The sequence below is a fragment of the Lagopus muta genome, chromosome 8, assembly GCF_023343835.1.
Source record: "Lagopus muta isolate bLagMut1 chromosome 8, bLagMut1 primary, whole genome shotgun sequence".
Taxonomy (NCBI): Eukaryota; Metazoa; Chordata; class Aves; order Galliformes; family Phasianidae; genus Lagopus; species Lagopus muta.
The window spans coordinates 27,848,458-27,920,546 of NC_064440.1; positions in this window are offsets into that span (position 1 = coordinate 27,848,458).

The following is a 72,089-nucleotide window of genomic DNA, read 5'->3' on the forward strand; positions in this document are numbered from 1 at the left end:
CTAATTGCTGGGAAAGGTGTATATACAAGTAATTAAACAGTAAATGCCATCTGTTCAGAGCTCAGCAAGGCTGAATCAGCATCACTCTCATGAAACTGAGTATTTGTTCTACGATAAGTCTGGTGTTATTGCACAAAAAATTCCCTTCCTTTACGTTTCCCTGGCCACTCTTATCTATGTTCTTATACAGCTGATGCTTACCATGAATTGCAAGTGATGTGGCAGGAATTAAACTTGGTGGAAATCCACATCTTAATGAGCACGGCAGAGGTATCTGATGGTATGACACCTGCCTGGGTATTACAACTCAAAAGTCTGAAACAGCCCCAAAATTGCTTCTCTGCAACAAGAGCAAAGTGTTTCCTTTGTGTTTCTTTGATATATTAATGTTGAACTCAAAGGTGCTCAAGCTTACAACAAATTTTATTGTCAGGTTAAATCAATGAGTATGGGAAGATCCCAAGAAATAACTCATTTCTCTGCAGTTATGTCATACAAGCATTACATGGCTGTAAGTCTTTTTAAATGCAATTTACTCACAGAGTGTGCTGAAATTTATTGTAATCACTCTTCTTTCTTTTGTTTATATAAAGTTGTTCAATACAACATCTGCATAAGTATTTCCTAATAGCTTAGTCTACTGATCTTTGTGTTGCTTTTAGCATGCTAGCATTGTAAGACACACAAAAGATTCATTATTGACTATACATACAATCTAAATCAACACTACTGTTGTAAAGAGGTCGTATAGTAAAACATGCTTTGAAATCTATTTTTCATCCATCAATTTCCCTTGCAGTTTATGGCAAGGTGTTGCAATTATATTGTAACAACTACTTCCTTCGGTTTGTTTGTTGGTTTCTTTTTCAGATTGGTTACAGTCTTTAAAAAAATGATTCCTTTTTTTTTTTTTTTTTTTTTTTTCTATGGAGACACATTCATTCACACATTCATAACTAAAAATGAGTAACTGAATACTATAGGTTGGATGAGAAGCTGAAAAATATTTTATAGAAAAAAGTTTTTTCTCTATCCAGAGTGAGAATAGCCATTTGAGGCCATTCCTTTTCTGCCAAACAAAAACAAACAAAAATATAGAAGAAAGCCTGAGAAATAAATGAAAGCCCAACACAAATTAAGATTTAGAAGAAGCCGACAGACATCCTTTTTAAATCATTTCTTTTCAAGTACCGATGAAGAAAAAGGTGCTTGAGAGTGGTGACGGTGACGCAGAGCCAAGGGGTGCCCTTGTGGCTGCACGAGATGCCAGGATGTGCCAGCTCCTGCCATGGCACTGGGGAGTGCAGGATTGCGGTTCACCTTGGCCACACATGAGTGGCACGGGGCCTCACATAGAAAGGTCTGCTGGAAGGGAGGTAGCACGCCTACAGGCTTGAGGTAAGTAGGGCTGTGGGGAAGGTTAGAATTAAAAGAAAATCATTACTAACAGAAATGGAGTGCGACAGGAGAGAAAACAAATTGCTCTGGGTACTGGGAAACTCTGCCTGCGGTGACCTAAGGGTAAAACCTGTAGTGTACTTAATGATGTGCTTACTGGCTGGCACAGAGCCTGCTTTGAATATGAGCTGAGAAATACAGTGCAGCCTGCCTGAGCTAATTGGGGGATGGAGGAGCCAGGCTTTAGGAAACAAGGAGTTGTTCCTCACTGCAAAGGGTCAGAAACGCTGAGATGTAAACCTCTGCTTCTCCCTGTGTCTGTGGAGTGTTGTGTGCTACTCTGAGTAAAGTATGAGAATTAATGACATTCTTATGTTTTTAATTTTGAGATTTCACAATGTGTTACCTCTCTTTCAGAACATTTAATTATGTCTATCAACCAGTAAAAAAAAAAGAAAGAAAAAAGAATTGCTGGGGATTATTAGAGAAGTTATTAAATTCTAAGACGTGTTTCCGAATATATGAGTGTAGTTTCCATTTGGTAAGCTTGATTTGTCAGATGACAGGAAACAAGAGCACACCAAGTTCCATTTCAATGGAATACTTATTACTGAACTAATTATCAGCCATTTGTAGCTGGAGATTCAGAAAACTCTGAACATCACTGACAATGCTTTGAAGCACAAGGAAGCCATGCTTATCAAGGTACTCTACCTTATAGGGGATTTTCATTTATGTGCTAAAAAAATAGGGTGAGGGTGAGGTGGAAATTCAGTAAGGACCAGATATGTACAGGCCCTGCTTCTTTTATGAGTTACCACTTACTGTTTGTGATGGCTGAAACAGGGAATTCTTTAAACAGCAGTGGAGGTATATTGTGCACGTTCTCGTTACAGCACGCGATCTCCAGCTGCCACTGGAGAAGCCCTGGGCAGTGCAGGGCACTCACACTGTGCTGCCAGGATCAAGCTGCCACACAGCTCCAGGCTCATAGCCAAGCTCTGGATCTGATGGATAGCTATTATTGCAGGTCCTGAACAATATCAGCTTTATAAATAAAGTGATCAATAAAAATACGCTTTTTAATCTTCGTAGATACTTCAAATCAGAGTTAAGGTTCTAATGTCGTTTCCATTTCTATAGATTCTATTCTACTAAAGTCAGTGGTGTTATATTATCATACAGAGACATTTTTTCCAACTGCATTTACAAGGCAACTGTGCCTGGTTAACATGCAGAGCCCACTGACAATTGTAGAGACATTTCCCTTCAGAATGCTGAAACATTCATTTGTACATGTGCATTTTCCTTACAGCTTCTCCCCTAAGAACTTGAAAATTAATGCTCTATTCTGATCTCCAGGAGTACAAATTTGTTGCGTCCTATTGTATACACTATCTATGAATGCACACAAATGAATATTTAAATCCTCATCTCTGAGCAAATGTTCTGTGTGCATGCTAGCACTTGAGCTAGGTCTTTCTACACTGAGACAGAATAGAATATAATCTATCAGAAGGTGAAGCAGAATAGATTCTGCTCAGTGAAGCCATTTCCACCTGATCAATCTGCTTTGGCATTTCCAAACTACATCTCTTGTTGCTGTACATGGATTTTAACATCACGCAGTGAATCCTTCTTCATGAGGAGCACTATTGTTACTGCATTCCAGAAACACTTCAGCGCATTAGAGAACAAGACAGAGAGAAACTTCACTCATGATGCTAGTCACTGCTTCTAAATTAGTTGCTGTACTCCACTGCTTACTTTTTGTTTTCATAATAATTGCTACATTTGATTTACAGAAAGTAAAATAAAGCAGTTTTAGTTCCATTAATTGTCCCTGACTTAGTCAAGTATTCTTTTATTCAATAAACAATTACATAAGATGTTAGTTTTCTGCAGGCTGTTCAAAATACATTGGCATTTGAATGATAAATATTCACTAGAATAGGTATTTATAAACAATTTTGGATAAATATTAGTAGATACTGAATAAAACCAGAGTTTATAAGAACCATAGTTCTGTTTCAGGTGATGGCAGTGGTAGGAACTTGACTTAGAGATGGAATTGAGACTGTTGTGCTATTAGTTAAAAGATAAACAGTGTAAAACTGGGCTTCAACAATACCTCACAGCAGTGAGTTCCACAGTTTGCTCGTGCTTCAGAATATAAAGAAGTACTGTCTTGCTATTTTTTCAATTTGTGATTTATAATTACAGGTTGCTTATAGTTTTGCTTTAAGTTTGAAAAATAATAAATATCAGCAAGTCTATAGCAACAAATCAATACAGAGAATTACAAATACTAAAAGAGATTAGCAGAGGTTTTTGGCGCATTTTCTGATCAAACCGTATCTCAGAAATTGTGACAGAAAATGGATAAGCAGCAAAATTCATGGCTTAAACTTCACCCTCAACTATGCAACCACTGTGTGTGCTGTTGATGTTCCAACCTTTTGAAAGGAGCCGGCACCTTGCCACCACACTGAGGTTTCTGTAACCCAGACGCAGTGAAGTGAATGGCCAAGATGAAAGCATTCAAGTGCCTCAAGGGCCACTCTGAAGTAGAAGAGAAAAGTAAACTGTGAATAACCAGGAAAAGAGAGAAAAAAAAAATAACCCAGGTATGTTCGTGCACAGGCACGTACACTGTTATTTCTCAAGGTGGATTGGCTTGATAAAAATTATGACCTTTTTTCCTCTTCCCTATTTTATTTTTCAGTTCTAAAAATATTGCAAGTGCCTGAGGCGTAAGTCAGAGCAAACCGCCATTATCACTCCAGAGACTTGGCATTTGCTCATTAGGCTCCTTAGGATCTAACTGAGTGACCTTGTTTGGTGGGAAGGCACAGATGGAGTCTGTCACTAAATCTTGTTAATGTAACAAGTATTCCTACTGTTAGATGAGTTTTGCACCTCGTAGAAGCATTTCAATTCTAAGTAAACAACCACCACTCCCTCCTACCAACCTCAGCCCCTTTATTCCATGCCACCAGGTACTTCAGTATTTGTTTTTGCTATGAATGACCAAAAAAAGAACATCTTGCTGTGAGTGTATGATGATCTTTCTGTCAAAGGAAGTCATGCCCCTTGCTTCTAAAGAAAGTGATGTTTGCTTTTAAATTTGGAAGTGTTACCTGCTAAACACAAGAGCTTTCTTCTGCTGTGAATCTTTTCTGAGGTTAAAAAATATCTTTATGACAGGAATGCAGATTTTTCTCAAAATTGTGCTCACTCAGTTTTACTATGTAACATGCATAGCTAATATATAAGATAATAAATAAGTGGTTTACTTATGAAACCATTTAAATTAGTTTGTGATCCAGACACCATTTTGAGTCTGAGAAAATGAAGAGGTATCAAAATCCTTCAGAAAATCAAGGTCGAAAAAATGACAGCACCTTAATTCAATGAATCCCCATGGGTAAAGGGATACAACATTTAAACCTACGTTCAGCCTAGCTAAAATATTTCTGTGAAATTCAGTAGTGTGAAAAGTAGCTACAACCCTGAACACCATGATAAATTTCATGCTGAATAAGCAGTCATATTTCCTAAGCGTTTTGCATTGTTAATGCAAAGCAGCAAAGCTGGAATGCTTGCATTAGAGGCCTCCATTTTTCATTTGTATCCTTCGATTTGTTTACTAAGTCTCCCAGTCTCAAAGAGATTGTGAAGGCACAGCTTGAAAACAACAGCTTTGTGTATATTTAACTTCTATTCTGTGCTGGCTTGCAGATGGAAGAACACAGCTTGCAGTCAGGGTGTCTCTGTGACATCAGCTGACGGCTTTTCTTGCTTAGAAACAGAAGAAAGAACACAATGAGAAGAAACTACACTACTTTGAAAAGTCAAAGCCTTTCCACCCCCTGTTCTTCCCTTCATGTCAGTAAGGTTCTGCGTTAGGAAAGTACTACCATCCACAAACTTACCAAGGACTAAGATTTATAGTGTGTGTTTATTTGTAATTTCTAAAGTTCAAATCACCTTCTTATTAGTTACAAGTTCTCTTTACTACTTGCTACTGTAGGGATTAGAAAAAGAAATTAAATTTAGGATAGCAAATATCATCACAGGCAGAGGAATATAACCTCCCTGCAAGATTAATTAAACTAGAAAAGATGGTCTGATAGCAGATAATAATACTTAACTAGATACCAAAGGTAGAAATAGGCCTGCAGAAAAGGACAGACTATCATTATTAAAATCTTTATGCTGCATGGAAACTGACGTGTAGATCCTGATAGCACAAGAATGGAAAAGGCTTCTCAGGATCTGACAGGATAGAAATTAGAAGAGTACGTTAGACAAATGCATGAGATGAGGAAGTTATGATGAGCAGAAATACGTCAGAAATGCTTGTTTTGAATCACAGCTCTGGTAAATTGTTCTCAACATCTTTGTTATTGCTAAGGTATGAATAGCAGAGGCTTATCTCTTTTTTGGCTTCACAGTTTTAGACAAGAAGTGAAATTATTACCAAATCTGACCCATGACTCCAGAGACAAGTGTCTCCTTCCTTTGGCTGCAGGGAGTTTAAAAAGTCAAACCATTTCCGCTGACATGTTTCTCTATACGTAACAGGAAATAATTTCCTTCCTTCCTTCCTTCCTCTTTTTGTTACTAGGGGCTTGACCTGGCAAAAAGCTCAAACATTTGAAGCTATTACATAGCATAAAAATATAAATATGTCTGATTTGGATGATACAAGATTATTTCTTTGGTAAAATTCTGCCCCACATTGTGTATGTAGGTATTCCATAAGACTGACCTCCTAAGCACAGAGCTTGAGACATGACAGTTCTGTGAAGCGCAAGTTCTGCAAATAAAATAGCCAGAAGGAAATTCTGATGAAAGTATTTCAGCTTTATGCTTTCAGGGAGCTCTAATTAGGGCTTGCATAACATGTGAAGACCTTTCAAAGACTAAGTTTTTCTGTGGGAATTTTGCATGCTGTCATTGTAAAGTGGAAATAATGCTGTTCTAATAAATGGGCTTTATTATTTCTAAGACAGATAAGGTCAAGATTGCCAAGCTCTTCCTTTCACTTGTTCCTGTTCACTCAAGCTATTTGCTTGTTACAGTGGCTCTGCGTTGTAGTGATCAGTGTATTCCAGGTGTCCTGTCCTACATTACTATTACTGTAGGTGCCCACGATAATGAAATGGCAAGCCTTAGCAATTCTCTCTTGTAATGGTTTGTTCTTATAGTTAATTGACACAGCCATGCAAGTAGAGCCTTAGATTGCTTCTGCATCACTGAGGACAGACTTGCAGAGAAAATATTCGGGTCCTAAGAAAATACCATTCACTTAGACAGAGAGGCACTGCAGTGAAAGCCTGAGGCAGCTCAAAGAAGTGGAGCCTGAAATTCAGATTGCTCTCATTTTATCAAAGCAAAATTACCTTTTTCCCCAGGTACTTTCTATGACACTTCCATTGCTATCTGGCTGTCACCAATTCCTCCCTAACCTTCCAGATTTTTTGGTAAGCTGCTGTCTCTTCCTGTATTCAAATGCAGTTCGCCCTTATACAAATCGTCTATTTCTACCATCATGTTATTGTTATCTAACCTGATGAATTTATAAATGAAAAATATTGAGAAATGAGTAAATTCATCTGACACTGAAAGTTTTGAGGAAAAGCCTATCTTCTTTCTGTGCTGATTTTCTGTGCTGATCTATAATCAGCAAATACTACTGAGGCTCCAGAAATACCCGGGATGAATCTTTCACTTTGCAATATTAAACAAAGCCAGGGTTCCAGAATAGCTTAGCTGCTGGTTGACTTATTTGCTATTGGTCTGTTGAAAGAACTGTGCTGCCTTTGTAGGTTGGTATTGTAACTGCTCCGCTTCATATCGTTGTTTTTTGTTTGTTTTTGTGGCTCAGATCACCTTTGAAGATGATTTCAGACCATTAAAAATATTGAAAAAATGAAAATAAGAAAAATGAAAACAGTTTGCATTGCTCCACTGATTTAGAAGTCTTTTTTTTTTTTTCTTTTTTTTTTTCTTCTTTTTTTTCTCCTTCCTGTATGCCACTGTTGCCAACCTTAAAGCAAGTTCTACAAGCAAGGCCTATGAGAGATTATTTTGGGAAGTACCTGATTTCATTTGAACTCACGCAAATACAATGTAACACCAAATACAATGTAACTTCTAAATAAAAGTCCATGGATAAAAAATTTCCTTTTAAGCTATTCTAAGCTGGAGAAATGAATTTTAACAAAGCTAGTTCTCCTTCCTTAAAATGCTCTGATTTTCATGTAAAACTTCAACAACTGTATTTATTTTTTTCATTTAAAAAGCAGAAAACCCTCATTCAAAAAACTTCTAATGTGTGCTGGTCTGAGACTGGATTCAGGATCCCTTGGTAATTCACGGTTTCTGGAAGTATCTGAATCAAGTGCTTAAGTGTGCTCCTCAGTCTCTTTAATATATACGTGTCTGCTGTATACGCCTACGTGCATAAACACATAAAATGATACAGGTCAGATTTATAGCTTAAGCAGGAGAGAGAATTACAGCAGAGTAGCCTCACTAGCAGACTTGCTTGACCGTGAGACTCGACTGATCCCAACGAGAACAAATGTTATTTTTCTGAGCATGCCATCCAAAATAATCCTACCAGCACTCTGGAGTTTAGTAGTGCCTGGCGTCAGCTCCTGTGTCCTTGGTATATGTCACGGCGTGGATTGTTGCTCCAATCAATTCAGAGCAATTTCCAATCAAGACAAACAATTGCACATGTGTTTATTTTGATCCATTTTCAGATAGGATTTCTACAGCCTCCTATGGATTTGCAGCCCCTCAATTGCAGTTTAATTGCATGACCCCTGTAGATGAACACCCAAGCAGTGTCACAGGTATACACTGACACAGAGAGTGAAGCAAGAATTGTACATGAAAATGAAGTCAGCATACTGAGATTTGGGTGTCACAGCCTTATTAAATTTCTCGTGTTTGCGTGCCCACACCTTGTTAACTTACTGCAAGACATTCAAGAAGATGCACAGAATTACTCACTGAAAATTTCATGTTTTCTTTAGAGAGGAAAGAATAAATTCAAGGAAAATAAGCTGGTATGGTAGGTTATACAGCAACATTTCTAAAGAAATTCCTTGTTAAAAATATGGAAACACCTTCTAACAATGCTAACCTACTAGACAGGATCACAAGTCATGAGGGAGCTAAAAGGCCCTTTCAGTCTTCTAGATATTCTAGGTCTGGCTCTCAGTACACACTTGGGGGCATTTTATCTTCAGAACAGTCACTTTGTTGTTGTTGTTGCTAGAACCTCAATTTCTGTTGACACAAAAGGGAATAAAGGGGTTACAGCAACACATGACAACAGTGTCCATTGAGACAGCCAAGAAAAGGAAGTGAAAGATAGTTTCTCTGCAAAGGTGTAGGGGTAAGATAGGTAGGCCAAAGTCATTTCCTGTGTCAGAATTTTCTGTAAAATTGGAGATTGCTGTCCTAATCTCATGGAGTGCCAGGAGAGCTGCTTCAAGACTTAGCTTAAAAGAGGTCCTCCAGTTTCACAGTAGGACAAAAACAAATTCAGAGCCAGCCAAATACTTCAGACAGATAAGCCTCCCTGAATCTGTGAAGAGACCACAAGTTCCACAATTCAGTCTTATAACTGTCATGATGATAAATGTTCTTACCTATGATTTTGCCAATGACACTTAGCCAGTCTAATTTTTTTTTTACTGATTGTTAAAAATCCCAAACTTTGGAATAAGTCGGTAAGAATCCTGGGTAAATTTAAATCCACTGTAAAGTAGCAGGGAATTGACAGTACGTTGTAAATCTTTGGAGATCTTTCCTTCTGCCTTTTAGTGCAGCTGGAAGCCATTCTTTGCAAATTACTGGGACTGAGAGTCACTTATGGATGTACTGTACACTGTGCATCACAACTATAGAGGAATCAGTAAATAATTATTTGCCAACTCTAAACGAAAAGCTTTCTTCCAGTATACATAATGAGGGCCTTTGAAAGAAAATCCTGAATTCTATAAAAATAACTCTTAAACAGGAAAAACAAAAGCAAACAAACAAACAAAAACCAAAAAAACAAAAAACCAAAAAAACCCCAGCACACAATAAAACTGCAGCATTGAAATGCAAAGTTGCAGTTACATGCAGACCATTCCCACTGAGAACTTTAGGTAAGATCTCTTAACAGCCAGATCTTGAGTCTGTAGGCCTAATTACAGGCTGGCCCTGTAACTCCGACAGCGACAACAAGCTCTTGCTCTTCTGTAGTATCCTGGCCAGAAGCAAAAGTAATGGGCTCCAAGAAGCAACCAGCAATTGACAGTATCAAACCCAGATTATTTTGCAGTGATAAAAATAGAATTGCCTTAGTCTGATTCGTCTGTCCCAAGTTTCATGAACAATTTCATAAAGAAAATAGGAAGTGCAGGCCAGTGGTGTCTGACCTCAGGCTCTGCAAGAGCTGATGGAATTGGAGGACAGAATTTGACGGCTTTGTGCTTGCAGCTAACTGGGAAGGAACATGAAGAATGACCTTCTGGACTAGTATTCCACCTTAAGTTGAGAAAATCATTTCAATAATGTTTATGCCAGTGTAAGCTGATCTTTATTCACACAGCAGATATGCCATATTTCTGCTACAATGAAGCTTCGGCTCTTGTTCAAAAGCACATGGCTTTATAACTCATATTGTAAGAGGGCAAATGTACAGCACAGGGTATTTGCGAACTTCAGACAGAGTGACACAATTATTTTCACTTTAAATCACAGTAAGCCAACTTCTACTAAGGAATCTGTCAAGAGTGCCAAACGAAAGCCCAGTAATGACAGTAGCAATGACTGAATTGGTGTCTTTATTCTCATTTTATACATTCTTTTTCTGTAGCCAACAGACAAGCAAAACTTGCTTAATCTCTCTAAATCCTCATACATTTATACAGCTTCTTTGTTTTGTTCTAGCTTTGTTCTCGCATCATTGGCTGTATGTTGAGAAAATCATTTCCTTCTGTAATTTCACTATTCTAGTTCTGGGACTCATGGGTGGATTTTTTTTCCCCCTACTTAATCTGCATGCATTTTTTTGGACAAATTAAAAACAACCTAGTGCCACACATCACTTGTACTCTTCCAAAGCTATTTTCCCACATTGTAAAGTATGAATGAAGAGGTTCTAATTCTTGGTATGTACTTTTTGGTTGGTTTATACAATACTTATTAAAAAAAATACAGTAACCTGCCAAAGCACAAGGGCATCACTTAAACTTTCCTTACACCTGTGTCACTTCAGAATGTTTGTTGCATGGAGAAAATACTGTGATACTTTTAAGCAATAATATTTAACTGAAAGGTAGGGAATTTTATCTGTTTATTTATTTATTTGAAGAAAACACTGCTTTAATGGAGTCTGTGATGAAACACTCATTTGGGCAAAATTTAGGCAAAATCAATATTGACCTGACCTCAGACTCAAAAGTTCACCAATTGCAACTTAGCAGGTAAATGGGAACTCTTGTTTTTCCTAAACAAACTCCTTTAATTTTAATTTGCTTAAACTGAGAACTTCACTACTTGAGATAGGGTAGCATGGTTAGGTGGTGGTTGGACTTAGTGATCTTGAAGGTCTTTTCCAACCTGAGTGATTCTATGATTCTGTGATTCTACTCATAATATTCTCCCCCTACACACAGAGAGATTATTTGATTAAGCCCGTTTGATTAAGCACAATCCTGGCATGATTTAATTACCTTGGATTCTGATGTCAATACCTGTGACTAGAAATGCCAGCAGGAATTCTGAAAGTGAGCACAGTGGAAGCCAAGGCTTGGACTGCACACCTACAAGACACTCCTGTGCTTTGTTTCTGAATTACTTGACCTTTGTTACCAATCCCACAGGTCTTAGAAAATCCTGTCATAGGGATTATGCCTATTAGAGAATACAGTTAATGCTCAATACACAATCCTTTTAGAAGTAAAACTGTTTCTACCATATACGTATTACTAACTGGAATACATCATGATGCGTTCTTTTTCCTAAGACATCTGTACAAAACAAATTCAGGGAAATTCTGGTAAAGTTACTATGATAGTTGAGGTGAATTCCTATTGAATTATATTTATTTTTCTTTATGTTTGGCTTCTAGGCAATAATCCTCTTGAAAAATACGTAGTAAAGCAGCAACTAGCCCAAACAAGCAGCTGACCTTTAGACTTCATTAAACATTACCAAGCACACCTTACCCAAATAATAGCCCTTCTTTTTTGTTGCATGTTATTGAATCAAGGAATTACATTGGAAAGATTGCCATGTCCACAGCCTATAATTTTTCAAGTCAGAGTCAATTAAGCCATTTGTTTCCAGCAAGATGCTGTGAAAGTGTTATGTCAGAAGTCCTCTAGGAAGGTCTGTAGCAGTAACAAAATGTCTCCTTTGGAAAGAGTGGATACTTTGACATTCACTTTTGAAAAACTTTTAATATACATCTGTTAATAAATGCATTTTAAGGAATGTCTAGAAATAATTCTTGCAGCCTGAGTGTCCAACAAGTATGTATGCACTAAAGACACACATAAATAGAGGGAGACATTAGAGTTAAGAGAATGATTCCACCGGTCTGTATCATCCTTTTCAACTTCTTAAAAGAGCAGCATGTAATTCTTGATGACAAAATCTACTCCTGTGTCCCAGGGGTAGTTTATGCAATTAGAGCAAAAAGGTGAAACTCAGTTTGTAGGGGATAGCCACGGACTGATGGAAAGGATCTGTAAAACAAAGTTGTCTGTGCTCGTTACTATCATTATTTCTAATCTTGGTGTAATATAGATCATGACTCTTCAAAATACTTATCTTAAGTCACATTTAAAGTATGTGAGCCAATCCTTCTTACTCAAAAATGTATGTTTATTGCTTTTGTAGCTGCTGGGATTCAAGTACATACTTCAGATGCTTTGCTAAGTGAGATTACAGTGAGAAACAGCATATTCTAGGGCTCTTGCTTCAAGTATTTCCACTTCTGATTGTACTTCCACTCTTCCCTAAAGACGACATTATTATTCAGAAATAAATCTCCCCAGAGCCTTCCTGGAGGTCTTTTTATGATGAAAAATTTCGAAAGGCAGATGTGTGCTGTGTCAGAAGATCCTGATCAGTTGTTTCAGAGGCATCATTGCCATTAAGTGGAGTGAAAAACAAGAACCACTTTCTGAGATGCAGCAAGAAAAGGCAATTTTCCTTGTATTTGGACATAATTTGATTTAAGACTAACAAAGTTATTCATATAAAAAGTACTAGAACATTATAACTGGAAACTAAGCACGCTTTCTCACATTAAGTTTCCCAAGTAAAACTGAAATTTAAACAGATTTCTGAACTATCTCTGTGGAAAATGGCATCTTCATTGCTACTGAACACTTTTGGTCACCTAGCTGGCATAAGCAGCAGACAGAATTGTGACATTTGCTGCAGAACTGACAAAGTTACTTATTTTTTACGTGAGAGAGCCCACATCCTTGGCTTGTAAATATTTGAAAACTTTTTAAAAATAGAAATACATCCCTTCTACTTCCTTCCAAATCTGTAGCTAAAACAGTTTGACCAGCTTACAAACACTTAATTCTTTTCCCATTATTTGCACTGTGGAATAATGAGGAAATGTTTCCTTGCAGCATGGAAAGAGCTGACAGAGACCTTCTTTCTCAAAGTTGACCTTGTTCCTCTAAATAATCTGTTCCACAGTCACCTGGGGGACTGTCTTGATGCCTCTTTCAGTCTCCACTATTCCTGCCTCCTGTTGGGAACTGCAATCACAGATGAAAGGCTGCAGCAGAAGTAGCAAGAGGCAGTCCCAACTGCAGTTTGAATGTTAGGGCAAACGGTTCGTGCTGGATTTTACACTAAGAGACAAAGAGCAGAAAGTGGAAGACAGATTTGATGTGATTATAGGAAGCAGCATGGCTAAGCAACCACTGACTTGTCATGGGGTGCATTCTGTTGTTCCTAATTAGTAAAAGCTCCAGTACTGAAATCTGGAATGAAAATGCCCTAACAAAGGTACTTCCACCTCACTATGTTTTGAGGAGCCTTGGCACTAGCTTTATACTTGTCTATTTTCAGCTTCAACTCTACAAGCTAGAACTTTTGATACCTGCTCTAGGAGGGCATGCATAAAGTCCCTGGAATCTGTTTGAAATTGTACCTTGGACAGGTTAAATGAAACACATTCCTACCCCTCAACACATGTCTTAGAGGAGGTGCAATTTGAGCCCTTCACATTTCAGAAGCTTGGGATCTTAAGTTAGGAGTAGTAAAGCCAGCCCTGGATGCTGCTGCTGGTAAAAATAACAATCTACCTGCCTGTACATACCAAGAAGAAACACTGTAGTTACCTCTATTGACAGAGAGCCCACAGAACATCTAACAATTGTGTTTGACTAGAGCTGAGGAGGAGCGCTTCCTATTAACACAGAAGGCATTTATACCATGCAAGACATCAGCTGTGCAATGCAGAACCTTGCCTTTAGCCTTTCGCTCTCCACAGAGAGCTGGTTTCAACGAGTCACCTTGGACCTGAACAGACCAGCTGTAGAAGTCTGCTTCCCTATCCATGTCTCATAAGAACCTAATGCCCTCACTCAGCAGTAAGGTAACCTACAACACTTCAAGCATATGTGCAATTCCAGTAGTCCATTCCTTTTCTACAAACATGCTTAAACTTCCATGCCTGTAAAGTCTGGTCCTAGCATAGCCAGTAAGTACTCTGCCCTATATTTCTCTAGTCTTTACCTATAGCTTTCACATGTAAAGCTTCATCTGAATCTCTGGCATTTTTTGCAGCCATACTTAACAAACTGTTGAACACATAAAAGTAGGGCTTCTCTTGTTGAAGCTGAGAATATGTTTTTCCTATGTATAATGAAAATTTTCAAGAAAAATGTTGATTTCAGAGTATGAAATTATGCTAGATACAGTAGCTATTACAGAAGGTTACTCACTACTGATTAAACACACTAAACTTCCTTTTATTCTAATTTAATCCATTGTTCCTTCCCAATTATGCAGCTCCAACTCTTAAGCTTGCTATTACTTTTTTTTAACCTTAAACTACAGCCTGGAAGACACCCCTCTATCTACAGATAGGAGTGCAAATGCTTTTGTTACTGTCATCATAAGATTTACTTATGAATTGGGAAACTTATTGTGACATAAGGTTATGAATAATCTTGTAATCAATTGCCCACAGGACAAGCTGACAGGCACAAAGCATGTATATAAATAGTCTAAAATCATATCCCTGTCTTAGTGCACGAAGACCTATGCATGTAACTCACTACTATCATAAGACAGACAGCTGACCTAATTTGTGTCCATTGTGCTTATAAAATGCATCTATTGTGCTGCATCCAGTGTGTAACCTTATACTAATCTTACAGAAAAAGCTCACTTATTTTAATATTTCTCCTAAACAAAATTACTCCCAAGATGTTTCTGAGATGTAAAACAAAGGAACATAACAAGAGGCTGTGAGATAATGAATGAGAGCGGTGCAGAAAAGATATGCTGGTAGCAATTATGGTACTTCTCATTAATAAAAATAAAGGAGTCCTACATCTACCATCCTCCTTCTTTCTTTTGTTTTTTGTTTTGTTTTGTTTTTTTTTTTAATGTTTATTTTTCCCTTGGACAATGGTTTCAGTTTGCTCAGAACAGAAGTTAATTGTAAATAGATTCTATCTTCGTTTTACTAATTCAGATTTTCTGGTTACAAACCCATATTATTTTCTGTACTAACCTGATACAAGTTTTTAATTGCATAAATAGTACAAACACATTAATATGGACACTGGTTATCCATTTAATTCTGTGGTTGTAAAAAAACAATATACTTCTGAATATGAGAATACAATACTCTTGCATTAACTTTTTGGTTCAAATACACTAGGTAGCAGTGATTTCTCTGTTGTAAAAAGGCAGATACTACAGACAATGTCGTAGGGTCAAACATACTCATAAAGCAACCTGTAAGGCAGGAGGGAGGGGTTGAACCTGCACCTAACACGGTCAGCACAGGCCCTGGTTCAACTTTGCAGTGAGCTTCAGCCTAGGAGACACCTTTTAAAGGCAAGGGGTGCAGCTGAACACAGTCACATTAAGCTTAGAGCACTCCAGAACTGTTAGCTGCTGGACACACTGAGCTCCTTCATATAATGTAGAGCAGCTCACAGCTTGTCTGCTAGTCACATTTCTGATTTTCAGTAATTCAGCTTCTTTTCCATCTGTCTCTAGGGATTGGTTTAGTGTTTTGCATTGTTTTTTATTCTTCATGGAGGGATGTTTTTAAACATGGCCATTAACCCAGAGCCTGGTTTCAAATTGCTATTCTTCTAAGAAGAACGAAGAGGTGCGGGGAAGGGCAAAGCACCTGCATTACCTGTGAAAAATCTGGCAGGTGGTGGAGGCCAAATGCTCTGTGCACTAGAGCAAAATACCCCAGCTGAATCAAAAGACAGACAGAATGAGACAGAAAAGTAGTGGTAATGTTGTATAGGGGAGAATGTTAGCAAACAGCGGTACCAAGTTTAGCAAGCAGCATCATGGCTAGAGAACCAGGAGAGGGACACATGGTAACATTTTAAAGCTGTATTCCTCACTCAGACCAGAAGAGTGATGAAGATACCTTGAAATGAACAGAATTTAAAATTACAATGGATTTTGAACCTAGCATAGCTAGACAGGGTAATGCTTACATTAAGTAATCTGTGGTCAATCTCATTTAATTGCATGAATCAAAACAGTTTCCTTAATCTTATAAGCATCAGGATTTTACTCTGAGAGGTTCATTTGGATATTAAAGTGCAATTTCATGTTTATATACTAAAAATGACTCCAAAACTGGGGGGAGGGGGAGAAGGCAGTTGGAATTAAATCCCAAGCTATGGTTTACTTCTAAAGCAAGGTGCCTAATACCAAACCACACTGCTCTACAAACATGCACAGGGTGACAGGTCATGCCTTGTTACACTGCTAACGGTAAGAAATCCATCACCCCCTCCTCACTCCGATGCCAGATAAGGCCATATCACTACGCATGTTACTAATGGAGAACGAAACTGCTCACAAACACATAAAGATGCTCGAACTACTCACTATCAACAGGGTATTGACTAATCATAGATAAGTGAGATTAATTAGAAATCAGCATAAATGAAAATGCCATGAGTAAGCGATTTCTACAGGAGAAATATAATTAGTATTCAAAACTATAAGCCATTAGGAAATCAGACTAAAACATTAAACGTTAGTTATCAGCAACCCAAGGGAGAGAAATGGTGATGAAGTAAGAGATCTGGTTCACAGCCAGGAGCAATTCTGGAGACTGCAATGCTAAAGAGACACAAGGAGTGGATAAGATGTTTCACATCAAGAGATTACCTAAGTGACACAGAATAGGCTCCTATATCAGGGAATGTCACTGATCACGTGCTGCTTACTTGCAACTTCTGACAGTTTTTGGTGTTGTCCAAAAGGATCTGGGAACCTGTCACACTTGTGAGCAGAAATGCCTGGAAGTGAGAAGCCAGGAAAACTGTGTTCTCCTTACAACTCTAAGATGTGCAGATTGCTTGCAAAGTGGGAAACAAAGCAGTAAGGTATCTGGACAGACTAGCAAGGAAGGACATTCACACAAACTGTGAGCTATTTACGCATTTAGTTTCACATGTGTTAAAGCGTCCTTCTTTAGCTGGACTCCTTCGTAGCTCCAAAAGGCATGACAACGGTGAAGGTCACATGCAGATGCAATCCAATGGAGGTATTACGGATTAAAAAAGAAGAAAAAAAAAAAAAAAAGGAAAAAAAAAAAGGTAAAGAGACTCTGAAGTCCTGGAAGAAAACTAGATCTTCCCCTGCTCCTTTGTGACTTCAGACGCTAAGAATGAAGTCAGGAATCTTGTTAGGGAGACATCCTTAGGCGTAGAGGTTACAACTACACATGAAGGGTACAGCAAGCTAGTCTAGCAACTTGAAAAGCTTTTCACAAATGGCAACAGCATATTAGCACAAAATAGAAGAGGGGGCGTATTTCAGGCAATGCTTTGTCCTCTGTGTTAATTGCAACTCAGCCTCCCCTATAAGATTTGGTTTTTAAAGGTCACTCACATTGTCATGCAATTCACCACAGCTCTTCATAATGCTCTCACCACTCTCTTCTTCAACAGCTTCCTGAACACTTAATAATCCTGACTCTTGACATTTACGAATGTTTTGCTTCAGAAACATCCTAAATTCACCACACTAATCTCCATTTACCCACCTCACTGTTCTGTCTCTCACTTCCTCTCCAGGTGAGCCTTGGAAATGTTTTTTGTTTTTCGTTTTGTTTTTCTTATTTTTCTCCCCCTTTTCTTTAAGCTTTCTTCTGTCTAACAGAAAAGCAACCAAGTTTCTCATGACAAACTCTCCCTATCTCCTAATTTTCAAGTCTCCGGCAGATCTGGATAGAACTTCTTAAAAATATATTATTTTATCCTGCTCTCATTGAGTTACTCCCCAAATCCACCTTTTACCTGCTTCTCAGCCCTATATACTTTTCCTTAAGACTTGTCCTCAAAGATTTTAGAAATCTGGGTGCTTTCTTGTAATGTCTACATTACTTTCACCGTTCCTCAGACACATTCTGCGATTCCTCCTCCTCTGAGCACTGAAAGTGGGAAGAGCGAAAAGGAAGAGGCCAGTGCAGCTGTTGCAGTCTCTTTCCACCCACTTCCCCTTGTGATATTCACACCTTCCTCTCCTCAGAGAAGAAACTTTGAAGTCTTTTTTTTTTTTTTTTTTTTTTTTTTTTTTTCTCCTCTCTCAAAATATCATCAAATTGTTGCTTATCTCTAAAAACCTTCATCTCTGTGGAGAATCCTTTGGTTACACCACAAGAGCAATTTTACCTATTCTGAGGTCCTGGAAGTTGTCTCTTTCTACCACTGAAGATGCACAGTAATTTTGGGTCCATTACAAACATATTTACCAGAAATGTGCATTAACCCCAGTGACTGAAGCTGGCAGAGTTCAGGCACACTTCTCAGGTTCAGGCAGTAGGAATCGAGACAAGGACAGAAACCGCCATGAAAGCCTTTCACAGTTGCTTAGTTTAGATTCAACTCTAAGGTCAGACTTAGGCTTCTGGTTTTAATCAATAAATCCTCCTTACTCACTTCACTGCTCCTCCAACTTTGAAAACATCAGGTTCTAACACGTGTACTACTTAAGATGAATCCGACTGCATTGCTTCTGATGGTAAAAACACAGAAACTCTACAGATGTACTAAATGTACTCAGAAGGCACTGTTTTTTCAGTCTGCTTTTCCCAGCAATATCTGGTTTAAGTGGAATATTAAGGTGTGCTATAGTCAACAGAGAGAGTATAGAGGAAACTGCATTTCATGTTGAGGAAAGATTTGTTCCCGTTTTGTTCCTGTTTATTTGGTTTCTCATGTGAGTTAATATTACTTGGCAGCTTGTCTTGATCCTGCCTGAAAACAAGTGAAACTTGTGAAAATGAAAACAAGCAGCAAAAAAATCCTTCAAAATTTTCAACACTTTTGGCTATTAGTACTGTGTTGGTTGAGCCAGGTAGTTTTTAGTACTTCTTTGCCAGTACTTGTAGACATTTTCTATATTCATGTCTCATAGATATTATTCAGAGCAACTCCTCACTGGCTGTGAACATTTTGCAGAACCCTAACTTTTCAGAAGGATTATGTGTATACTCAGAGCTTTATTCACACCAGCAGGAGCTGGCTGCACAGGGATGCCACGAAAGACTGCTGGCTGAAGAGGAAAAACATGAACCAAGTACCTATGCTACTTTATTAAAGCAACATCAGTGATTAATTTTTCACATCTTCCATTTTAGCTAGATTTTAATCTGATAATACAGTGGACAAATAAAACCAGTTAATATGTTTTGTACTAAGGTCCCTGTCTACTGGACATACATACTGGGAAAGTGCAAATGCTGGGGTGATATTTCTGATGTTCATTTTGCAGCTGCTGTGAAAAGCACGAGGAAGGAAATGTTCTTGCCATACAGACAGCTTAGGAAAAACAGGAATGTCACTATTTATAGGAAATCTCTCAGAGAACAGATGTATGCCCTTCTGTAGCTCCCTTGCTTTAGCTATAATGCAGTCTGTTGCCAGGTTGAATACTCCATTGCCAATGAGGCTGAAACAGAAACTCCTTCCACTAACTTATCTGCTTTAACATCAGCGCCATCTTACTGAAAACTCATGCTCCCAGAGCCAAGAAATTCCCTCATGGTGCATCACAAACTTGGGAATGTAACTTTGAACTGAGTGCATTTTAATCGTATAAATCTGTATCAATACCCAACTCTTTCAGACGCAGAAAAATTGAACTGCTTTAGACAAACAACTGCTGCTGTGATTTTCCCCATTGCTTTATCAGATTTAATCACCTGGAAATAGCCATCACAAATTGCTGAGAGGGAAACAGGGAAGATCCCAGATTTCTGCAGAACAGTTAGTAGCAGACAGAACTGTAGCTATTCAGCTGTTTGCAGCATAGCTAAATCCTCCCTAACCAGCTGTTACTACTTATTTCACAAACAGGCATGAAATACAGCCCAACTTCAGCTCGAGAGAGGCAGCAAGTGTGTTTGCAGCCACTCATCTTCCAACTGATCATGGTCAGTTGCAACAGCATGGTGCTGTAGCTGGAACAATAAGCCTTAGCAGTCTGTAGTCCTTCCCCTCCAGCATTTTCCTCCTCTTTTCCTCCCACCATGAAGCACAAGCATCAGGAAGACAGCTCTGTTGCTGCCCTACTGCCTGTGTAGCATTCCCAAGGATTCCTGGCCTACAGTCTTAGCCTGGGCACCAGCTGCTGGCCAAAGGCAGACACTTTGGCTCTGATATTCACACCTGTAGCTAAGCAGCTTAAGAGATTGAAGCTGTAGAAAATTCAGTCTCAAAATCAGATTCTAAGCATTTTTCCAGCTGCCCTTTATTGACCCCCCACTTAAACTTTGCAGTGGATACTTATATCAGTCTTGCAACTTTTGTCCTCTCATCTTTAAGATACAGCCAAGATACTGTTACCTAGTGAAGCATAAAGTTCATAACCACTGTGATTGCACAACTTCAATTACTGTATTCCCAATACAAACAGATTATAAGGAGACCAGAAACCTTCTAGAATGCTCCTTGTCTTCATTAATTGACTGTATAGTGGAGCACAGGCAGCATGGCACTGGCACAGCTGCCACAAGTTTAGAAATTATATAGCTGGAAAGTTTAAGAAAGAAAACCCCAGCATCACTTTACATTTAACTGTGAAGCATCTGCTGAAAGTCTATCAGGAAGTAAGGCTCCATAAAAGAGCATAGTTCTGCATTTATGCCCCTGCGGCCTACAGAAAACAGCAAGAGACACATTAAAATCTAAGAAAACAGAAAGATGACAAATAAAAGTCAGTAAGGGGTGGATTATCACCTAAGGAAAAAAAAAAAAAAAAAAAGGAAAACATTAATTTCTTATTCTGCCCAACAGCTGAAATCTGTTCTCTTGCTGCTATGCAGAGAGGACATAGCCTGCTTCTGGCCATGAGAGGTTACTGCAGGCTTCCATTTCTACTACATTCATTTGAAAACATGTAAGTAAACACAAAGAGAAGCCATATTATTCTGCCTGTGTTTCCCTTTCCTAACAAATGTTCTCAAGTGGAAGAAATTGAAAAGCTTAGCATATCCTCCTTAAAAAGGGTTGAAAAATCTTGGAAACTGCCTCAAATAGTACTTCCCCTCCTTGCATTGCATCTATCACTGCAGCTTTCCTTCAAGTAACACAGCAAACAAACAACCCCAGCTGCTGTTGGTGCTTTTTAGGAGTCTGTTGATGCAACAGATACCAAAAGAACTGTGTTTCTAAATGCAACACCTGCTGCTGAACCTGAGTTTCCAAGTCATAGCACTGAAAGATCAACTGAGCAGGTACGTACCACTGATAGCCACATCTGGTAAAACCGAAGAGAGACAGGCAGCAGGCAGGCGTAACTGAAAATTCTGTAGCCACACAACATTTGCAGCATACCAATGGAATAGGAGTTCTTCAAAATACAAAATAATTGTTATTATTTAGCTTTTTTTCTATTATACGTTTTTAAACAAATAATTTGAATTCCAGTCTAACTTCTCTACATCTATAAAACAGGTCTGTATATTGCCATATCAGACTCCAAGCCCAATATTCAGGCAGACATTTCAGGAAATGCTTTCTTGTCAGCCAAAACAGCGTTTAAAAATTAATTTTCTTCTTCATTTGCATAATCTTTTACATGGCCAAGTACAGATTCAGTTAAAACAAGTATTTATCTCCCTTTCTTTATGGAAAGAAAGGAGAAAAAGAACAATTGCTTATGTGCATGCAATGCAATGTTTTAAACTGTTCTTAAAATGTCAAAATAAAAAATTTCTATACCTAGCAGAAAAAGGAAATAGCCAATGTTTTAACAGCTTATCTGGGCCCAGATCAGAGCACATGAGCTATAGAAAGATGGCCACAGCTGTCCTGCTGAGGGTCACATTGCCACCCTTCAGTCCTGCTTGTGCAGTGTCTAGGTAACTGACACACAGCCTGGGTGGATTTAGCAGTGTGGTTTTTACATTTGGGCGCTTAAGTCTTTGCTGTATTTGGTCTTACAAACTACTATTGAAATCTAATCCTGGCAGGATACATGCAGTGCGTGCAAAACAGAAAGTATTACTCAGTAGCCAACACAATGTGTCACAACAACTCAGGAAACAAGTTGGCTAAAATAAAAATATTCTTAATCCTTGGAAAGATAACTCCTGGGGATCAAAGTGGATGACAGCATAGTGACCACATTTAGCTTCAAATCTCTCTTTTTTGTGTGCAAGTATTTTCTTTCCAAAACTCATTCCTCCCTTTTATTCTATCCCTGAGCTTACAAATCCAAGCAGTACCTCTGCACTTGGACCTAAATTTCTGAGCTTTTCTGAGTGTGTGTGTTCCTCCATCCAAATAGCTGTAGTCAGAAGATATCCTGCTCTGTAAGAGCTGCCTGGGCATGGTGCTGATGGAGCTCATAGATTTATCTATGCCACACCTTCGCATCTCGCTTCTGGCTGCCAAAGTTTGGTGGGATAGAATCACTGTCCTGCTGAGTCAATATTATGAGGTGTTACAACTGGAAAGATTAACAAGATAAAAGAGCGATACAGGAGCATAACAGCAAAAGGACTAGTGCAGATCGGATGGTAACTTGAAGGGCAAGTAAAAGTACTCACCCATCTCCAAAGATCTGGGATTGCAGGAAAGACTTCACAAAGAAGGGATCTCCAACCAGAGATCCTACCTGAGTGGCAGTCAGCCTTTCAGTGAGGTCTAAGAGAGGTGCAGCCAGGCTCCACCCCTTCCAGTCACACAGCTGAATTGCCTTCACCTGTGCTCCCAGGGCTGACTGGATCCTTTCCCCAGGTGCTCAATCCCTGGTTCAGGCTGCTACTCAACATTTCCCAGACATGAGGCTTAACCATTAGTGGGTAACAGTCCTCAGAAACTTCACAGAAGCACTGTAATTGAGCAGAATACTTAATTTTGCTCTTTGAATCATCTCATTTGTCATTTGAATCACAAATGTGTCTAATGGAAACACTGCATGCCAATGTCTGCCCAGGGTAGAGTACGCTTGCTAGCAATTTCAGTAAAAAACAGTTGGAAATTTATGATGAGTCTTGGATCTGTACTGTTCCAGTGCATTTTGTAGCTATTTGCCTCTGTGTGATACATGCAGCACACAGTGCTGAGGGTAAGGACCTTTTTGTGCAGGTGACAACCTTCCACATTAAGCCAGCTTTGGCCCTTGTCTGTTAACAGTGGGGTCAACTGTCTATTAAGAGACAAAGATGAACATATGGATATGTGCACTTATGCACACATGCATCTGCAAGCACATAGAACAAACTAAGATAAACATTTATATTATGTCTGAACACAGTGCATCTAAGACCAGACTCTCAGCCAGTGTAAGGTAGCACTGTAAAACTGAAATAAAGCAGAGTGTACAAATTTTAGAAAAACTTGTCTTCTTTTCTTAGTTTGGTACATGGGGCAAACCATAACATTTATCATGTTTGATTCCTGGGTGTTGTATTGCACCTCTTCACATCACACAGTGCAAAAACATACCAATGATTGTGGTATACCAGCACTTATCTTCACTTGACTTAAATAGTTTTTGTACTGTGGACAAAACAACTGGACCAGGTGCTTGTGGTTCCAAATTTTTTTCTTCTAGTTTTGTTGTTTGCTTGCTTGTTTTTCCTGAGAATCTGTCAGCCAGCTGTGCGTGATACTGTAATCATTTGTGTGTTCCTAAGACCTGTACCTGCTTTTTTCAGTGCATATAAAACACTAAGTCCAGCTAAGCAGCCAGAGAGCAAGTTTGCAGACCAAAGCCACAGCTTAGTCTATATATACATATATATGCAAAAGCATATGACCAGTGCAGTGAATCCAATTTGTACATTTTTGCAGAGATATATTCTTAGCTAAGTGCTTTGCTCACAGTTATTTCTTTTGGATTGATTTACTAATTCCACTGAAGCAGCCTGTATTTCTCCTACATAAAGTTATGTTACAGGTTTCTTTCAGTGGGCTTTTATTCCGTTACCTACTTACCTAGCAGTAACAAAAACTAGTACTGAGATCACCCAAGGTGCCACTTAAAGCACTATGAAAAGGTAAAGTATAACAATGCTCATGAAGAAATGTTAGTGGAAAGATGACAGGTGATTAATATGCTGACTTGATCTACCTGCTCAGCTTTTCTGTGAACTTCGAACTCTGACAGTCTACTGATTCATCATTCCAAGAAATTATAATAGAGGTTAGGAAGCATACTGGGACCAGTCCTAATTTAATACAGTCTGTGGTGCACTTTTTTTGAGGGAATTTTAGCACAGGAGATCACACCGGTCTCTATGGCAACCAAACCCATGAGGTTTATCCCACAAGGAGCTCTGGTCCACTGCAGTTTGAGCCTGCTGCAGCACCCAATTCTACAGAAGGAATGAGGCAGTTTCTGTGTAAAACACTGAAAAAAACCCCAAAGCCAAAGCAATTCATGCTTCATTGCTGTGCAGCTGTGTTCTTTTTAAAAAACCTTTTTAAAAAAACACAGAGCAATTAATTTGTTAAAAACAAACACAAGTTATCTTTTATGCTTCTATAAGCAGAGAAAAGTCAGATGTCATGAATCTGTTCGGAGGCAGCTGGGGAGACAGTGGTTTGAAGCACTCACTGGCTCTGGCCTCTAACAAGACATTTCTGAAAGCTCGGCAGAAGGCCCATGGCATGTTCATAGGCATTGATGTCTACTCCAGCCTTGAGTCTTGCAGAAGTGTTAAAGAAGGAGATTAAATCTTTCTTTGTTCATCTATACTTTCCAAAGGGACAAGGTGCAACCATTTAATGGTAAAGTACTAAGTGGGCACGTTTTAAAGGAGTCTTACTGGTTATCCTTATGCAAGTTCATTCCTTTTTTTGTTTTAAGAAAATTTGAGGGTTTTCTAAAAGGAACTAAGGCATTAAAATCTGCAAGTGCCACCACGCAGAGCAATCATTCCTACAGACTTCTCATGAACTGTTTTCTAACACGTCTCAGCACACTGTTACAAAGGTGAGAGTGCCAATGTGGCTTTTTCCAAAGCACCCTGTTACCCTTCTTGTCAGCTCCAAAGACATATGGGCATTGGAGTGGCTGCATATGTCTGTGCATCTCCACTGTGGCAGCTATAAGGATATCCGATAGATTTTGTTCTCAGTTGCTGGAAAATGTGTGTACACAAACAGAAGCTCAGAGTAGTGAGCTAATTTCAACTTCTGTTATGATGCTGCTGGCTCCCTTTCATAAAAATCTTATTTTTAATTTCCAAAGCGATGGATTTTGCTGCACTAGGTCCCACAGGTGTTTACACGCAATATGCTCCCATGACTGCACTTGGGACCCCAGAATCCCGTCAGCAACTGACTTGCCACGGCTCTAACGACTCACACAGTGGCATTCAGCAAACAAAAGCCACCAATCTGCCACAAACTCTTGCCTTGACTCTGTCATGCCCTCTGCTTTGTAGGGTTTCTGGTGATAGCCGCAAGAAGACTGCAAGAATGCTGGCAGCAAGAAAAAAAAAGATTTCCTGACACCGGTCCCTAACGAATGCTCAGCATTCTTTTGTATACATATTTGCAATCTGAGAAACACAGGTATTGGAAAGCAGTGATATAGCTGCTGGATAAGTCTGCTTTCATTTTAAAATGCATTGTACTGTTCTTGAAAGGGTCCCTTGGACAGCCGCAGAATTGATTGCTCATTACTGCTTTCCTGTGGTGGGCACAACTGAAAGACATGTCCAGAAATGGATATTTCCAATCCTTGGTATGAAGTACTTGACATGCAGAGCGGTGGCTCTGAATTGGCAGTGCCATTTGTTCCAATGTGAATACTGTCTGCATATCTCACACACATCCTATCAACCCTTTCCTAATGTCCTTGTCTCAATCCTGAGGAAAACACATCACTTTAAAAGAGGATCTACAAGAATTTCAAAGAGGAAATGTTCAGACTGAAAGTATGTTATTCTGTTTCTCATGATAGTGTATTTAACTTTGTAGTTAGAAAAGTGAAAGGAAATACAGTGAAATAAATAAAAAAAACCCACAACCGAACAACAACAAAAACACAGTTCCAAATATTCTATTTCTAAGAATCTGTGTTGTATGATGGGTCTCAAATTCAAGAGGTCTTGTTGGTCACATAAACAGAATCACCTTCACTTGTTCATACAGATACTTTTTCTGAATCTAGGGAAACTACCAGAGAAGAATAGTGATCCCAGACAGTGCTCCACTCAGCTGGGATCCTGTTTTTCTCACAACAGCTGATGGAACTGAAAGACAGCCTCCAACAGCTCTCAGGGAAAGTCATATGCATAAGAATACTTTGCTCAAAATATTATTTCCAGCACAGTTGACTCACCCTGAGAATGTCCTTGCCCCTCCCTATTCTTTTAAATAATGTAAATCAAAATGGCTAGAGCATCTATCAGACTGTTAGCAGGAACAGAATATATATTTTGCTCCTTCAAAGACAACTTCAAACACAGCTGATGTCGTAGGTTACACTTACAAATTCAGATGTGTACACATCCCAGTAAATATTTAAGAACAGAAAAAATAAATCAGATGTTTATCCTCTGGGTTTGCTTTCATAGGTGACCCACAGCAGAAAAGGATTCGCTTATTGCCAATTTTGAGGCTGCCATTCTGCAACATGATAGATTTTGGCACATCCTGTATTTATTGACTTCATCTCAGATGAGGTTAAATATTCTTGCTTGTTTTCATTTTAACTTTAAGCACATTTTTGAAAGATGCAGGATAATTGATTATGTTGTAAGGAAAGTACTGAGTCTATTTTTCAACTTTTGGGAACACAGTTTCAATAGTCAAAGCAAAAACCTGGTATTTCTGCTTTTCCTTACTTATTATATATATACTGTGTAAGCATTAGTACATGTTTTTGTATAATAATTATCTCTCTAGAGTTTTTTTCATCCTCCAAGCCAAATGTCACACTCCAAGTTCTTTTTTTCTTACATTTCACACTTCTGTGCAGTAACAGAGCTTCTTACAACCATACCCTGTGCAGCTGTCTTATCTTCAGTGCAAGGAATCTCAACATGTACAAGAAGGCATCTTAAAAGTTGCTACAATAAACATCTAGAAAGGATTCCTATTTCAGGATGAAGTGGTAAATTTAATGAAATTATGAAAACCATGGACTAAAGTTCTACAGATCTGTCTGCAAACATACATGCATGTTTTTTTAATTTTTAACTGTAATCTTCCTGCATTTTACAAGTTTTTTAGGAACTGTAGAGAATTCAGCCTTTACTGGTCAGGAAAAAATATTCTAAGGAAAACCTTCTGAGAAACTTAGGGCTTCCTTATGCAAGAAAAGAACTATACCAAAATTTGATCTGTGATCCACTGCAAGAAAAAAACCCTCAACAATTCAGCTCATAAAGAAGCTGAAATGAGTTAATCTACGTTCACAAGAAAACAAGCAGAAGGAGCTGCTTTAATCACGCCAAATCATGTCACATATTACTTTAATCACACCAAATTAAGTTACATATTACTTTCTGCCAAAATAACACTGTACGCAAGAAAGACATCAGGTTTTTGTACTGCACAAAAATTCCTTTGCAACTGCACAGGAATTCAAGACTAAGGCATATTTTAAATCTCCACATATAGAAAATCTCACTGTAAGGGCTTACTCACACAAGGTGCATGATGGTATGCGAGTGGACACAGATGTCACTTCAGTATTTACAACTCTAGATCTATCAACAGATGTAAAATTTCCAGTTAGGTGTTTATCTGAATCTTGTCAATAATAAAATTTTAAACCAACTACTGTCAATGATGAAGAGAAAGGTAGATTGAACCTACAAAATAACGCTATTAATTGTACATACGGTGTTTGAAATGAATGTAAGTTGGCATATATATCTGGATATATATCTTTAGATGAGGGAAATCTATGCCAAAGGAAAGTTATTTCTTACATGAATAACTTGAAGGAAGGTAATGTGTGAGTAACTCTTGTCATACCTTGGTCTGGCTAAGTGGCATAATGAAAAACCAGGATAGACATTTGGTAGCTACAGGACGCACATGAAATAATCAGACATGATTGCTAGAAGACTTTACAATGAAAATGTTAGATCTCGCAATGGACTTGAATAAACTGACTAAAACTCCAGAAATATGAGACAAAGCTATGAAGAAAAATATTTATAACAGTTAGTAATTGTTGCGGGTTCTGTTGATTTATCATAATTGGTGCTGTGTTTACAGTGACAGCTTCTTCTTAGCATGAAAAAGCAAACTTACAGTTTATATACTCAGGATCTACCTCATATGTAGATGTAGCCTTTCAAAATGTACAGTTTGTATATTATTTTATATTTTCCCTGAATACTTTAATCTCTTTCTCCATTTCTAGCAATGTTAGCCAGGTTATTTCTCCTCTCCTAGCTAGAAATTGTGAAGTTGCAGTGAATTATGTTGTCAGTAAAACTGTAAATTGCTGTAGAAAGGTGCAACATCTTTTTTTCCTAGTTATCACTCAAGAGATGCCCTTACAACTATTTGTTTCTTTAATGCTTTTATATACATTATTGCCAGGCTGACTGACAGTAACAAAGATAAAACAACAAAGAAAAGATAAATAACAAGAAAAAGAAAATAAGGGAGACAGTACGAAAAGCACTGGGAGCTCCAGTAGACCACAGACATCCAGGGGTGGATGATGAATTTGATAACTTGCATATGAATGAGCTCCAAAGGACTCTTCCTTGTTGTTCACACTTGCATTTGTCTACATGATTGGAGTAATTTGCATAACTGGAAGGTAATTTCCTGCTAAAAGCTGTGATAAAATGCTTTGATTGCAGTGTGCATATCTCAGTGCATTCGCTAGCCAGGAAAAGTCAGAAGTGTGATAATAAAGTAATATTTTGAAGTCCATACATAAGTAATGAATAAATAAAATGCTTGAAAAAGAAGAGTGCTCCCTTTCAACAGTTGTCATCTTTAAGAATTCTTGATGAATGTAACTTGTCAAAGAGTCCCTACTCATAAATTATTGAAGACACAATGAAGTCACATATCTTAAATTATATGAATCTATCTTTTGAATAAGTTATACAACCGAAGCCTTGACTAAGAGTGATTATTAAATATTCCATGACTAATCTGGTAAGTGGTCTATCTTTATTACAAAGTTTGATTGTGGAAAGCTTTTGCAGAGACCCCCCAGATGGCTGAAGAAGAAATTCATCTTGCTGATACCAGATGGAGTTTTGCAGTGGGTGGAGAAGACTGCAGGTTCCTGGGAGCTTTCTTACTGCTTTCATTCAGGCTTTTATGGAAGTCACCGACTCTATGATTTTATAAGATATCATTGTCATTCATTTTCATCAGATTTACCCCCTCTCTTAACTGCTGTGCTTTGACATTACTAAGCTTGAATCCATTATACATCTACTTGCTTTCCATGAAGAGTCAACTGCTTTGTGTGAATCTGATGAAAAGAAGAAACTGAAATGTAATGTTTCAGATGGGCAAAGTAAATTTCCGTTTGTAACAGCTGAAACCCTCTGGCATTCAGCTCTGGTTTTTGTTGTTTTTTTTTCTTCCCCCTAAGGTTCTGTTATTAGCTAGAAATTTTCACAACTGTCAGTTTTTGAAATCTGTGTGGTTTAATTTCACAAATGAAGACAACACCTCTGACAAGGATTGGACTTATTGATGGGATGCAACACCTTCTCTAGGTTGAAATCACATCAGTTCATCATCTTTCTAGGAACCTCATTTCTGAATAAAATTACCAATCTTTGCACCAGTATCTTATGGATAGCTTCCCAAAAACTAGCAAGAAAAACTGCAGTTCGTATTAGTCGTCTCCTCTTTATCAATAGTTTATTCAAAGGTACCACAGATTAAAGGCACAGGAATGAAACTACTTTCCCCTCTCAGATACAAAGGAGCAGTAATTTAGTAGGATTGATACTAAAAGCTTAAGAAAATTTAAACTGAGTCTGCCACAAACTCCCATCTGCTGAGGATAAATAGTGGCTATTAGTTTCACATCAGAGGGCTCTTACTTAATAGACAGCAAGCACTTCTTGGATGCATAAAAACACAGAGACTAAATGCCACATCTGTAGATCCAGGCCAACTTGGCTGAGCAAATCTTCACAATGAAATAAGCCAATGCTGTCTCGGGTTTGAAATGAAATCTGGATTCACTGAAATATAAATGAATAGTGCAGATGAAACCAAAGGGCCTAGGATGTTGTATCTTGATTTTGTTTGCAATTTTTCTCTTTCCGTGAGGAAAAATTCGGAACTCTTTCAGGTACCACTAGCTTTGCTGCTGATTTGCTGTGTTATTGTGTATGAACTCTTTGGTATTACAAAAATAAACATCTCTTTTCTTCTTAATATGACTTCAGTGAATTTAGTTTCATGTAAAATGAGTATATTTGAGTACAGGATCCATCACATGTCCCAGATTTAGTTTTGTGTACGTAGACTTACATAAATCTTTGAACCAAAGTCCCCAAAATGAATTGAAAAATTTTTAAAGGCTTGTGTGATTTTTTAGATTAAGATCTCATGGTCTAAATATAAGTCCTTAGGTTTACTTCAATTTAAGAGAAGAATGTTTTTTAAATCACATCTTCAAAACTGGTCTAAATTCCTGCAAAATTGTATTTTTCTCACGAGAGGTGAACTGAATACCAGTTTAAGGCAAAAATAGTTTGAACTGCTACGTTTTTCTTGAATTGGAGCCAAATCAATTACATAAATTAGTGGTGCCAGTTGAATGAAGAGTTTAATTACAATGCAGTGTGGTACATAGACTTACTTCATTTTTGCGCCTGTAGTTTTCCACTCTCAATTCTTCCAATTTTGCCTATTCCTTACTTTTTCCATGATAGAAGTAGTGTTTGTTTAGATACAGATGTATGAACTATAAAAATTACAGAATCACCGTCCAGTAGTAAATGAATCTGAAATGAACAGTTAGTACAACTGATATTACTATGGCTTTCTACAGTCACAGCTGTTTCAATCAAGAATAAAACCTCTTCTTATCCTGACCATTAATCAGCAGAAGTAAAAAACAATGAAATTATTTTGTCGCAAACTAATCTGAAATCATCCAAATTTCCCCATTATAACTTTAAGCAGCATAGGCTGCAATCCTTCCTGAAGTTGAATATCTCAGTCTTGCTGAGATCTGAAAAATTGGTTTTCTTGTAAAGACTTATTTGCGTGATAATGAATGCTAACTATATTATTGCTTTCATGTAATAGACTAGAAACACTTGATGGTAACACAGAACTACTTTAAAAATGTATGGTTACTCTAAGGTAATAACGACATTGATATGAACTGTACTTCTTGCATGTAGAAGCAATGTGGTTGTGGAAATGTTCTCAAGTTAAGAGGACTAGAAGTGTAGTAGAGGTCTGTCAATAGAAGGAAAACTAAATAATAGAATATGATCTAGTTATTACCTCTAATTTGAGTATTACCTCATCCTGCTTATGAAAAAATGTTCGGAACAAAAGGTTACCTGAATTTTTGAAAACAAGCTCCACCACATGACAAACATCTATTAGTGATGTGTTGATAGGTCATAATCACAGCTAAACATAAATACATGCTTCCTTTGTCTTGACTGAGCTACTGGCAAAGAAAAATCTGTAGGAAAAACACGCTTCTTTGTATATTCTGCAGTTATAAAGACAGTGCATAGCTACGGACTTAGTTGTTAAGTGCTGTACTGCCTCTTTAATGAGCAGCTGGGTAGCAGAGTGTATGAAGGGTTAAGAACTCACACAAACTCCTTTTTCTCCCAAAGAGGACAGATGATTTCAGTAAGTCACAACCTCTTCAAATTCCGCACATGAAGAATCTGTGATACACATCCTGTTGTAGTCATCATTCACACTGCAGTCTACTAAGGTAACGAATGTAAGATGGCAAAAAGGGAACTTTCCTTCATTTCTGTAAATATTTCAGTATTTTGGCTAGTAGGCCTAAAAACCTGCAAATTAATGTTATCACTTGGAGCAGCAATAGTTTAACGTGTGTAATTAACATAATTTCTTGATATTAGAAAGTAGACTTATATGGTTTAGCTTTTAGCACATATCTTTTATATACAAGATTCAATAGCATTACTCTTTATTTGGAGGACAGGCAGATTTCCAGTATTTACTGTTTTAAAAGCTGCAGGGACTGCTTCTCATCATACCTTGGCACTACTCCTTTTTATCTTGAAGCATGGAGTCAGAAGAACACAGTGAGTTACAACTGAGAAAGGAGGAGTAACGGAGAAAGAATTTTATCAGAATTCCTCATGACTTAAAAATATTCATAGAGAGTCATTGTGAGGACCAACTAAGAGTCTTACACTTTTTTTTCTAAAGCTGGATGCCTGACCTTATTTTATTTACCAGATTTTTCACATAGAAACTTAGTCAAGCACGCTGTACTTCACAGACATACACAAATTCACTGGAATCAAAATAAACTGTTAACTTGGTCAAATAAACAAAAAATGGAGTCACAGTAAACACATAGAACTGTTGCCACACACTGATGCACTGTTATTATGTACAGTGCAATGAGGTATCACACTGCACATATATGTTTTCTCTGCATTACATTCCTTTGAAACCTCTTACTCAACTGCTGTTTCCTCCTGGGAAGTACCAGTTTTAAAAATACATCCAGCATACTTTGAGGACATCCAAAGAAAGTAAACAATTATTTTGATATTTTACTTTATTTTTTGTAGATGCAATGCTACGTTGCAACTCACAAGAGGATGCAGATTAAACACTGGAGAGCAAAAAGGAAATGTTGCCTTGTTTATTCTTCATAAAGTATTGAATACAATATTTCACTGAAGTTGCCTAACATTTTCAGTCTAGCCAGCCATATTTGGTACACATTTAAATATCTGCTACTTCTTAATTTTTGTTACATGGATCTACTAAAGCCGCATCAACTGCAGTCTACTGGGTTTAAGGTTGGCAGGTTAAAATATGCTAAATATTGCTTAGAACAAAAAAATTACTGCAAGAATACATTGAAGAAAGCATATTTCTCTATAGAGCTGATGCTCAACAAAACTCCTGATGCTGTCCTAGGAAGAGCTGCAAACTCGGTTGCCTTGGTATTCTGTTACTAATCCAAATTACAACTATGTGGCAATACTACATGGTTCACCAAAAATAATAACGGAACCTGAAACCATTATCAAATGCAAGGGTTTATAGTGCTAGTCACTATCTTGGCATACAAGTAATGGAAAGTTATCCCTGTTACAAAGATCATTAACCCCTTAAAATTATTGAATGCTGTTTTAATACTTGCTTTGTCCAAACTGTCCAAAGCTTGAATTTGCTTTTAAGAAGAACTCTCATTTGAATTGTGTTGGATCACATCACAGATCAGTCATATAGTCAGAGTGTTAGTATAGCACGGGCTCACTGTTCTCTAGCAGAACTTCTGTGTTACATGCAACACTTTTTACATTGACAGCTGTTTGGGCCACCTTAGGATAAATTTAGTGCATCTTGGCCCTGATGCAGCAAAATACATAAAGTTGTACAGATTTTAAGTAGGTGAATAATTTTCATCAGCTTCAAGAGGATTTCTAACTTGCTGAAAATTAAATGCACACTTCAATCTTCAGCTGTCTGGAAGTCAGTTGCTGTAGAAGTAGTTTGTTATTATGGCAACTGCAATGCACAGTACAGTTTTAAAGTGGCCAATATAATCAAAGTTGGCCAACTCTGTTTTATGAGCGAAATCACATCAACCATATTAAAAAAAAAGGAATGCTTAGGAATTATTTTGAAGAGGAAACTCTCATTTTCTTCTCAATTTACTGACCTTTTTATCTTCATATTATTATAATCTTAAAGGCTATTGCACAGTTACCATTGTAACTGGTAAATTTATCAGTTGCCACTGTAACAGTGCAAATCCATCCCTACTGCTTAGGTTTCTTCATTTTCTCTGTGTTTGTATGCTTTTCAGGCTTTGTTTTTTTTTTTTCTTTCTTTCTTTTGTATGCGGTGTAGAGAGCTTCACATACATAGGATACTTTTCTAATCTCCTTGATTAAGGTCTGATAGGTTTGATTGGAAAAAATGAATAACCTATGCATGCTTGCATCTTCCTAGAACTCTCTCTTTGGGCTGAAGTACTTCCTTCCCTTTCACTTGTTTTTCCTGCATGTTCGCAGTACAGTTTTAAGATTAAAAAAAAACCACACTGTTTATTTTAGCTATGTAAGCTACAGGTAGGAAGGCTGAGTGCATGAGATGGTGTATAGTCCATAAATATATGGATGTCATGATTAAGAAATACACAAGAAAATTAGGCTAAACAGATTACCATGCTAAAAAAGAATGGATGGAAAGCTTACTCCTATCCTGGGCTCACTGAAAAGGCTCCAAAAGGCACAGTCTCCAAAACAAATCCTTCCCCACTTGCAGTCAGCTCTTAAATGGGGTCTAGGAGAGGTGGAGCAAGGCTCCACCCCTTCTGGTAGCACAGGTGAATTGCCTTCACCTGTGCTCCCAGGGCTTGCCTCAGGGAGTCTGCAAGTACTTTAATGAAATAACTGCCACGAGTCAAAAGTTTTAGGTATTCCTCTGAAATTTATCATAAAAAATTCATAGCACATCAGTAAAGGAAAGGAAGAGTGGATATGCTGCTGTTCTGTCACAAACAGTTCCCTCTTTGATATGGGATCCTATTAATGATCAACTACAGATTACACCAATTATAACTGCCTGGATGTAAGTGGTGCCAAGGTCATGACCCAGCTTTCGAAAATGGGGAAGATGGACATCTCTGATGAGTCTGTGAGAAAGCATCCTATCTGACCTCTGCAATTCCAGGAAGCAATAATAAGTTCACATATGTCCTAAGGCCAAAAAACAAACCATTAAGAGGTTAAGTTTTGAGTCTGATATTACCAACTGCTGTATAGAAAATTGAATAAAGGGAAGAGACTGTTATTTACAGATATTCTGGGAAAAGAAGTGGCAAAGAAAGAGAAGACTAGTATTATTTAGGTCTGTCTAAAGGACTGTGACTAGGAAAAAAAGGGCTAGAGGGAAAAAAAGGAAAAATAAAAGAAGGCTATTAGAAAGGTTTATAGACAGCCAAATCCATTGATCTGTAAATATACTGCTACAGGAACCTTTTCAGAGGTGTAAAAAGGATTTGAAAAAGGATTGGGATTCTAAAGTATGATGCAGGGGCATGTTAGCAGGACAGCCAGCAAGATCAATAAGCTTTCTGCTAGTTTGTGTTTTCTCTTGCACTCAAACCTCTGAAACACAGGGAGAGAAACTATGGGAAGTTCAGATTATTTTGAGTGAATTTCACAGAGTTCAGCATACATGAACGTATTCCAGTAGTCATCTAGATAACTAGATGATAGGTGTTGCATGATACACTCTATGTGAAGTATTGACTCTTTTAAGCCAATGTCTAGGTTTCAGCACTTCCTTTTTTCAATGGCATAATGCACATAATATCTCTTCAGCCCTTTTAGGGATGCTGATCTGAAAAAGGTACTTCAATGCAGATCAAAGTACACTTTAATTCTCCATATAAATTATGGCTTCCAATTATCTAGCAAGAATCCTTTGCAAGGTCCAGCACCTCTTGTCTGATAGCAAGCCTGCAGCCATAAGAGTTCACCTCAGGCTGCCAGCATGCAAGTTCTCCTGTGTTAAGGGAGGTCAAGCCAGGTCACTGCTTAAGAAAGAGAGCAGGACAGAGCTGAGTCACTATCTGCAAATGCTGTCAGCAACAGGATGATGCAAAAAGAGCTTCTTTGCTTCTTTTGTCACTGACGATCCTATAGCATTTGTGAAACAAAGGTCTACTACCCATTGTGTTCTGACACAGATGATGCCTCTTAGCTACCACAGAATCCTAGGTGTTTCAGTTTGATACCGTCTCACTATATTTTGGTCTGTTTCAATGGGGAGTGAAAACATCCCTGCATACAAGGGTTAGAGAGATCTCTACAAGTGAAAGTATATTTTATTATTTCATTTGATTTTTTGTTAGATTTTTTTTTCACACAGCACAATAAAGTTGAAAAGCTGCTGGAGCAAACTCCAGTATAACTCAGTGAGGAAGACTAAAATTATTAATAAACACCTACATTCAGCTACAAAATTCAATTACATTTTCTCATATTTCAGGAAAAGGTCTGTTCCACTTTCCAGGTTCTTTTTCTTTCATACTCTAAAAACTTCATTCCAACTCTTTTTCTGTCATTCCCCACCTCTTACCTGTAGATATCTGTTGAACCTACTTTTTAAAACTTTGACTGTGCTGAACAATACTTCTTCTCTAAGAAAAATGACAGAGAAGACAGAAACGTCCTTAAAGGTATAAGGCCTTACGACTGAGTACACTGAGAATTCACTTAATAATGATTATCCAAACCCCATTTTAACAAATGTTCCAAGAGTGAAAAACAGAGGAATGGTACATGCCCCAAATATTGCTCTTGGCCAATTTCTTGCTGTCTGACTTGTATTGCAGCTAGACACAATATAAAGCAGACCTGAGGCTATTACAAATTACATCAATGGCCACGTTTTAGATGCTTTGATATCAATGAAGAGTAAAGGATTAATTCAGGTTGCCTTCAGTGACAACAGAGCCTCTGATTGGAGTATTATATCAGGAAGCAAGGCACTGCTTTCTGTAGAGGTTCTACTCCCAAGATGAGGACCACTCCCAGCACATCACACTCCTGCCTTGCTTACACCCTATTTATAAGCTGAGAGAACCGGTGTATGTTCACTGCCTCTTCTTCAATTCTTGTCTTTTCACCATTGCCTGTTTGGATTATAAAACTTGTTATTAAAAAGTTCTTACTGACCTTCCCACACAGAAGTTGTAAAGCAGTTGTACTTTAATAAGAAAAGTGATATACAGTCATTACTGCTTGATATTATCTTAAGTTTTGGCAGTCCTTTTCTCAACTACTTCATTTTATTCTATATAGTTAAAAGCTTTTTGCTACCCTAGTGGATGCCAAACATAGCTAAGGAACAGAAAAATGGGCTTCTACAGACTTACTCCTAATTCTGCTGAAGAATTTACTGTAGTATTACTTTCAATATTTAATAGCTGAGACATTTATAACTAGCATTGAAAAATAGTAATCATATCCTTGTATTCATGTTCCAGCCCTTGCTGTCATTGTATTTCCACCCGGCTTACTGTGTGTGTGTAGGTACTTAGCCCAACTGTAAGATTTGAAACCTCTGAAATAGTTTAATGTAACCCTGGAGTTTATATACATTCTTCTCATCTTGTCAAGTTTTATTAAATGTGATTTCAGAAATGTCTTTATAAGAACTTACATAGGTAAGGAATATTCATGTAATGAAACTTTAAAGGGAATATATATATATATATATATATATATATAGAAAGAACAACATGCAGTAACTGTATAGGAATGGGATAATGCGTATACCTAGTAGCTAAATGTAATCAAAGGGAATATTTGCTCTTGAGAGTTTAAACACATCCTCTGCTAGTGTTTATTAGCAGAACGTCATTAAAGCCGATGGAGTTCAGCTGATTTACACTCACTAGGACTCTTTGATTAGTTTTCTACATAACTGAGAAAGAAAAGTAGACCTGGAACCAGTGTGTCAATATCTTTTACCTTAATATGTTAACATACGGGAGGTACAAATGTAGAAAAGTGGTTAAAAAATAAAAGAAAAAGTTCTGAGTTGCATGCTGCATGTCCTTTACAAGAATGTCAGAAAGAGAGGAAATCCATGCCTTCACAATGACATTGGCAGACTGAAAAAAAATCACGCTTATTTCCGCAGTATGTTAAAGGCAGACTTCTGACAACTCTAAGAGTTTCCTGGTATTGCATTCTAATATCTTTAGATAAGAACATTAATTTTGTTGACTTTGCAATTGTATGTGACTCTATTTGCAACAAAACAAAGTTAAAGTAAAGCTTACTGATCTGACCGCATCTATATAGCACACTCAGCAGTCATCTAAGCTACAGGGTGGTCTTTGTACGGTTCACACAGAAACTGACAGTGTGACCATTTAATTTATCTGTATTATTCTCAATAAATCTTCAAAAAGAGATAGAAAATCTAAGAACAGAGTCAAAAAATGGAAGATTTATCTGATCTTTTATTCTCTTTCAAAGCTTCATTTCTTTATATTTCAAACCTACCACATTTCTAAGAAGTACAGTAAGGGTGGAAGGAATTGGACCTACTCTTTCAGCTAATTCTGAATCCACTCCAGTGTTTCATCCAGTAATGAAAGAGTCATGTCATCATTTTAAAGATTGAAAAGACCATTGCATCATTTAGTTGGTCAGATTAATGATATTAAGATAGATAAAGAGATAACGAAGGAAGGTAAGCATAAACTAGTGAACTTTTGTAGAAAAGCAGAACTAAAGCAGTGATTGAAGTCCTTTTGTAAACTGACCTTGAGACAGACTCTTGCTGGATGCTGTGCTTAAAGTCAAAGTTTTTAACATTGCTCCAGTCATTTAAGGGCAGTAATACAGCCCTTTCAGAGAAATCTAATTTCTTTATCACTCAAGATATGAAAATATGCAAACACTGCTTACAGAGCTGGGAACTCTACTTTTAGAACACAGCAAGGACTTAAAAGCAGAAGGGTAGAGCTGTATATAGGATATATACATATTCTGTATTTAGGATAAATGTAAGGAAAAAAGTAAAACCAAATGATTAAATAAACACCTTTGTAGGAACTCCAGAAACACTTCATTTTTAGCTCTATGGATACAAAGGAATAAAGAACTGTTGTACTTTTTCCAGCTTGTAAGTCCACCCTGCCACATCCTTATTCTGTTTAGTGTAAAATGAAAAAGAGAAACAAATTTTTGCTTTTTAATTGAAAATAACTTATTGTTTGGTTGACCATGATCCTTTCCATTCACATTCACTGTTAAGGAGAAATCTAAACTCTGCAGGCTCTATGGATGCTTTCAGAAGAGACAATATCACCTGGGTCCAGATGTCACCTCAAACTCATTGAGCGCATAATCAGTTTTTAAATTCCTCATTCCAAAATTCTACTAGTTCATTTGATTTGGCAAACCTTGTACTATCACCATCTTCATCTCATCCAAGAAACAATATCTCAATGGAATTTCAGAAGAATGTGAAGACAGGAGTACCCCATGAACAGCTTCCAACTAGGTGCATCAGACAACAGTAGTGAGAGATCTCATCTGGCACACAAATTAGGGAAATGAATTAAAAGGCAGGTACAGAAGAGAGTTGTGAAAAGTGTCCAGCAGCATAGAGATCTTTACTTATGAAATGAAAATCCTTGAGAATGACCAATGTATAAAAATAAGAAGGAAAAATGATACATAGACAGATGCAGCTAAGAAAAAGCACAATAATCTGCTCCTCGTTACCATACAAAGTGAGGTAGAAAAGTGTAGACTGGACTTTAGGAATCATCTTTCCCTGTAAGGAGATCTGAGGAGCAGGAAGAAAGAAATAAAAATTTTAATCACGGGAAGTTTCAAATTGCAGGTTAACCCTGACAGGATTCACATTGCTGAGGTTAATTTGGGGAGGATTACGTAGCTCATTTTCTGACTCTCAACCTTCTTTTGATGGTACTTACAATATGGTACTGCTAATCATTCCACACTCAGATTCGTGACTGCAAGGAAAATAAATGAAATTCAATGGTCATACTTTTAAATGTGCCCTGGGAACACTTAGACGATGGAAAATAGAGAAATTTTAAAATTAGTAGCAAAGCAATAAAGTACTCCTGGATTTTATGGAATAGCAAACACATATGCCTGCATGATGTGCTGCTTCTTTGCCCTCATGTCCTTGTCATCCAGTATAAAAGCAGAGTGAAAATAGGAGTTGCCCACAGCAAAGAAACAGAATGACAGAATGAACAGGAATCCACATAACATTTTGTTTAGGCCCTGTTGATTTCCTGTAAGCCCTAGCAAGGGAGCTTTAGTCACAGCAACCTTCTGATAGCTTTTTTTTCATAAAAATTTTAAAGAGGAAATTTTTAAGGACTGGTGGAACTCCTTTCATGAAAGTTTCTTTTTGTTGCACTGAACAAAAAGTTTCCCAGTTTCTATTTCTAGTTTTGAATCTGTTCTTTGACTTTATTGCATTATTTTTCTTAAGCCTGTATCAGTTTCCACACTGTGTGCATGCTGTATGAAATACCAAACCATGATAAATACCTCAAAGACTATAGGATGTGCAGCTATAAGACAACACAACTAATTATTACTTTTGTTCCTCAGAACTCAGAGGCTTTTAGGTCTCCTCCTCCCAAACTTGAAGTTATGTAATTATTTAAGATTTTTTTTTTTTGCAGATATTGTAGAGTTTTTCATCCACTGAAGTCAGCACAGAAGGTGGAATAAGGGAGAAGGGAAATTATTTTGATAATACTTTAAAAAGCAGTCTGGTTTGCTTACAATGCCCTTTGAGGTTTTACACTGCCCTGGTGCAGGAGGATGGGGCGATAGCCCAGCAGCCAAGCATGGTGATTCAGGTTGTGCTTCCACCACCCAGGTGTTGTCCCACAGCATCTGAACACAGCAGGCAGAGGTGGGGATGAGTAATGGCCACAGGCACAGAACATGATGAACCAGGTCCAGAGGCCTTGAAGTCCAGGAAGAGGCAGCAGCAGTTATGGCTAGAGACCCTGCTGTTGGGCTGACCCATAATAATGAGTCGCTATTACACAGAACATAAATTTGCTCGGGTATTTCAGCCATGATCTTTTCATCTTGAAGAGAATGCTGTACTCTGGGAAACTACAAGGTTTCTCAAGGGCGTAAAGAAGCAGCTAACTTAGCTGAATGAAGAAATTCAGGGGAATTGTAATCTGGACCATTAACTATTTCTAACACATAAGCAGTGTTTCACCAATGCATTTGGGTTTTCCATTATGAGAGTATCCTCCCTTATCCCCTCCAGGATGTGAATCCAGTTTTATTAGAGCATGAAAAACATGTACACTTCTGCAGTGATTGGCTGAGAGGAATAAAAGATGGCTCTGATGATATATACTCTCAATTGCACTAATAACATCTCTCTTTTTTTTTCTTTTCTCCCATCTCGCCCCATTGTGGATGATGGGAGTGTTTCTACTACTGCTGTGAGGCATCACTGTGATTATTACTGTTCCCTCAGTGTCTTTTATGCTTTGGGATCCAATCCAGAAATACATTCTGTTTCAGGAGATTTACGTGGCCAGATTGCACAAAGAAAAATGATAGCATGAACAGCAGCACTATTTTTTATAAGGACATTTTTACAAGTAGGTCTAAGACTTTGTGCCAGAAATACCCTTCCTTGTCACATACAGTCCATTAACTCTAAATATAACACCACATCTGGACTTTCTTACCCCTAAAATCAAAAAGTTCAAATTTGGTTCGTTTCAGTTACCTATTAGTAACTGATAAATTGAAGATCAATAGAATTTTCTAACAAATAGTTGTTCATTTATACAAAGCCTGGACCATTTAAGTTCTCTGTCCCAGCTAACATAAAGGCCAGGGACCTCCTAGATAAACGTGGTATTTGCTATTGCAGCATTAGCATGTTTTTCTGTGAAGTTACAGTTTTACTATTTTGTGCATCATGGCAAGTATCTTAGCAGGCAACCCATAAGGTTTCATATTAAAAACTTTCAAAGTTTTAAAGATATTTCCAAATGTTCCGTATCAGCCCTTGTGATTTCATATTTTAATGATCTTAAACAATCATATGGCATTCACATATGTCATTCCACACCTGGCTTCCATCAGTCTGCATTTTAACCACTGCATACTGGTTTTATAAATAATTAAGAAATATCTCCTTACAATATGACAAAAGGTTTTCCCTCATGCATGTGGATTAGTATTCCTTTTCTAGCCATACAATATTTTTATAAGACTTCTTAGCAACAGGTTGCCACTGTATGCCATTTTGTCCTTCAGAAAAAATAAACCTCATCAATCTTTTTTCATCTGAATCTGAAAGAAATTACAGTATCATCTTTGCCAGAACTATGATCTATGTTACAGTCATCAGTGCGCCATACTCATCTGAATAAATACACTTGTAAAATATTTACTTCTCGTAAATATTATATCAGAAATTATATTCTCTGAATTCCCATTTAGAGTCAACTGGTCTAAACTAAATTGTCTACATCACTCCTCATTGTTGTAGCATTAATGTTTTACACCAAATGGATTATAAGAAAACCAACAGAATAATGAGTCTTTTAGTATTTTACAATTTTGCACAACAATAACAAAGAGAGCAACTGTTATAAATTGTATTTTATACAATCTAGTTTATTCAATACAACAGACACACGTTGTTTTCCAAGAAAATACTAGACTGATACTAGCAACATCTGGCTACAAAACAGCAATGAGTAGGTATTTATCTAATGCATGTAACCTAACATGTAATCTAATGTAACTGGAGCTGAGGAGCTTAGGAGAGCAAGATCTTTGTGAAAGCACATAACCACCTGTAGGACTGTTTTCTTCCTTGTGTTCCACCTCAATCATACATTATTTGTACATCAGAATCCCAGCCTCAAGGAAGGATTTAAAATGCTCTGATAAATGTCTCATGACATACCTTTTTATCAGCACTTTCAAAATATGTGTCTGGACACGCTCACAATCCCTCACTCACTTTATGATCAAAGTATATATTTTACAGAGGTGCAAAGGGGTACATGCTGAAGGACAAAGCTGTTTAATTTTAGAAATTATTTCCAAAAAGCATCCTGGAGGATTTTCTTGGATTATTGCCTAACCTGGCAAGTGTTGTTTAATTATGGAAATAAATTGATGGATTAAATGAGGCCATTTTGTTTGAAAATAAATTGACCAGGTGTGTTCTCCTGGGGCCCAGATGCTTGGCTCAAGCTCTGCGGGGCAGTGGGGCCTCCATCCCACCATGGACACCACAGGAGTGGGGTGTATTCACTTGCATCTCCATGACCCTGTGCAACACAAGTAGATCTCTAAGATGATGCTGAGAGCACTCCTAGAAGCAGCAGCTCATCTCCAGGCAGCTATTCCAATCGCTCGCTCATTTGTCTTTAAAGGTGAAGCCAGGTAAAAAAAATAAGATTTGCTCTGAGAATTTTCCTTGTGAGTTTAACTCTCAGCAGGCAGAACAATTTTGAAAAATCACATGGAGGCCTCAAGCACACCATTAACATGCACTGAATTAGCTCAGATTTATAAGTGATCTAGGAATGTACAGTAATTAACATTGCATTCATACTCTTGGGAACTGTTATTGCTAATAATGACATAGTCTGAGAACTTGTACTTTGGTACAGGACTGGTGCTAAATACTTAAAATGAATAACTCCTATGGCTTACAATGTGACTAAAGATACATGCAGAATCAAATAAAAAGCCTATCCGTAGAAATCTCTCCCTTCATTCCTCAGCAAAAAGAGACTACATTAACCAATAATTATTCCCCCTTTCCTTTTAGGGAAGTTATCCAATGAAAGATAATGTAGCTAATAACATAATTACTAATGAATGATGTGATTCAGGGGTGCCAGATTCTTCCCAGAAATTCAGACAGCATGTCTGCATTCACATCTCCACATTTTGAATGACTTCTTTAATCGGGTGTGCAACACCATATCCGATTTGCAGCATATCATTCGGAATGTAATGGTGATGCAAAAACACATGTGATGTCTTTTAAGAGAGCCCTAGAGAAGTGTTCTACAAAGAGTAGATCAGAGGAGCAGTGTAGTGCAAATTTATTGCTGTAATGCTAGACTACTCCCCAATCTACCAGCTCTGAGATGCCTAGGGAACTGTTTTTGAAAAGATAGTTTCACATAAGAGTTTATGACAGAGCAATACATACCTCCTCAGTATGTTGGCTAAAGGGCGAATTAAATGGCAACAGAAAGTGGGAAAAAAATTATCTTCTTACAGACCAGTGTCTATATCCCAAATAAAACAATGCCACAAATAAAATAAAAAAAGGAAAGCTAATTTTAGAGGTTTGGAAATTCCCTCCATGAGTGCCTGTCTTCTGTAATGTTTAGTCCTGTATTTTATCCAGTGACTGGATGCATTCAAAACAAATGAAGAAGTCTGTTGAAAACAGAGGAAACCAGGACGTTCTCTTGCTAGGTGATCACTAGGTACTAGATCAGTGGTCTCTCTTAAGCCCTCTACAAACCTTTTGACAGAAGGGCTGGAAGTTCACCACAGCGCTGATCAGCACAGCCACTTCCTGAGTCTGGAAGCAGTTGGAGGTTAAAAGTCCAGCTACAAGTCAAGAATTGACCTGATTCCCCTCAAATATAAGTGGCAGTTAAATTCCACATTTCTGGGGAATTGCTTGGCCAAAGAGTTATTGTCCAAAAATACAGCAGAAGCAATACTTTCTCTGGCTGCATTTCAGAGTAGAAAAAGCTGCAGCTTTCCATTTTCTAGGGCGTTTCCCATCTTTGTTCTCAAAGATCCCTGAAATTACAGGTTTAAATTTTAATAGTAGCTCAAAACTCAGATGCAAAACATTGCATTGCTTAAGGTTCTTGTTACATTTGATCCTTAATAGACCAGGCTCAGGAGAAATAAAAATAATATGGGAGTATTAAAAATTATTGTCCCTAAGACAAATAAGGAAGTTCTGTTATGAAAAGTCTGTCTGAGAGGAGCGTAACTCCTGACCAGGAAGAAGAAACAAGTAGTCTCATTCAGAATTCAGAACTAGTAATATTTGTCTGATTATACATCTAATTGTAGACCTAGACTATGATACCGAATGATAAACTTCACTGAAGACACAAAAGGTAGAGGGGTATGAGAAACATCATCTTGTTACTAGACTGACTGGAGACCAGGACAAAAGACTGATAAATAGAACTGGCTAGTTCTGTTGGTACTCAGCTATTTCAGACCAATAGGAAATAAATGAAGGTGGAGGCCTAAGGGTAAGAATGAGTGATATCAGGAAAATGAAGTGTGAGGAGAGAGCTTTGCATGCTCATATAGGATTAGACTGCAAATATTTAAGGATCATCAGTTAACCCCTAAATATTCCATTACATACATTACCAGTTATGCATTAGCTACTGTTAGTGTCGCCATTTTTTCATACGTACTATTATTTGTTCCATCAAGATCACTATTTGAAACAACCACATGAAATGCACTTTAAAATGGAAGGGCTAAATGAACAGGTACTTCAAGACTTTGATAACAATTTCTTCATTCCCAAGGGGACATCTAAAGTACTGAGGTTTTATATATTTCGTTATAGTTTCGTTTTTAAGTATTTAGAGCAATCTCTCAATTTATTGGATGCAAATTAAACGTGGAAAGACCATCATCATTTTGAATGTCAAAACCACTGCGTAAATTGGTGCCAGAACTCATGTGCAACTGTCAGTCTAGAAGACATCAGTCAGCTTTGAAATGTGACAATTTATCATATATCTTTGAAAGTCCAAGTAAATTCTACTCACCAGGACCACTTCCCAATTTTACAAATGTTTAAGCCTCCACCATTTTCTGTCTGAAAGAATTCCAAATAAATGGTTCCTTTTTCTACTTTGAAACATTATTTCACAATCACGAGCATCTAAGTACTAATTTAACTTAATGTTCCCTGACTATAAAGTGAAATGTATTTTGTTAGGAAACTAGAAAACCTGTAAAAACGCACACTTGTTCCCAGCCTTTGAAAGAGGAGTGCAACTGAAATACTTTTGGCATCAGGAAATAATTTCAGGTTATCTGTTCACATTTCCAAAATGTATTACTTAAAATGTTTTTTTTTCATGTGTGTCAGATTGTGTTTAGTTACCTTCTAAGCAGGGCTAGTGAGGCAATAAAAAAAAGAGCCCATTATTTTCATGGTTCACTGCTTCTTATTAATGATTAACGAACTAAAACAAAAAAAGACAAGACAGGTTAATATTAATTGAAATTATTTTCTGTATGTCTTGAAACAATTCCAATAGGTTAATTTAAGAACAACATTAAATACTTTCATACATATCTGATTTGGGTAGAAGCATGCTACCACTCATTTTATCAAGCATATATGCTCACTTAAATAAACAAAAATGTGCATTCCCTTATGCATATATGCATCTAGCAGCTTATATATTATGCGCAGAAGAGAATATATTGTTTCAATTAATGTACCTTGGAAAAGGATCCTATTTATACATAGATTTCAAGTCCAAAGAGAATTCACACTGAAGTTTTATACTACACTGAAGTACACCAAGGTAGCACAAAAGAAACGTAGATGACATATCATTCCTGTTGCTGAACGTTATAATCTATGCAAGCTAGAATTAAAACTACTTTGGGAAAAAAAGCGAGACAAGAGAGAGGGCAGGACTGTGTAGTTCTGGCTAGTGGAAAGCACTCTAGCTCTGGATAGTAGTTCTGTGCTCTTCCGCTCCCAAAATTTCACATGTAATTGTTACTGGAAACCTTAGAAGAACACGTGCTTTGTTGCAGACTAACTGATACTAAAAACATGCCAAAGTTTATTATCTTCAAACGTTAATTATTTGTGTGCAAAGGAGAAGATAAAATGGAAGAACCAGAAGAGTTTCCTTATGTTCTTACACAGCGGAGCACTGCAGGATTTTATTCTTCTCATATTATGTATGTAACTCTAACATATGAAACAAGCAGTAACTTCTGAATTTGCGCTTTGAGCAGGAAAACAGATTCAGAGGATTTAGTTCTCTGAAAAACTTGTATAGGAATGCTAAGTGGGGCTTGGTGTACGTCTGTGATTAGCTGTGATCCCGATGGGCAAGCTGTAGGCAGTGTAGTTCGTTGCAACGTGTGCAGGTCTATCAAAGACAAAGAAATAGAAGAAAAGCCTGACCCTTTTTGTGGAATCAAAAGGAAGAAAAGTCAATAGGAAGCTCTTACATATCACAAAAGGACAAGTTTTTTTCCATTTGAATGTTACAAATTGCTGATTTCTTTGAAGCTACTTTAAAAAGAAATCAATATTTTCTTGAGGGAGGGTTAAAAAGTCCTGAGTGTTTGGATGGCAGAATAATAATTCTAGCAAGGAAGCTTTCACTTACAGAGGTCTACAGTACAAACTTTCATTGGTCTGGCTGTCTAGAGTTAGAGTTATGAAAGGGTATGCTCTGAATGAAATAGTCCTGCAGGCAGAAAAACCCTGTGGCTACATTTCTTCTTTCTTTGCAGACTTCTTGGAGGGCTAGAGAGAAGTGCTGGAATTAATTATACACCAAGAATCACAATTTGGCTAAAATATGCTATGCTAGTAATGTTTTGCCTAGTTCAGCTACACTGTCAGCTAGATATTAATCTAGATAATTCTTTAATTTGATGTAAAGCTTCCAAGCACAGAGCTTGGTGAATACAAGGACTTGCTATGCGTATTAAATTCAAATGCAGTTTCACCTCTATTTTATTTTACATTTTATTTATTAACTTTCTCTGAAATCTCCTTAGCACTGCTTTCTCCGTAAAGGATTGGCCCCCAGTTGGGTACAGTTTAGAAGATCAGAACTTGATTAGAGCACATCCCCATCACTAATGGGTGAGATAATCCTCATATCAATTGTAGAAAAGTGCTGTTTAAGAAGTCAAAAGAAACTGAAGTCTAAAACCATGAACAGATAATCAAAGTAGAAAGTTTGAGTATGTGATACGCCATGTCTGTACTGAAGTCTGACCTAGGAAATATCTAAATAAAACATTTTTTCTTCTCTTTTTAGGATTAATTAATTAGGCCAAACTACAGAGGCTCTGAAAACAAGAGAAATTTGAAGTATATAAATGCAGTATTTTACACAGGCCAGATCCTCTGGCATATTCCTTTGAGATACCTCATATTCCTTCACTCCTCTTGATAATAGTTACATTTGTTCTGCTAGGAGAGCCAAATCTCTTTATTAAACTCTTTATTGAGTTACATTTTATCAGCATAGATCAATCTTCAGGTGTGATGTAGTGGATACATAGTGGACGCCTTAGTTAGTTCAAAATATATGGTAGAGATAATTGGTAACTCTTTACCAGATATTAAAAGTTGTTTTGTTTTGTATTAGATAATTTTTATTAGACTGGAACTGGACTGTCTTTTATTTTGAATTTGTAGACTGCTCAGCAGTCTACAAGGATGCCTTCTTTTCTAAGCATGGCTTCTAATCATGATCATAAAACAAATAACAGCAATACTAACAATAATGAAGAAGTTGTTACTTATGTTGATTAATTTCATAGCCCGGTGGTAATCATTGCTAGTTAGTAAGAGACTTAAGTGTGCCATATATGTCTGAAGTTTAAAGATGAAGAAAGAGAAATAAGTTGACACAATACTTCAAGAATTAGAGCTTCTCAAATTAATATATTTATGCAAATCTTCTGCACATTCACGAGTGGGTGTATATGCACGCAGAAAAAGTCGTTGTCTTGTATGCACAAAACATGTAGGGGAACTGATGTAATAGAAAGGTCTTCTGTATTTGGATAGAACTATTTCTCTAATTTAGCCTCAGATGACTCATACAGTGACAAATATTGTCTTTCATAGAACAGAACAGAGATCTGAATCTTGCAGGTTGTGTATGTGAGTGCATGTGTGTCAGCACATCTGTGTGTAGCAGTAACTTGCTTCATAGCTTAGCTTCTTCCCTCTTGCTAAGAGCATAAATCAGAAATAAAGGGCTTTGATTTAATGTAAAGCAATTTTAGACAGAAAGCTTCACTTCTAAGACTTCACGTTGTGCTGCTGTCAAAAAAGGCAGAAGAAGATCTGAAAATCCTGAACAAAAGGCAGGATGCTAAGCAGCTGTGTAATCTATCACTTTCAAAAACTCTTCTTGTTAGGCTCAATTGTGGATGTAGCCCTTTTGATGTATGACCTCCACGACAGAAGTCTTGCAGAAAAGTCTGACACAGCAGAGGGGAGTCATTGCTAATGAATTTCACTCTGATTTCTTAGTCAACCATTCTGTTCCTTTTCTAAGTTCCAATTTTGACCTAAGAATGCAACCGCTGTATTGCCTTTCCCTATTGTTCCATAATACCATCTGCAGCCTGGAATTCTGTTGTGAGTTTACCCTTATCTACTCCCAAACTGCCCCAATGAAACATGGTACTATGCTGCTGGCAGGCTTGGCACAGACCTACATTCAAGAAACAGGCTGCTGACTCCTTATTTGAACCTTTCTTGCCATGTTGAAGCTCACAGGAGAGCAGTAAGTCCATAATGAAGCTATCTACATTTTTATTTCTAGGCAAACAAAAAGAAACCTCTCCGTTTTCATGTCTTTTTCGTGTCATTACACCACCATTAGGAAAGGATTACTAACTACATTCATGCTTAAACAACCTTAAGCTTTCTGGATTTCCGGTTCCTGTTTTCTTTTCCAGCTGGGAAGGAACTAAAAGTCCAAGTAACTGTTTAATAATGGTCTGGAATGTAACTAAACAAAAGAAAGAATAGGTTAAAGGACAGAACTAAGATAATCCAAATAGAATTGCATTGTTTATACACTAACTTGTAAAACCATTTTAATGAAAAAATAATTAACATATATTTCTCAGTCTATGTATTTCTAAGCTTTGGGGTTTTTTTTCTGAAATTAACTTAGAAAAATTTCATCTACATGTACACCTGTTAGCATTAGCTGTGTACTTGGCAGGCAGAAGCCTGAATTATGAAATTACTTAATTATTTTGATTTTTTTTTTTAGTTTTGAAACTTGCAACACAGTATCTGTTAGAAATGTCAAGAGTTCATGGCTGACTTCTTAAAAGGGAAAAAAATCAAGGAGCAGCTTTGTCTTGTGCTCTAGATTACCTTTCTCACCTTTCTAGCACTCAAAATGCTATATTAGGTTTATTCAAACAGGCATTTTTAGACAAGGGAAACTGCACTGTATTTGTAAAGAAGAGAAACATTCAAGGGGAGCGTGTGGCAGGATGAACTGAAGCTTGACCAGAAGAGATGGCCAATTATCACACTGAAATACCAGTCAGAGGTTTTTAGCCTTCAAGACATTTAGATGAAAGAAACTCATGCATGAAAAAAACAACAAAAACCAATGCAGTAGGAAAAAAAACTTGAAGAGAAAATGCAGAAGCATTCCTAATTAAATTCTGATGATTCAGCATGCTTCAATTGGCCCCATTTACATCTCGCTGAAGAAGGAGCAAAATGGATACTAATTCTTTTCATAAAGCGGAATCAACTAAAATAGCAAGCCCACATAGTCTTGACTGTCAAACTACAAAAGGCAGTTCCAAACTACAAAAGGCAGAGAATATTATCTTATGAGCAGAAGATTGAAACACAAGTTTTACAAATTGGTGGTGATTTTAAAGCTGGAACAGTGTGAATATTCTTATGTCTACTGGAATTGCTTACTAGATTTCCACTGTTTATAGTAGAAGATAAAGCAATATCAGTCTAGACAGTGCTCAGTGACAATATCTGTAATTATCTTGGGATTTGAGGATTTTAAATTTGATCTTTCATTGTCTAAAATGATTGTGTGGAATTTATAACATCTGTTGTTGCTATCATTCAACACAATACAGATTCATAATATACTTAACTGATCTCACAGTTCTCATCATGATATAGGAGAAGTCAACAAAGAGTGCCTAATCAGAGTCAGGTTCCTCACAGATGCACAATGAATAAAATTGTATTCAAAGAGGAAAAAAATATTTTTTAAAAATTTAAATTAAATTAAAACAAGCTACAAGAATTAATCTTGATGTGCAGCTATTTATCATCAATAGAATTCAGGATGTCATTGTCAATCAACTGCTCATTACCAAAAGAAGAGGTGAATATTAGAAGAGGGACATAAGGAATACTTTGATACGAGACTTGTTAAAATAACTGCATGATCACCAAATAATAACTGAGGATGTTCACATACAGGTACGCCACTAGATCACAGATCTTATCTCACTGAGGTATGTAGTAATCAAAAAGATCATTAATGACCACAGGAATTATTCACAAAAAACCTCTCATTCATTTATTTGATGCAATAGATACTCAAGCCTATTTATGTTGCGAGCTGTTTGATTTTTTTCCTGTACTATAACCATCTAACTAAACCTACAAATTAAGAAAAAGTAATCATTAAATACGTCTGAAGTTCAAGAAATCAAATATTTACATAAAAATAAATTCCATATTTGCATCTTTACAGATAATTTATAAAGAAAACAGTTTCCAAACTGGTGAGCAAGGCCATGTGAGATGTTGATGTGTGTGTGTCTGTGTGTGTGTACAGAACACTGAGAAGTTCTGCTAGCCCATAAAATTAGGCCAAATTCTCTAGTATTGTTCTCTGTTAAGCTAGATAACTGAATGGATTAATTAGGAGATTCATACAGATGAAGCTATTGCAAAGCACTGACTTTCAATGTCTATTGAGACGACAGTGATTCTTTTGAGCGTTTCTAAAGTTGTGAGAAACGTTATGAACACAGTTCAAAACTTGTAGGCCACGTTTAGATAAACATACACTAATGAACTAGATCCTAAAATATATAGCCATAATAAAAAAACAACTGCATTACTACATAGAAGCTTTTATAAGGCAGGCAGGTCTGAAACCTTAGCCATCTAGCACTTTCACACTTAAAAACACAAAACATTTTCATGTTTGAGTAGGCGATACATTTATCTTCTTTCTATACCACAGATTTTTCCCTGCTGCAATCTTTGATACTGTTTGCCCCTCACTATGAATACAGACAGTGTTCTGCCCTAACAGCAAAGCTCAAGAACACTATAATAAAGTGTAAGGTAGCAAATAAGCCTCATACTCCGGTATCTAAGTGATATCCTGATACAAAGCATTATTGAGTTCCCTTAAAGAAACACTTTAATCATCACATCCCATCTCTGATTTTACTCAGAGTCCTCTTTTTTGGTAACTTTTTTGTAGGTATGCTAAGAAAGAAAATTGCTTGTACAGAGGCTTCCATGGCAGAGCTCTGTGGCCTTTTGAACACTCACTACTTGCATGACAAAACTTGAAATCTTCTCAAAGGCTACTTGAAAATTCTGGTGCAGGGCTTGCAACTCAGTTAGAAAAGAAACATCCTTCACTTTCTCTACGATCAATCAAAGAAAACCTTAATTGGCAACCTACCCACTTCAAAATAAGCTTTGAAACAGTTGAAAACAGGTAAGAAACAACTAAATACAGATGCAAATAAATCTTTATTTATAATGTGCAAGATGAATGGGAAACAGCTGAGCCTACAGTCAAACTTTCTGCTTTTAGCCTGAATAATATGAGGAAAACAGGACAATTTCTATTCAGTTATACTGTTACAAAAATAAGATAGAATTTTAGTAATCAGAAGTTCTTATGTAATAGAAGTTGAATCTGTACCATAAAGACAAGGCTTTACTTCTAGTCCCAGTGTATGCAAAGCACCTGCGTGTATGCACTTACATACGTATATATACTTATTTATATAAATCTACATGAATACATAAAACTTCTAGGGAGTGAAGTCCCATGAAAGTAATCAAGTGTTTTTATTCATGACATTAACAAGATCCATTCCCAGGAGGAACATGACTGGGGAAACAACTCAGGAATAGGATGAGGTGTGCTCTGGGTAAATTAACTTAAGATTAAATGCAGCCAAGGAAGGCATAGGGAGATGCTTAAGGCATACTAATATACCATTTCTGTAGAATTTACGTTGAATTCTTCTCTTGTGAATAACTAAGTGCACTCTGTCTTCTAATATATCCTAGTTTAACTCAATCTCCCACCTTACACAATATGATTTTAAGCATCTGCTTTAGGAATTCATTATTCATAAGCAAAAGCTTACCTAGATATTCCATATCCCTAAATCTAAACTAGGTGTCTCAGCTACATAGAGTCTGGCTGCAGTAATGCTCAGTGTACCTGTAGAATGCTCTAGAACAATCAAGATATACTCAGCTTTTAACTAGATTAAAATTAGAATTCTCATCTACAAGGTATGAAAATCCAGAATGTTTGCAATCAATCTCATTCTCCTGCCAAAAAAAATACCGTACAAAGTAGCACTACAATCTGCCACAATCTGTCACAGGAAGAGTCACAGGAAACATCAGTTTACCCGTAGTGGCATAAACATTCACCAAACCATTTTAGAGCAGGGTTGGTGCAACACTGGAACTAGTAAGGTAGGGCTCTGGTGATTGTGCTGAGTTAAATACTACTGGTTGTCAGAAGACAGAAACTTTCACTGCAACTACTGCTCTAAAAAGCAGTGAGATCAGCACGTTATTTTCTTGTGGTGGAAATTAAAGTTCAGGGTATGCATGCTGCATGTTAAGCTAGAAATTTATAGTCAGATTACATAACCATAAATAGAAGCATACGCAAATTTTAAAACAAGCCTGCATCTGTGTAAGCAAAAATAAAAATGGAACGCTACTCTGTTCTACCTTTAAAATTACATGTTACTGTCCTTTTTCAATGCACTTAAGGACAATTTGCAGCTAATAGCCAGACAGTATTCATTTTACTTAAATATTTGTATCATACATTCCCTCATAGAAATTTGGAAGTGAGCAAAATGTAATGCAATGTAACTCAAAGCTTTGGATGTGACTCTACGATAGACACTCAGTTAAGGTCAATTCCCAGTGAACACTAATTGGTGAAGGACAGAAACTAAAGGGCTGCTAGTCCTTTTGGTTTTACTACATCAGCAAGGGACCGATTCTGAAAGTGAATTAATGCTGATTGTTGATTAGATTAACTGCTAACTTGTCTCATCTTCTGTACTGAAGAGACAATTCTTTAGAGGGAAATTAAAAGTCTCTGTTTTGCTATTGGTAGGGAGCCACATGAAAGGGCCTCGCACAAAAGACAGAGAACTAAGAAGTTTTCCCTGCATTGAGCTTGTGAAGGCAGGCCCACGCTCACAGCCACGATGAGCCCTTCTGCCTTCATAGGACCATGATTCTTCACTACTGACTGTGGCTGTCTGGGCTCAGAGCAATCAAATCACATAGGGCAATTTCTTTTCTTCCTTGCTTTTTCTAGAGGTCTATACGTATATCCCCAGGAACAAATAATCCTTTTGAGGAACTGAGATTTTTTTTTTTTTTTAAACAGGGGAAAAACCCAAACAGGAATAATATTTCACATGAAGTTACTGCCTCTGGGAGTGCTATTTTCATCACAGATGAGATACAGGATTTGGCCAGCTTTTGTCATGGTGGCAATACTGTTATAATTTACATCCAGTCATGTTTTTAATTACCAGTATTCAAGATTCATTCACTCCTGTTGTGAAGAGGAAGAATAAAATAGCCATAATCCTATTATCATCACCAAATGTAATCACTCAGAAGGGTCAGAGAGGATAATGAATAACTCCGAATTGCTCTATGTGGAGGTAGACTCTTCAAGTGAGCAGAAGCAACAGATGTGTTAAAAATACTTTTCCATATACGATGTGTGGCAGGCAATGGATTGTTAAGTCAATAGTTAAAAAGCAAACCCACCGAATTAAGCTGCCCAGTGACAATTGTGGCAGTGAAAAAAAAAAAAAAGGAAAACAACAGTGGACTACACTACAAGTAAAAGACCATATTTGTATTCTTACCATCGTCCTCAGAGAAACTTGCATCAGTAATGGCAAAGCAATAGGTAGAAAGTGCCAAAGTAGCATAAACAGTGCATTCAAATACAGAAAGTATGCTTATATTTAATAAGCACGGCAGGTGAACAATTGAATTTGAAAGGGAAATTAAATCGGCTGACCTAGGAGCAGACACATTTATTGTCTAGCTCTGAGCTTTCTATTCCATGATTACTGCAAAGCTCTTTTGTAAACCAATATGAAGGAACACATTACTGTGATTGTACATCAGCTAAGCATGGTAGCCACAGTAGGAAATAGAAAAAACATTTCAAAAAGTCAAATTCAATCAGCTTTTACCTCCAAGCTTTTATATTCTCTTTTCTTTTAATCTCCCTTCCTGTGTGATTCCTGCTTTGAGCCTAACGTTGTTTCCATTAATGTTGTCCCTAGATGCCTGATAACACAATAAGGTAAAAAAAAAATTAGCAAAGACTATGAAAGAGACAGAATTCGTATTCTAGTCCTCTCTAAGCTAAGACAGAAATAATCTTTTAGTTGTAGCCACATACAGCTGATTAGTCTCATGCTGCAAGATCAACTGAGAAGGAAATACGAGGAACAAAAATCTTCACGAGAGTGCTACAACTCTACTGGTTAGGGATGAAAATTAGCTTCACGAGTTGAAATCATCTCCATAACGCTGAAAGTGAGATGTAGCCAAAGAATACAAGTTTCCCATACCTGTTGAACAGACTCCAGAAACTGAGAAAATAAAAAATAATTACACTAGGAAATACTTATCAAAATTCTTGTGGAATTATTAGTGAGCATTTTCAGATTCTGTTCTGAATAGACAATACACAATATTCAGCTACTGAGCCTCACAAATTTTTTCTGCCTCCGAGACAATTGTTAAACACTTCCTTGAGAAGCTTCTGAGACATCAGCCCATGTTTCCAAATAGAATGCAAATCATTGAAACCACAAGGAAAATAAAACAGATTATCTAACTGAGGAACAGAGGATATGAAAGCAGGACAAAAGGTGTCAGAGGTAATTATAAAGATGCATCTGGTCCCTAGTTACTTTTGACAAAGCCGTTTTTGTGATTTATGGCAGGTGCTTGTTTATAAACCTATTTCAGCACAGGCACACTGAAGCACATTCATCATTCTGCCTGGTCTTCATTATTGGATAAGTGTCATTTAAACAGAACCTGAATCCAGACTTCTGCTACCTTGACATAAAAATCAGGATCTTCTATTTGCCTACATATATTTATTTATTTCTATTGACCTAAAGAACAGAGCTGTGCTTGACAGAGGTTCTGCTCTTACCCCACACTTGGTTCAGCAAGGAAAGCAAATGAAAGTGTGCTACTTTCAGGAAAAAATGACACTGATGGGCAGTACCTCCTTTAATGTTGTTATCTATTTATTTTTTCTGCTCTTCACTTACGTTGAGTGGAAATGAAGGGTAAACAACATGTGAATTTGAAATTTGGAGAACAGCCAGAACCAGTTGCAGTTTGTCTTCAACCAGCAGTTGTGACCACTGAATAAAGTAAGAATGCACCTGGCAAACTATTCAAGAGGAAATGAACTGGATGGTTAAGGATTTATTTTTGTATGTTTGTAACTCAAATGTCAAAAGTTTCGGAAAGGAGGCTTCTGACTTATTTTCTGAGCATTTTCTGATCTGTGAAGATTGACACAGTGCAAGAGTTTTCTCACCACATACCAAGAAAACCCTGACCTTAGGAATCGCTCCATTACCATGGCATAAAGTTGTGCAGTCAGTTTGTGTCATGACCCTTTTCCATGATTTTACTTTTCTTCATTTTTATCTTCACCAAGTATTTCTTTGAAACAAACCAACCAAAGCACAGTAGAAAAAATGGGAGAGCGGAGTTGTTAAAATAAATACCTTAAGCTGAATTTGTTAGGCAAAGTAAATCTTCATAATGATGTGGTGTGTTTTTATTATTTCACTCTGTCAATAATCAGCTTGACATAGTAGAAGTTAAATGATTCAAAAATCGTGCTCAAAATAAAGAATATATTGAGGGTTTTTTAGGAAGATGCACGGAAGTAGAAAGCATTTTTCTTTTTAATTGGAGTTGAAACTTTAATATAGCAAGTATAGGATTCCGATGTAGTGTATCTGCATGCAGAAAGAAGTAAAAACAGAATGAAAGATGAATGCCTAAATCTCAAATGCATCATATTCCTGCTCTGTACATTTAACTCTAAGCCCAAGAAACTTCTCTGCTCTTAACCATTACAGAGCTTAAATCTATTGCTGAAGAGAAGATCCTAAGTAATACATTTGGAAAAGAACAAACAAAAAATATTTTGAGTTACAATTTAATCTTCCCAAACACTTCGCTGCCACAGGCAATCCATGCCAACAGCCATAATCAAACAAAACACACTGCAGTGTTCTTCATACAAGAGTACCAGTTGCTATCTCTATATCTGCAGATATTCTTTACAGCAAAAAAAAAAAAAAAGCTTACTCCAATTACTGTTTATTAAGACAACGCTCTCAGACAACATCAAGTTCTCAACTGTCTTAGATAGGTAATTAACCATACTAACTACTGACTGGCTATGGAGATATTTGGGTTGATGCTAACAGCTTGTCTGTCTATGAGCACTAGAAAGAACTACAGAAAACACAAAGCAAATATAAAAGGCAAAGTCTTTGTCCACTTAGATAACTCCATGTATCAGTTTAATACAGGAAAAACAGCTAGTAGCATAAGGCTTAGCATAAAAACATACCGGAAACAATGATGCCAGCTATACTAAGATGAATGCTTGATCTGCAAAGACATTTATTCATTTGTTATTAAAGATCTTTCATGCAGGTTCAGCTATTACTTCTTCCTGAGACTAGGTTGCTGAATGCAAACTGGAATACCGTTCACTTGTAAACAAGTGTGGTCTCGTTACAACTTACTGTAGTAGTATCAAAGTTAATTAGAACATTATTTCATCACAAAATTTGATATTCAGTGCATGCATTTGCATTTTTAAACAATAATCTAATGACACCCTACGTGTTCCTTCATAATTTTCTATGTATTTAAAATGAAATTACCTGCTGGTGAATGTCACGTATGTTCAGTACCTGAAATTTATACTACATGAATATACTACTTGAGGAACACAAGGCATATTTTAGCATGGCACCACTGAAAAGAGAAATATAAAAGATACCAAGTTGGTCCCTTCCCCATCTCAGTGCAAGTTTAACTGTCTGTATTACATTATGTAGATGCTCATTCTACCTACCTGTAAAGACCTCTGGCATTGATATCAAGTGGCCCTGAGCCAAAATTAGAGTCTTCAGGTCAGGCTGTCATGCTGTCACTGAAGCAAATATGCACGTGAAAATTTCCAACTTCTGAATCAGCGTGGTATTTGTTGTTACAGGAATTGCCTGGAGTACTTTGACCCTTCAAACAAAGGGCCCTTAAAGAACAAGGCTTGAAACAAATCTCTCTTAAACTTCATCTCTTTTTCGAGGTAGGTCCCTCCATCCAGGTTTATTTTTAATCTAACATCCTAGATCCTACCTGCACTGACTATGCTGACTGCCATTAAAATGAGCGTTGCACAACTACTCAGTTGTTCCTTTTTCCTCTTCCCAGGGGCAGGCATCACATATGCTTTTTTTTTTTTCTTCAATTGATTGCCATACCCACATTCTCAAGATCCGAAGCACTCACAGATGAAGTCCATCATGCTCACCCAGTTTAAGAGTAGTTCACTATTCTCTTTCATTCTTTCCCTGACCAAGATTGAGAGGTACTCCATTTCCCTCTACCCTATTTTCTTTTGTTCAGTTTACTGTCTAGTAAAGGTTGATAAGAAAAAAACACTTTTACTTTCTGAACATCACCTGTCACCAACCTTCATTCAGAGGATAGTACGCGGATTGCAAGTTTGTGTTGGCCACTACAGACACTGCAAGGGAAGGGAGAGTTTCTGCACTTCACACTGCTGTACATCCTTGAGAGTGCCAAATACACCAGCCAAGTTTTATCAATAGATTCTACACACTGTTTTGGCTTTAATGGAAGCATAGAAAGAGACAGTTTGATTTCTATGTTACGAACTAAAATGGAGCATCCTCTGTAATGTTTTAAATAAAGAACATAGCAGGATGACCCATTTTCTAACATACATGAAATAAGTCCCAGAACTAAACAGTTAGGAGTCCTACCATGAAATTCTGATGTGCAAGCAATTCAGTTGTTCATTAGGAGATTATAAATCCTGTTATATTTGCAATGTTCTCCGAAAGCATATATATATATAGAGAGAGAGAGTTATTGTCAATCATGAAGAGACTATTTCCAAACAGAGAGCCTCACTACAAAGACTAAACATTTAAGAGCTATAGACCTGAGTAACTACTTTTTAGTACCACTTTATTTGTAATTACTCATTTTTAGGAGATTTAATCTGCTTATTTCACTGGATATATATTTTTTTCCTCCTCTTCTCAGGTCTTGCTGTAGTGGATACTTCTTCAGGGATTTCAGTTTCTAGGTTACAGAGCAAGCACTCCTCATTCCTTAAGGTCTCATGTCTATTTTTAAACATAACCTCTTTCCAAATACCACATTTTTCACTTTCTGTTGCAGAAAGAACCCTCTTTCTTTCAGCTTTTGCAATGAAAAACAATTCAATAGGAAACTCTCTCATCAGTTATATTTGTGGCCAGAATCAAAGGTTAAATGAATTTTCGACTTCTTTGAAATCATTCTACTTGTTTTTCAATAGATACGTTAATTTACATATTTTTTTTTTTTTTAGGACATTAATTTATGGAAAAATACACGAGTGGGTAATAAAGCAGCTTTGCCTTCAGTAAAGGACATTATTTTAAAACACTAATGCAGTGCAAAATACAAACTGTAAGCTTGGCTTCCTGCTTTATCTTGTTTAAGATTTGAAAGAGGCACAAAGAACTAGAGGGATGTTTGACTGGAAGTAACTTTATTAGGTATTTAACCTACGGATACCAGAAACAGAAAACTGAAGTAGGGTACAGCACTGTAACTTGGATGTTTGCAACACAATGCTTGTAGTGTGCTTTTCAGAATTCTCAGCAACACAGAAATACTGTACAATATAATTAAGTTCACCCCCCCATGTCATTTTAGCCAGAATTATCTTTGACTTAGAAGTCAGTTGATAGCTGTCTATAAAGGAATTTAAAGAAATATGTTAGCAATTTAATTTCATTTAATAAAAAATGTGACCATTCTCATAAGTTGACAAAAAAACACATTACGGAGTTAAAACTTAGCATAGCATTAGGATATGAAAACTGAAATAGCCTGGAGCATCAGATTAAAGTCATGTTGCACACAAAACAGGGTTTTGTTTTCTGCTTAACATAGTAAAAACCAGTATTTACTTTTCTTCCTTTGGTCTTTCCCTACCTTCTCACTTCCTTTTGGAAGGATATCCTATATTTATGAAATAAAGTATATTTAGTATCTTCCATGTAGTCAAGAGGGATGAAGGTAGGAATTCTATGAAAGAAAACAGTGCACTGATGCTAAAACAGCCTGACAATGAATTTAAATATCACTGACTTAACAAATATTGTCTCTTTGTTTTGAGAGTTCTTAGCAGTGTGTGCTTTCCTTTGATCCCAACCTTGTGCTTTTCAGCTCATTGGGGTGGATTGTAACCAGCACCATCAACAGTAGGTAACTGCCCTCACTGCTATAGTGATGGACAAGAAAGGACATGATATGGATTGCCCTGCTGTTGCTTAATTGAATTCTAACTGATAGGAGGTGCTTTAACACAGGTAGAGCCTGGATGTACCACAGGGAAACAGCCATGCAAAGATGCATCATTCTGTGAACAGTGTGCTTGTAAGAAATTTGTTAATTATGAGTTTGCGTGTTTTCTATATTCAAAAGACCAGACAAGGAACAGGAGAAGCCTTTGGTGGGAAGAATCGTACTGTAAGGGAACAGATCCAAGGCAATCAGCCCTGGAAATACCTGGCCTTGTACATTTTGTTTTTCACCTTGGCACTGCGAAGTACATCAGTGTGCTTAAGACCCAAACAAACAGACTGGAACAAAAGACACAGTACGTTTAGAGGACTTGGAAAGAAGTATTAAATCAAACAGTCTTAAACATTTCTGATAATCAGCAAGCAATGGAAAGTAGAAAGCTATCTATTGAAAATAATCGTGAAGTCTTTCGCAAGTATTACCATAGTCTTCAGCAACCAGACTCCAAACAAATGTAAAAATGGGGAACAAAGAGCTTTTAAATCTGACACTGATCTTGCAACTTTTGAACATATTTGGAAGGATTGAAAGGAGCTGAGAAAAATCTTCATCAGATACAAAATATGATGGAAACAGCTAAGGAATAACATAACTCATAGTAATATTTACTTTGGGGAGAAAAAGACCAAGTGGTGATGTGGGCATTACAATTGTGAATTAGTTTTCCATGGTGAGAAAGATACAAATTTCTGCCTGTGTATCTTAAGATAGACTGCTCCTATTCAATAATACTTAAATCCATAAGCTGAAACTTACAAAAAGCCTCTTGACTTTCCTCCTTTTGAGATATTTCAAATGCTGATTCAGATTAACCATGAATTACTTCTATTTCTGTTTTAGATGAAGGAAAGATGAAAAAGAATAATTGAAACAGACCAGGTTCAAAATTAATCCTCATAACAAAATTTGTATTTCAGTTCACCTTTGTTATTCCTGTGATTCCAAGAATTTTACTTATGTTGATGATGGGGTTAAACAGGATCATTCTTTAAAAAAAGAATGACACATGTATTATCAGTATTTAGGAAATAAAGATGATAGCAAACAGAAAACAACTCATGGAAAAATGCCTTGGCATTTACTAATATCTAATTCTAGTGTTTAGCAGACAATCAGTGAAGCTGTGGAGAACCAGCTTTGTTTATTTGTAAGAAGAAACTACATCCCTGGAACTCCTTTGATTGTATTTTAGATCTAAATTTAAAATAAAATATTAACAGTCGCTTTTTCTCTTAATAAGTCAGCTGTCATGCAAATTATTTTACAGGTAAATCACAAGTTTTCTAACCCAATCAACAGAATTTTAACTGTGTCCAGTAAAGATGTTGTAATAAACAACAGGCATTTTCATTGAAGTACAGCCTTGACCACATAACATAATCCTAAACTGACAAATTATGATTAACTGTAGTTACACATACAATTTATCTTCTTACAGATGCAAATTCATCTCAATATTGCCAAGAAAGGACAGAAAAGAACACCTAGGTTTGTGAAGAAATTCTTAATGCTGCAAGCTCTGCTGTGTAAACCAGAGTAAACCTGACCAGTATACAACCTATGAGAAGACATTCCCGTTGTTCAACACACACTAACTTTCACTGAAGATTCTACAACTTCCTTCAGTTCTGCAACTTAGCAAACATTTTCATAACTAGAGTCAAACCTCTTATAAACTTTCAAAGAAAAACACCTGTTAACAAATTTCTAGGACTCTATACCTCAGGTACAGATTCGTACAGAAAGCTGGCTTCTGATGCAACTCACGATTCAGAAGGAAATAGAAGTTCTGTTAATGGACAGAATGAATTAAGAAAATAACAAATGCTGCTAAGTTTAGATATTTTAAACACATGCAACTAGTGCTAAGGCTTACAGAAAAAGCTTTATCTTGAGGTGTATTTAAAAAGTTTCCTCCTCTTACCATAAAACTGTAAGAACTAGACAGAAGAACTTAAAGAAACCTCTGTTGCTTTGTTCATAAACTCAATGTTTTCATGAGGAATAGTTTGAAAAGCTATTACTACACATTCAAAATGCATGAAGAACATAGGCAGTAACAACTGCAGATTTCTGGTTATAAGATTTCTGTTAGGAAAGGCCTTCATATTGTGAATATCTCAAGTCTTCCATATTTTATCTAGTGTTCCAAAGTTAATGTGGTCATCTGAATCTGTTCAATCTCAAGGTACTTAAATCACCCACTTCACCCTGTTATACTTCTATGGTCTCAACCAGCTTTTCCCAGTCTTAGCAAGCACAGTCAAGCGACACTGTGTGCATTTGGTGGGGCAATGCTCTCAGTTCATCTAAAGGTAAGATGTATGATATGGTTCAAGCCCTTTTTGACAATGTATCCATAGTCCCTTTCATTTGGAAACTGCTCTCCTGGACCAGACTGAAATGCTGATGTAGATATGCTTAAAGAATCTACAAGGTTGCTAATGCAGAGTGGGATGTGGATAGTTTTGTGTGCATTAATGTATGCATGTGATGGCTGAACAGATTCCTGTAAGACTAACGATGTATGCTTTTCATAATTAGTTTTAAAGCAGAGGCTACAGAAGTCTTCCCATTTAGCTTACTCTGACATGTTTACCTCAGTTGCATTTCCAACTAAAATGTTCAGATGCAGCTCACTGCAACAAATACCTGCGTACTGCAGGTGAGGGGAAAAAAAGAGAAAGTAGCTGAGCCATTCAAAATCTTTTCCCTAGAATTAACTGTCACTATCTCTTCCCTTACTTGCAGATGTACTGTGGAGACATGTGAGAAAAATGAATTTGTGAGGGTAATGCAAGTGAAACTAGAAAATAAAATAATCTCTGTCAGTCACAACAGTTCCTGTCAGCCTCACTGGCTGGATCAATAACTGATGATCAGGCAGAAGAAATAAGCACCTGAATAAAACAACAACAATAACATTTTTATTTTTAAAATAAAGCCAAATTAACTTAGCAAATTTTGTAATAGAGTCCAAGATACAGGCTCCTTTTACAACTGAGATATCTTTGCTACATTATTATCTTGGATGTGCTATCTGAGAATCTTTGAGGGCCATCCCAAAAGTAACAACTACTATTTTATCCTGTTGGCCCGAAATCTCAGAGGCAGATGTGGTATGCTAGCAGAGCTTGAGCCTTCCCACCAATACGCCATTACATGACAGATAGCACCAAAGAGGCAGTCTGACAAAATGGCATATGACAGCAGTGCATGTGTTGCATTTCAGCATACATGACAGTGGTTCACCTCCTCCAGTGCAAATATTTACAAGCATGCAGGCTCTTGTTCATTGCAGTGAAAAAGCAGAGCTAATGGTGTTGCCAATATTAAAAAAAAGAGAGTTTTGTAGCTGAGAATTTGCTCTTTCAAACAGTGTTATTGTGCTCTCTCTATTTGTTGTAGGTTCAATAAAAATAAATAAGAGGCATTAATTTCTGAGTGATCTACAGAAATAAAAACAACCATAGGGGAGATGAAAAAGAGAAAGGAGAAGCTGGCTGACAACTCTCAATGAAATAATTGTATCTAGACACTTAATAGTGCAATAGTGTATGCTTAAACATGAATGTTAGCAAGGAAAACCGTCTATATTTATAAACCATAGCTTATAAGCAGGCATTTTAAGCTCAATGCATTAGATAGATTTCTAACAAGTTTGCTTGAAATTAACAGACTGTGAAAACAATGAGCCACGTTGTCTTGTGTGCCTTCTTAACAATAAATTGTTAGAAAATACAGCAAGCCTTCTACATGAAAATTTATTAGAAAAGCTTTAACAAATGTGATTCCATGGCATCTTAAAGAGCCTATTAAGAGGAGAAGTAGATCAGAGAAAGCCTTCGTGCCAAACAGCCTGTGTGACAAGCAACAATCTCACACATGTTCTGAATACTCATTTGGCATTATCATAAATAGCTTCAGAAGGAAAGGCAAGAAAGGTGGCAGGGTGAAATCTACTTCACCTAAGCAGCCCCTTCACCAGAAACACACAAAAATCTTGCCTCAAGTGAAATAGCTGATGGAAAATATTAGCAGCAAGAGAAGTACAGGATGGGATTTGTAATAAACGCAGTTCATGCATGCGTGTGTTTTACATGGAACTAATAATTAGTGTAAGACAAGAAATAACTTCAAACTAGCTGAATACATAACCACCTCTGAAAGTAATCACAATTAAAAAAAAAAAGACAACATGAACTATTCTTGGGCTGCTAGAAAGCCCTCTAATTGTTCCATTTAAATGGTTCAGTTTCAATTAAATTGAGGAAAAAATAATGGAATTAAGCGCTTCACCATTTACTGTACTTGAGTGAATACAATTTATGTAATCTGTGTAGAATCCCCATTAGCAGGGCTCTCAGTAAGGAACCATAGTGATTATATCATTAAATTATGTCTAGGAAGAATGAATACTCCCATTGATATAAGGAACCTTGATGAGATTTTAAACAACTAGAATCACCAAGTGCTTTTATGAATAGAAAGAATTCTAAAGGCAAAAAACACAATATTTTTTTAAATTCATTATTTTTTTTTAGAGATGAGGGAAACTATTTTTACCCTTCTGCATTTCACTTCCTCCTTTGTTCGTTAACACTAACATCAATTGCATCCACTTTGTGTCATCAGATCTCAGCTCAGCCCCTTTGGTATTTCACATTCTGGTCAATAATCTGGATTCACACAGCCTATTTCCTCTTCCCACTCTCTATGTTTTCCTCATAGCAATAACCCATTTCAATAAATGATTCCCTAATTGCTGTTTGGAAAGTCATTTCTAATTTCCATGGTTACACTTCCCAAAATAGCTGATAATAATCAGCTTTCATAAATAAACAAGCAAACAAAATCCAGAATAAGTTTGGTTGATCAAAACCAAGGCCAGCAAATAAATCTATCAAAATGTAAATTTCATCCAAAATCTCTTGGAAATACTGGTGTGCTCATTTTTTTCAGTGAAATTGGAATTCTTGGTACATGCAGGAAAGTGCAAGTTTATCAATAGTATCAACTTATCCACTGCCTTGCCACTGCTAAGGTGTCACTTCAAAATAAGGTTGTGATGTCAGCATGTGAACGGTTCCAGCTACAAAATCAGCCATGGCCTCCTTGCAAACACAAGGTTATAAAGTAACACACAGAGCTGATAGATCTCAGGATGTATTTTTAATGCATTACTGTATAAGCTGGGTATTACTTGTTTTAATTTAGATTTAACATAGCAACTGTTGTTCAAATCAAGATTAGAAGAACAGAATAGTTCAAACTAAAGGATAAAATAATGCTGTGTAGAGATTTGGTCTTCTATTTCAACCTCATCACTCTCGTTTATAAACCTGAACTTATCCTACAAAGTTCTCCCTAATGAAACAGCCTCACTGTTGAATCTGAGGCTGCAGAGCTCAAGTAGTTGCCAGTCAGCCAGTCTAGAGAATAAAATATTACTTAAGCTACTCCCGTATGAGACAAAGCTGATTCCAGGTTTGCCAATTAAACCATTCAGCTCATTATGATGTATTGTATTAAGAACTGTTTTTTCTTTTTATTTTTTGTTAATGCAACGTTACTTCAGATGTGCATATTGACACAAAACACTGAAGTTTCCCTTGAAGCTCACGTTGGTTTATTTGCAAATCCTTCCCAAATTGTGGGTTACTGACATAACACAGATTATCAGAGAAATACTGACATAATCTTTTCACCAGTGGCATAAGAATGCTGCTTTAATTTTAAAGGTGCTCTTTAGTGTTTTTAATAGATTCATAACATCTGCAGTTCTAGCTATAAGTATTAGATTTTAAACCTAATGCATTGCAAAATTCTATAGAAAGCAGTGAAGAAAATACTTAATTGATGATTTAATTTTCTTTCTAGAATAGCTGAAAAGAATTCACACCTTCACCTTCATAAGAATAATTTTTTCTATTAGTATGAATTAAACCCGTTCAGCTTCCTCTGGCTTAATAGAAAAGAACTAAGGAAATTATGATTTTTTTTCATTTTTTCTTAGTTTTCTACAGCATTTTCTTTTTCTAAATGACCATAGAAATAAGTACCAATATTTCCTGGTAATAAATTGTAAATGGTTCCCCTTCTCTACTTTTCATGATATCCAAGTGATTTTTTTTCAAAATGTTCAAAAGAGTAAGAGATCATATTACTGGATGTCAGCCACATTATAGACTCGCAACACTCAAGAGGTCTGCTTCTACAACATGCCTCCAAACCTTCATTTCTTACCACTTTTCTGAGGACTCCGATGGCAGACTCAGACTCTCCACCTACTGACTTGGCTTAAGAAACATGCCGACAGTCTGGGTGACGTAACTTGGTGCTCATCAATTATTTTTCCAGTAGGAATTTTTCAGTTTACTCCTTAAGTTGCAAGTTTGCTATTCAATACGGTTTGCTTGTGTGTTGCTTTGAGGTTTTTGTTTTTTGCTATTGTTGGTTGGGTAGTTGTTCCTGCCTGGTGCTTACATACATTCCTCTCTTTAACATATCCCATGTTATATCAAAGCATGCCAGCTTTATTCTGAACTAGCACTTGTCCAGCTGAAGAACTTCAATAGATAATTCTCAAATCCAAGCACTGACACTTCAAAATGCATTTTCTCTGCCTAGGTGCTTTTCAGAATGAGACCACTGATTTCACTGAATCTTAGGGAAAAAAAAAAAAAAAAAAAAAAAAAAAAAAAAAAAAAAAGCCCTGTCTTGTAACACTGACAAATGTCAGCCAGCTTAAGAGCTGGAAAAACCCTGTCTCTTTGGTCAGCTTGAGGAATGAACGTTCCTCCTAACAGCATAGTTCTTTTGAAAGAAAAGAAAGAGAAAAGGAGAAAGATAAGCACTGAACTAATTTGGTTATTACATATGGTTTGCAGCACTCATTTTTGTGTTTATGTACTACTTTTTCTATCAGCTGTTTAGACGTAATAAAATATAAAAAATATTTTCTTCTCCCATCACCGCAGCTTCAAAATATTGATTCCTAAACAATTTAAGGTAGAAAACTCCAGATACAAAAAATGAAGTTGACTTAATTATTTTACCTTCACCTTTTTGACCTGCACCTTCTTATCTTACAAAAAATCGATATTGTAAATATGGTTATTATTAACATAAAAAAAAAACAACCTGTGACAATGGAAAATAAAGCCTGCATAAAAAATAGGTGGGTACTGCTCAGAGATGGCACTCATTGATTTCCCTCCCCCCAAATATGCTTGTCTGTACAAAACACAAAGCAGTTAACATTGCTTTATATGATTCCAAGAGACTACATGGCTATGGAAATAGTGCTTGCAAATGATGCTTTTAGGGCTCAGTAAGTTGGCACGCAACAGTTCCTGCTAGTTTAGTGGACAGTAAAGCAAATATTATCATATTCTACACATTTGCTATAGAGACACCTTGAAAGTTAATCCAAATTTACAAGAGGTATCAATTTAAAGTGCATTCATTAAACACTATTAAATCTTGATATTGACATTCAAAGAATTAGACATATGGTCATGTTACTGCAGCTTAACAAGCTGAGCCATAGTAACAAAAGCTCTATGCATTCATTGTGCACTATAAAATGTGAGGTAAGAGGTATTAACTTAAATCTCTTATGTAAATACAGTTAATAACACATTTGCTGTTTAATCAGAGCACATGCATGAAGGTACATCTCAGATAAGCCCATGCCTAGGAAATAATTAGTAAATGTCTATTTAAAAATATTGATTATGAACAACGATTATTTAATACTGATTATTGCAATTTAGTCCCCTTGCCTTAAGACCACGTGATTATATTTAGCCTCCAAAAGATAATTCATGTATGAAGATTCTAAGGATATAATTTCATATTCCTTATCCCAAAGTTTCATTCAACTGTTCCAGTAACAGTCTCTTGAACTTCAATTAAGGCATATAGATGAACCTGCCAAACACTCTCACCATCTCTGCTTCCCAGCTTCCATGGTTTGATGCAGCTTGGGTCTAGTGGTCTCACAACCAGAGTTCTCTGGCAGATGTGTGGAGTTGCTTAATGCCTAATTCAGTTGATTTTAGAATAATTTTAAATGGCTTATCATTACATAACATTGCTCCTTCTAAAAGAAAGCTAACATATAGATATATATATATAGTGTGATTGTTAATCATTGTGAATCATAAAATCTCATAAGGATTAGCAGTAGGATCAGCAATCAGTTATGAGCAAATTCTTTTTTGAAGTGATTGCGCTGCAGTCTCTCTCAAATACAATGAAAAGTAAGTAAACTGACAGTGTGAACCAAGAATTGTACTTCATTCTCTGCAAGTCTCAATCATTAGTGGGGGAAAAAAAAAAAAAAGAATGTATTATGGATGAGCGCTCAGCTAAACAAATTGAAGCAGTCCTTTAAGCAGGTACTAAGCTCAGGACTCCTTTCTTAAGAGCAAGGGTTTATTTTCATTGAAACACATATTTGGAGAAAAGGAAATACGAAGTTATATAATATGAAGTTACATATACCAAGAGAAAAAAAAAAATCAACTCTAAGTTACTGCTTTTAATTTGGTCTGTACTAATCTGGGTGAATAGCTCGAAGCTTTCCTAAACCTTTGTTTGGAAAAGAGTGCGAGTTGGACAATTATGGAACCTGCTTTGGACAAATAGGGAACCTGCTTCGGCAGGGGGGTTGGCCTCGATGATCTCTGGAGGTCCCTTCCAACCCCTACGATTCCGTGAAATGGCAAAATTAGACCCTTCCCTGAAAATTGACACAGATGGTGAGCCCTGAAACCTCTGCGCAGAACTGCACAGACTTCAACTACATTTAAGGATCACCCTCTAATTCAGATGCAATAGACAATGGTAAGTTAAGGTTTAGGAGAGCTCTAAACTGATCTAGAACCTGCGAACTGATGAACATTATTTTAAAGCAAGGACTTAAACTTTTATTCCTTTGAGGGCAGTGACATGACTTGGATTTAAATATGCACTCTATGCTTGCTGAGGACCAAAGTGCTCAGTCACTTGTGAAGTCAGGCCATGAGGTAAGATCTTGCAGTAAGATTAATTTACTAACTACTTCTCTTTAAATAATTACCAAGCAAATACAACAGATTTCTTTTTAATTTCATCCACTCCAGAAGAATAATCTGTGAAAGGCAATTATTTGGAAGTAGCAGCTCCTATCACTAGAACATAAAGCATTTGAATGTGAGAAATATGTTTCATTTTGAAAACTTTATAATCCATGCAATCACTACTTTAGGTACTTAAGTCAAAATAAAACCTATTATTTGAGTCTTAGAATATTGTATCTGGCTGAAGAGCATGCGTATAATGCAACAAAAAAATAACAAAACAGACCACATTAAGCAGTATTCTAGTCATACAGAAGATTAATCTAAACCATTACTCAGAAACAAAATTCTTGATTCTTTACCAAATTAAAAATAAAAGTTCACTGACCAGCAACAATGAATTCCAATAAAATTTAATACTGTCCATGTAATTCATTAGACAACAAACTACCAATAACATGATGAGAAGTGCAACATAGTAGCAAAGTCCTAGGCTACAGCAGATGAGAATGTACTCAAACACAGCACCCATGAACACAGAAAACAAAGGAAAGAATCTATTTACCAAGCATGCAGGGACATCCAGCCAAACAGCATTGCTTCCACTGCCAACCCTTAAATGAGGTCAGGGAAGGGGTGGATCCTGGCTTCTCCCCTTCTGGTCACTCAGAAGCATTACATGCACCTGAGCAAGCTTGGGTTGGCCTTACCTTCCCACCAGATGTTCCATCACTGGATCAGGCCATGACTCAGAATTACTGCTACACTATCAATATGAAAGCGTTGGTAGAACTCTTTTCTGTACCTATTTATTTAGTGAATTATAAATATATGGGAAAATATTATTTAAAAATATTAAAAAATATTTGAATATAAAAATGTATATGGACTATTGCAGATATATATATATATATATTTTAATTGTACTTCCATAATACAAGTAACTGTAGGTCCCTAAGTAATGCTTTCTTTTTTTTTTTTCCTAGCAAGATGACTTGCCTCTGCAGACAGAAAAAAGAACTGGTAAGACCACTGACAATTGACTCAGTGAAGTAGAATATTAGACCATGAGAGGAAGCTTTAAGAGAAAGGGAAATGCAAACAATAAAAAACCAAGAAATGTTCATATCAGTATAAGTTTTTTAATCCAAATGTTATGTCTGTGTTCTTTCCTTGACCGAAAGTAAAGAATAGTGAAAGAGTATTTGTTGAAAACCAAAGCAAATGCTTCCACAAAGAGTAACTTTGCAGGTATGTGTGTGCGTATACAAATATATACGTACACTATTAAAGAGTTTTTCTCATAATTTCACGTCACTTCCTAGTTTCATACTCCAGTGAACAGTGTATTTTTTAAAAAACATTTGATTAAAAAAAAAAAACTTAAGAAAAAATGACAAATGTGTTGTTTCTTGAAGCTCTTCAGTGCTTCTTCTATACCTGTGATCTCTCTATCAGGTCTCTTTAGGCATATTTCAGAAGCCCATTCATACTGATGCCAGTTTCTTTATTAGTAGCTCTCTGTGCATAAGGCTTAAGCTTTGCTAGTTCTCCTGTTTTTACTGACAGCATTTTCTCAAGTAATGAATTATTTTATAACTCCTATAATGTAAGTTTATGAACTATTAAAAATAACCATACAGAAGATATACATTTCACATGAGTTTTCTTAAATATTGAATTACATCTGAGGCATGAGATGGACTGATTTGCACTTTTTCATGTTAATGTACAAAACCAATTAAGCAAATGAATCCCAAGGGAACCAATATACAATTCTTTCTTTCACACTAAAAAAAATAAAATAAATAAATAAATAGGGAAAGAAATGGGAAACACTAGCAGCACTGCTACTACAGAATAACTGGCTTTTTGAACTGCTTCTCTTTGATGAACAGTCAGTGATTTCCCTTCATATGTAAACAAAAATGGGCTTCGTATACTTTGTAACCTCCACATCTAGGGAAATCTATCTGTCTAAGTCAATTGTATCAAATAAAGAGGTTTAGTTACAATAGATTCAAATGAAGCTCGAAAACAGTCAGCGATTTACTTGTCTGAACACTGAGATCATTTCCATAAGGCTAAAATTGAAACTGCTGGAAATCAGAGCAAGAAGAAAATTTCAAAATGCAAGTACCTTTGCAAAAACTGTAGAGGGGTGAAACTTATAGTTTGAATAGAGCTTGGTCTATTGGAGATAAGAAGCCTGAATTCTACTGGAAATAAGCAGTAGACTACATATGGACATAGAAGAAATTAAAGTGAAATATCACAAGAGTGAAAGGAAGAGAGTCCACTAGGATAGACACAGTATGGTACAGAAAAAAAGGTCACACCATACTACAAAGGCAGATGAAAGATCAAGTGTTAAAAACAGGACAGACAG